The sequence below is a fragment of the Bufo gargarizans genome, chromosome 2 (genome assembly GCF_014858855.1).
Source record: "Bufo gargarizans isolate SCDJY-AF-19 chromosome 2, ASM1485885v1, whole genome shotgun sequence".
Taxonomy (NCBI): domain Eukaryota; kingdom Metazoa; phylum Chordata; class Amphibia; order Anura; family Bufonidae; genus Bufo; species Bufo gargarizans.
The window spans coordinates 658,218,823-658,290,911 of NC_058081.1; positions in this window are offsets into that span (position 1 = coordinate 658,218,823).

Consider the following 72,089-nt stretch of genomic DNA (forward strand, 5'->3'; position numbering starts at 1 on the left):
AGAAGCCCAGTTGACGTCCATTCCTCCGGACATCCGCTCGCAAGGCCCCCCAATGAACATACGAGTGCCCGAAAATCCAAGCCAAACAAGGCGCCGACCCTGCAATAAAACAAACACAATTAACCACAACCACCAACCAAACAACTCACATCATCCCCACACCCCTCACAACAGATGAGGCCGAATATAAGAACGAAAACAATCAGACTCCCAGCGCCCAATACGCCGAATAACCTCCTCCCCCAGGCCCCACCTGGCCGCCTCGGTCGCAGCCCCAATCCGAAACGAGTGAGAGGCATACTCCTCAGCAGGTAAACCCGAGGCCGCCAAACACTTCCGAAAAACAGCGACAAACTGAAAACGCGACAACCGCGAACCATCCCGATGAACCAACAACGTCCCCAAGCCACCGGGCCTAACCGCCAAGAAATCCCCCACACATCGCACAGGACAAAGCAAGGACCCCACCATCGGCCTCAGCCACAACACCACCCCTTTACCCTCCTGATCGGTCTTAGACCTGCGAACATAACACCGCAAAACACCATCCACCTCTACCACGTCTTCCCATAACAAACCCCCGTCGCCCTTGCGACTAGCCGTCACCAATTCCGATGCGAAAAGCCCCAAAAAAGGCCAACGTAAACGCCGCCCTAAACAGACACACCTCGAACGCCGACTCACAAATCGACCCCGCCGCTGTCCACAGCATCTGCAACACCGCCAAGGAAACCGGCCTACGGGTGTCCTTCCGCACCCGTCCCCGGCGATAACCCTTCAACGCCTGCCGCACCATAAAACACCGAGACACATCAGCGATGCCCCGCAACCAAAACGCCACCGCTGCCACCCTCTTCGACGCCACCGAAAAGGACAGACCATCAGCGTAACACGTGCCCACCCAGAACACCAACAACGTCCTAAAATCCTCCAACGAGCTACAACCACCCACCTGCTCTATCAAAGCCTCCCACAAAGACCACACAGAAGAGTAAGCCGACCACGTACCGCTACTAATCGACCTCCTAATCAAGTCCGCTGAAACCCCAAGGCCACGCTCCAGAGCCACTGGGGACAGGGCAACCCTCGGACCTCGGCACCCGGCGCCAGACCTCGAAAACGCTCCCACTGAAATCGAGAAAGGGAATCGGCAGTGAGTTATCAACACCCGGAACATGAACTGCAACAAAACAGGCATTCAACTGCAACCCCCGTAACACCAGATGCCGTAGTAGATTCAACACCGGCGGCGAGTTGGCGGACTGACTGTTGATCGCCTGAACAACACCCATATTGTCGCAGTAAAAGCGCACCCGCCGATTCCTAAGCCAGTCCCCCCACAATTCAGTAGCCAGAACAATCGGAAAAAGCTCCAACAACACCAAATTGGAAAGAAAACCAGCCCGTTCCCACTCCACCGGCCACGCCTCCGCACTCCACTGCCCCCTGCAAAAACACCGTAACCACACGAACCAGACGCATCCGAAAACAACTCCAAATCCACATTACTAACCCCCGCATCCATCCACACAGACCTGCCATTGTAATTCATCAAAAAAGACTCCCATACCGCCAAATCATCCTTCACAATCCCCGGCAACCGCAAATAATGAAGAGGCACAGTAACACCCGCAGTCGCCAAAGCCAAACGACGGCAAAAAACCCGCCCCATCGGCAAAATGCGACAGGCAAAATTCAACTTACCCAAAACCGACTGAACCCGCTTGAGCTGAACCTTCCTAGCCCGCCTCAAAAACGCCACCTCCTGCAACAGATCCAGCACCTTGTCGCCAGGCAGACGACATTCCATAGCCAAACTATCGATCTCAATCCCCAAAAACTTAATGACAGTGGACGGACCTTCCGTCTTATCCACGGCCAACGGCACGCCAAAACGCGCCGCCACCCGCTCCATAGTATGCAGCAAGACAGCACACACCCTGGACCCGGCCGGGCCCAAAAACAAGAAATCATCCAGGTAGTGCAAAACAGAGCTCCACCCCGCCTCCTGCTTCACCACCCACTCAAGAAAACAACTAAACGACTCAAACAAAGAGCACGAGATCGAACACCCCATGGGCAAACAACAATCCACATAAAAACAACCCTCCCACCGAAAACCAAGCAGATGGAAACTATCCGGGTGAATGGGCAGCAACCGAAAAGCCGCCTCGATATCAGTTTTAGCAAGCAGAGCGCCGTGCCCAAAACGCCGCACCCAACGCACCGCCTCGTCAAAAGACGTGTATGACACCGAGCACAACTCCTCCGCTATCCCATCGTTCACCGACCCACCCACCGGGAAAGACAAGTGGTGAATGAGCCTGAACTTATTGGGCTCCTTCTTAGGGACCAAACCCAAAGGGGAAACCCACAAATTAGGCAAAGGAGACTCCGCAAAGGGGCCGACAACCCTACCGGCCGCAACCTCCTTCACAATCTTCTCCCTTACCACCTCAGGAAAACGCAAAGCCGAAGTCAAATTCCGGAACGCAACCTGAGCCCCGACCAAACCACAAGGAATAACAAACCCCACAGTAAACCCCTCCAACAACAACTGAGCCGCCTCCCTATTTGGGTACATCCTTAAATACGGCTCCATCTCTCCCACCCTCACCGGCGTCACCCCTTTTTTGCATAATCTCGGATCCCTTACCCTTCCCCCGCCGGAAGCATCGAGACAGGCTATGGGCTCCGCCGCAACCGGAGCACTCATGCTTGTACCTGCAGTCGGACAAAAACCGTCAATGTCCGTCGTTGTACTGCCAACAACAACCCCGTCTAGCCCCCCCTTGAGGCTCCGCAGCCGAGGCACCCCCAGGCCGCTCCACGAAAGGGCTGAGACCCCCCCCCGGGGCGCCGCCATCAACCGCATCCAGAGACCAATATCCTTATGGTCCCAACGAATGCTAGGCCTGACCGCCTTCCGCTGCCGGAACTGCTCGTCGTACCGTAGCCACGCCACACCCCCATACGTCCGATGAGCCTCCCCCACAGCATCCATATAGCAAAAAAGAGCCGAGCAGTGCTCAGGCGCCTTTTCCCCCACCACGCTAGCCAAAATCGCAAAGGCTTGCAGCCAATTCTTAAAAGTCCGCGGAATCAACCTATACCGCCTCCTTTCCTCCTCCTCCTTCTTACTCTCATCCGGCTTACCCCTATCCAAGTTAAATTTCTCCAACGGAAGCAAAGAAAAAATCTCCACATATTCATCCCTCCATATCTTCTCCCTGACCTCTTGCTTCAAATGAGCCCCCAGCGGCCCCTCAAAACACACGTAAATCTCACCTTTCGCAGCATCCGCCAACCGAACACCGTCGCCCACATCACCCCTAGGCCCAGCCGCCACTCCGGAACCCGAGGCCACCACACCAGCCCCTGCGCCCACGTCACCCACTCCTAACACACCCCGTGCCGCCCCTGGAACCAGCGCCACCTCCGGAGCAGAAGACCACACCGCCGCCGGTGACCCAGCAGAACCCGGACCCAACCGAGACAGCAACGCGAGCATACCAGACAACACATCCCGCACCAACACCTCAGAACCCCCCCCAGCATGCACTACATCACCCCCAACCCCCCCAACAGGAACCGGACACGAAGATCTCTCACCTGGCCGTCCCCGGAAAGAACTACCGGCAGCCGCAAGCGTTCCTCCAGGTACCACCGACGGGACGTCACTCCTGGATGGCTCAGCGTCTCCCCCGAAGGAGCCGGACAGACCGCCAGCCGCAGATCCTTCTCCTGGGTCCACTTCACCGTCCTCCAGCTGCGACGACTCCCCTTCGGACTCAACGTGCAGGAACCGGACATCCTCAACGCCCGTCGCAGCAGAGGCCACCACACCTGGCCGCAAGTCCCTCTCCAATGCCAAATCCGGACTTCCAAGCTCCACAGCAGGGAAACTGTGAGCCGCAGTACCCCGGTCACCACCAGAGGGCGCTGTCCCCTCAACAATCCTGGGCAAGGTGCCATGACGCCGACCCACCACTAGAGGTCGCGCCGCACTCCTCACCACAGCAGCAGAAGGACTCGGACCCAAGCTCCCTCGGCGATGAAGCCGCCGGTCAGAGGACCCCGACCGCGGCGCCTGCGACACATCCCCGCCGACACCCTCAAGGCCCAGGCCAGCCGCAGACCCAGCCGTCCTGTCACCGCCTTCAGCAGGTAAGCCGCGACCCCACGCCGCCCGCGGCTCCTCCAGCGGCGAGGCAGCCGCACTCCTCCTCTCTCTCACCCTTGGAGACCGGGAGACGGGACCCGGACCGGACCGTCCCTCCGCCGTCAGCCGACCGCATCGCGCCGCAGTCCTCCCGCTGCGCCTGGGGACCACATCAGCCCTCGCAGACCGCAGCGGAGGGTGCCTGGAAGGACTCCTGACCCGGCTAGGCCGTACAGCTTCATCAGACGCAGGAGGGGGGTTCAGGGCAGCGAGCACAGTCTCCTGCAGACGCGCAGCACCGTGCACTTGCACCGCAGCCCTAACCGCAGCCATCAACTCATCCAGCGACGACATCCTAAACGCGCTTGCTTTTCCTAAGACTGCCTTAAGCCCCTCCTATACCCACATCTATATACTGCCCGCGAATCTGTTGACCCTCCTCTTCCTCCCTTAAACCGACCCCTAGCCATGATTAACCTTAACCCTTCCCATCCTGCGGTCTTCCCCCTAAGTCAAGCCGCACTCCATTATGGCTGCGCCTCATTCCGTCGCTTTCATTCAACATGGTGTATCACTTATGCAAGACAGGTGAGAATTCTCAGTGTGGAGAGGTGTATCAAACAAAACACTTGTCAGGGTCAAAAGGTAACCCATGGCAACAGTAAAAAAAAAACACTTAAACCGGACCTGAGATTAAAAAAATAAAAAAAAGTTTACACAATGGCTGTACCTCTTTGTACAATCATAACTATGAAGGAACATTTCTTTTTAGAGCTTCCCTAATCTCTCTTTCAGCCATATAATTCTCTTTTTCATCTGCACAGCTAGATGCATTTCACTCAGAAGGCAGGGGCATATCCCTTTGGTGAAATCTGCCAGCACTGTACTGCTGTGATGTCCTTTCCCTCACTTCTCACTATGTTTGTTTTCAGCTCTGGAGCTCATAGAACATATATAGAGAGGTAAATCACAGAAGGTTCCTATAATTGTGTAGCAACAGTTATTTTATCAGGCTCAGGAGCTCAGAAAGCCCTGACACGCCCCCACTTCCTTTCAGCCATCTTCTGTGTCTCAGTTAGGCCCCTTTCACACTTGCGGCAGGACGGATCCGGCAGGCTGGTCTCCCTGTCGGATCCGTCCTTCCGCTGTTTCGCCGTATCGCCGGACCGCCGCTCCGTCCCCATTAACTATAGTCCTGCATGTCCGACTTTTTAGTCCGGCGGCTTTCACCGTGCACCGCCGTGCTGCGCCGGAGCTCCGCCCCGTCCCCATTATAGTCAATGGGGACAGAGCGGCGGTCCGGCGATATGGCGAAACAGCGGAAGGACGGATCCGACAGGGAGACCAGCCTGCCGCAAGTGTGAAAGGGGCCTTACTATGGACATATCTTGCTTAACAAAAGGCAGTGGACTGCAAATTAGGTGGAAGTGAGACCCCTAGTGGCCATGACTTTACAGCTTTTTTTTCCAGGTGGATGCAGGTATGTTTTTTATGAAGCGATTAAGAAATTTGCTATTTACACTGTTCTCTATTAAATGAAATTAAATTGTGTGAAAGTACAGTGACTCTTTAAAGGGTTTTTTCAACCCAGGGGATTGGGCTTGTGGATTTCAACATGCCAGAACCTTTGTTTTCGCAGCAGATACTGTATGTTGTCTTCCCAATGAAAACAATGCATGCTCAGCATAGCCAATTCCTCCTGAGGAAGCAAGACAGCGAAACTCGCGTCGAGGAGCCAGCGACCACCTTTTTAACCATCTCATAGGTATGATGTGCCTTATCAAATTTACCATCATTTTCTAATTTATTCAGCAGTCATTTGGATCTGTACACTTACAGATTCGTGCAGGGGCTGATCTTATAAGTGAGGATGTTTTTCTCTTGGTGTCACTTCAGCTTCATTGAATATTCATTTCATATATTATCCAGGATTGCATGCAATTATTTATTAATTGTGAATTAAGGTGGCGTTGGGTATTAGATATTTCTACGGATGTTGATATCGGTTATATATTTATTGCAAAAAATGCTATGTGATTTTATCGGCATTATTTAATAAACAGTACTTTTTATGGGAATTTAGTTTACTCATTTTTTGTGGTGTTTAGATATGTATTCAGGAGTCAAGTGGAAAAGCTTTTGTCTGACAACTATCTAAAATGTGTGGGTAGCTAAAGTTGAGGCCCTCATTATTTCATCAGTAGCAGGCCCTCTGCTGATCAGGAGAATGAAGGGGTCAAACGTGTTTGAAGTCCAATCCAGCTCTTTAACTTCTACCTAGTGGACCACTGACATTTGAGGACTTTTACGGTCTACGCATTTAGTGGACAACATAATAGTGAAGTTGCCATCATAAGCATGGATATACTGACTAATATACGACATGAAGATAGACAAACCGGCATATTAACCTGGCATTGCTGAACTAATGCGCTTATTCCAGTCTCCGTTAGGAAGTTAACCGCTTCAAATGTGACTAAGTCTGGCAGATATTATTTAATGCTTTATGACTCATCCAACTGTGACAAAGTCCAATAATTACCAGTCTGAAACTTTTTTTTTTCTTATGCTGGCAAATGGTTGCCATTGACAAGACAGTGTCAGGTGCAGAATTAGTAGAGCATGTTTGAAAGTCAGAGCAATCTAACACCTTCACTCCTAATTTTTATTATAGTCATCCTTTTAGCGGAAGAACAGGCTATTTTGATGCAAAAGTCAGATTTGTATTTTTTGTCTTTCTCACTAAATGAGCAATTTTTGCCTTTTAAAGCATTGCAATTACCTTTATGTAGTTAATGAATATCACAAAGATTAAGGTAAAAATCCCAAATTTTCAAGCATATACAGTTGCAAGAAAAAGTATGTGAACCCTTTGGAATGATATGGATTTCTGCACAAATTGGTCATAAAAAATTGGTCATAAAATGTGATCTGATCTTCATCTAAGTCACAAGCATAGACAATCAGAGTCTGCTTAAACTAATAACACACAAAGAATCAAATGTTACCATGTTTTTATTGAACACACCATGTAAACATTCACAGTGCAGGTGGAAAAAGTATGTGAACCCCTAGACTAATGACATCTCCAAGAGCTAATTGGAGTGAGGTGTCAGCCGACTGGAGTCCAATCAATGAGATGAGATTGGAGGTGTTGGTTACAGCTGCCCTGCCCTATGAAAAACACACCCCAGTTCTGGGTTTGCTTTTCACAAGAAGCATTGCCTGATGTGAACAAAAGATCTCTCAGAAGACCTACGATTAAGAATTGTTGACTTGCATAGAGCTGGAAAGGGTTATAAAAGTATCTCCAAAAGCCTTGCTGTTCATCAGTCCACGGTAAGACAAATTGTCTATAAATGGAGAAAGTTCAGCACTGCTGCTATTCTCCCTAGGAGTGGCCGCCCTGTAAAGATGACTGCAAGAGCACAGTGCAGACTGCTCAATGAGGTGAAGAAGAATACTAGAGTGTCAGCTAAAGACTTACAAAAGTCTATGGCATATACTAACATCCCTGTTAGCGAATCTACGATACGTAAAACACTAAACAAGAATGGATTTCATGGGAGGATACCACAGAGGAAGCCACTGCTGTCCAAAAAAAACATTGCTGCACGTTTACAGTTTGCACAAGACAACTTGGATGTTCCACAGCAGTACTGGCAAAATATTCTATGGACAGATGAAACCAAAGTTGAGTTGTTTGGAAGAAACACACAACATTATGTGTGGAGAAAAAGAGGCACAGCACACCAAAATAAAAACCTCATCCCAACTGTGAAGTATGGTGGTGGGGACATCATGGCTTGGGGCTGCTTTGCTGCATCAGGGCCTGGACAGATTGCTATCATCGAAGGAAAAATGAATTCCCAAGTTTATTAAGACATTTTGCAGGAGAACTTAAGGCCATCTGTCCACTAGCTGAAGCTCAACAGAAGATGGGTGTTGCAACAAGACAACAACCCAAAGCATAGAAGTAAATCAACAACAGAATGGCTCAAACAGAAGAAAATACGCCTTCTGAAGTGGCCCAGTCAGAGTCCTGACCTCAGTTAAGATGCTGTGGCCTCAAGAAAGCGATTCACACCAGACATCCCAAGAATATTGATGAACTGAAATAATTCTTTAAAGAGGAATGGTCAAGAACTACAGGAAACGTTTGGTTGAAGTTATTGCTGCCAAAGGAGGTTCAACCAGTTATTAAATCCAAGTGTTCACATACTTTTTCCACCTGCACTGTGAATGTTTACATGGTGTGTTCAATAAAAACATGGTAACATTTAATTATTTGTGTGTTATTAGTTTAAGCAGACTGTGATTGTCTATTGTTGTGACAGATCACATTTTATGACCAATTTGTGCGGAATTCCATATCATTCCAAAGGGTTCACATACTTTTTCTTGCAACTGTAGGTAAAGGTTTAGCATGTATCATCATTTTGCTTAACATATTGTTACGGCAGTGGGCGTGGAACCACTGTGTAAACCAACATATTTGACTTTGACCTTGTCTTAACCAGCTCAGCTCCCCTAGCTTAAACCCCCTTAATTACCAGACCACTTTTTACAATTCTGCACTACACTACTTTCACGGTTTATTGCTTGGTCATGCAACTTACCACCCAAATGAATTTTACCTCCTTTTCTACTCACTAATAGAGCTTTCATTTGGTGGTATTTCATTGCTGCTGACATTTTTACTTTTTTTGTTATTAATCGAAATTTACCAAAATTTTTGCCAAAAAATGAAATTTTTCACTTTCAGTTGTAATTTTTTTTTAAAAACTACATTTCTATATAAATTTTTCTCTAAATGTATTGTTCTACATGTCTTTGATTAAAAAAATGCAATAAGTGTATATTTATTGGTTTGCGCAAAAGTTATAGCGTTTACAAACTATGGTACAAAAATGTGAATTTCTGCATTTTGAAGCAGCTCTGACTTTCTGAGCACCTGTCATGTTTCCTGAGGTTCTACAATGGCCAGACAGTAGAAAATCCCCACAAATGACCACATTTCGGAAAGTAGACACCCTAAGGTATTCGCTGAGTGAGTTCATAGAAGTTTTTTTTTTTTTTTTCACAAGTTAGCGGAAAACGATGATTGTTTTTTTCTTACAAAGCCTCATATTCCACTAACTTGTGACAAAAAATAAAAACTCCCATGAACTCACTATGCCCATCACAAAATACCTTGGGGTGTCTTCTTTCAAAAATGGGGTCACTTGTGGGGTAGTCATACTGCCCTGGCATTTTAGGGGCCCTAATGCGTGAGAAGTAGTTTGAAATCCAAATGTGTAAAAAATGCCCTGTGAATTCCTAAAGGTGCTCTTTAGAATTTGGGCCCCTTTGCCCACCTAGGCTGCAAAAAAGTGTCACACATGTGGTATCGCCGTACTCAGGAGAATTAGGGCAATGTGTTTTGGGGTGTCTTTTTACATATACCCATGCTGGGTGAGAGAAATATCTCTCTAAAAGACAACTTTTCCCATTTTTTTTATACAAAGTTGTCATTTGACAGACATATTTATCTCACCCAGCATGGGTATATGTAAAAAGACACCCCAAAACACATTGCCCTAATTCTCCTGAGTACGGCGATACCACATGTGTGACACTTTTTTGCAGCCTAGGTGGGCAAAGGGGCCCAAATTCTAAAGAGCACCTTTAGGATTTCACAGGGCATTTTTAACACATTTTGATTTCAAACTACTTCTCACGCTTTAGGACCCCTAAAATGCCAGGGCAGTATGACTACCATCAGGGGTTAATAAGGGGTTAATAAGTGACAAGGGGGTGTAGTGTAGTGGTGTTTGGTACTACTTTACAGAGCTGCCTGTTTCCTCTGGTGGTCGATCCAAGCAAAAGGGACCACCAGAGGACCAGGTATATTAGACGCTGTTATCAAAACAGCGTCTAATATACCATTTAGGGGTTAAAAAAATCGCATCTACAGCCTGCCAGCGAACGATCGCCGCTGACAGGCTGTAGATCCACTCATTTACCTGCCGATCCTGTGAACGCGCGCGCCTGTGTGCGCGCGTTTACAGGAAATCTCGCGTCTCGCCAGAGGACGTGCCCAGGAGGAATTACAGGGCCGCCGCCAGGACGCAATCCTGCGTACGGCGGTCCTGTAGTGGTAGTGGACCTGTCACCTTTCCTGACTTACCTGTTTTAATAGCTTCATGCATTCACCATGTAATAAAAATACTAGAACATCTTTTCTTATGTCTCTATGTTGTGCCACTACTTTGTTATTTCTATTAGAAGTAATGAATGAATTGCTAGCAGTCTGCAGTAAGGGTACAGAGGGGAGGTAACCAGTTGGGGGGGGGGGTGTACCTGCACAGTCTAACAATGGCAGCACTGATTGGATAGAGTGAGTCAGTGCAGGTACACACCCCCAACTTGTTACCACCCTTCTGTACCCTTACTGCAGACTGCTGGCAATTCATTCATAACTTCTAGTAGAAATAATAAAGGAATGGCACAACATAGAGACATAAGAATAGATGCTCCAGAATTGTTATTACATGGGGAATGCATGTAGCTATTAAAACAGGCATGTCAGGAAAGGTGAAAGGTCCTCTTTAAGGGCTTTATCCAGGCAGTCCCTGGTTTTCCCCCTGTAAACTATCTATAGAGATCTGGTCTTATCTGCATGGAAACAACCAGGCTGATACCTCCTGAAGAAGTCTCTGTGTCTATGAGTCTCTGCTGACCCACGAGGGGAAAAAAACACCAATGAGCCAAACGATAAATGGTCTGAGGTCGCGGAAGGCAGTGAAGGGTCAATTCAGAGGTCAGGCACAGGTCAGGATATCCTCAGATAACTGGGATGTGGTTCGTTTCTTGTGGTCAGTAGTATAAAGCTGTGACAGTGCTAAGAAGAGACATGTTACTTCTTAGTGTGGTAGCTAGATGGGCAGTGCTGGAAACTGTGGCAGGTGTCTACTCAGTGGGGCTAAACCGTGAGTTCATGGTATTCAAATTGAAAAAGTGCAGCAGGCACTACAGTGGCTTTGTACACGGAATACACTAAAAGTATATGAACATTTTAGTGTAGTTTATGCTGATTTTCCGTATGGGTTTTAGTGTGGCTTTTGCTACGGTATGTTTTCATACCAAGTTTTCACCAAAATCCACATATGGACTTTGTTGCAGTTTTTGATGCAGTTTTTTTTTGCCAAAGCCAGAAGTGGATCCAGCAGGAAGGTGACGTATAAGTCTTTCCTAAATATTTCCCGTTCCCTTCCAATCCACGTCTGGGTTTGGCTCGAAGAAACTGCCATAAAATGATGTGCTTGACACTATCCTAAAGTAAAACATTTTTGTGAACTGTTTTTGTAGGAAATTCTGATTTAGTTTTGGAGTTTAGTTCTAATGCAGTTTTTAATTCAGATTTATATGCAAATTTTTTGGTCAAAGCTTGGAATTGATACAACAATGAGGAGATGTATCAGTCTTTGTTGTATAGGTATCCAAAAAAAAAAAAGAAAACGCATGAGAGAAAGTAGGTTTACATGGCCAAAATATACTTAGGAAAACCAGGCATGTATTTGCTGCAGAATCCATGGCAGAAATCCAAAGCTGGGCCCTGGATTTCAGCTGCAGGTTTGAAGTTTGTCATGCCACAGATCCAGCCACGATAAGGCCTCTTTCACACTACAGTATGTCCATTTCAGTGTTTTGCGGTCCGTTTTTCACGGATCCGTTGTTCCGTTTTTTTGCTTCCGTTGTGGTTCAGTTTCCGTTCCGTTGTTCCGTTCAGTTTTTCCATATGGCATATACAGTATACAGTAATTACATAGAAAAAATTGGGCTGGGCATAACATTTTCAATAGATGGTTCCGCAAAAAACGGAACGGATACGGAAGACATACGGATGCATTTCCGTATGTGTTCCGTTTTTTTTGCGGACCCATTGACTTGAATGGAGCCACGGACCGTGATTTGCGGCCAAATATAGGACATGTTCTATCTTTCAACGGAACGGAAAAACGGAAATACGGAAACGCAATGCATACGGAACACATTCCGTTTTTTTTGTGGAACCATTGAAATGAATGGTTCCGTATACGGACCGTATACGGAACGCAAAAAACGGACCGCAAAACAGAAAAAAAAAACGGTAGTGTGAAAGAGGCCTAAGGCTGATGGGAAAACTATCATAGTTTCATTATGGAACAATGAAATGCAGATTTTGGTGGAGTATAGGCAAAATATTTGGGCCACATGCACACAATTGTATTTTTGGTCTGCGTCCGATACGTATTTTTTGTGGATCGGAGGCAGACCAATTAATTTCAATGGTGGGGGAAAAAAGCAGACAGCACATTGTGTCATGGTGATTTCCAATTTTTGGGGATATCTCAGGAACAGTACGTCCTACAGAGCTGAGACCTTTATGAAAACCTTCCCAGATACCCCATGTACCTATATACAAAATATGCTGTCCAATGGCTCAAGTGTTTGGATGCCTATAGAGGACAGACAGACATTCATTTTTACAATACAGATATAAAGTATATATATATATATATATATATATACTTTATATTTCATAATTTATATCTTCTTTTTGTCGGCTTATCTTGTGGAGTCTAATGAAAAATGTTTGTATTTCAGACCTGTCCACAGCCACTTAGCACAGGAGAAATCTCGTTTTATTCGCAGGGAAATAGTTTTCTCTTCTTTATAAGTGACTGACGTGCCCTTCTCAAGCTAAATAAAATTAGGACTTAAATCGGCAGAGAAATACAGGAGGCGCAGGCTCTCACCGGCTCATTATGCAGATCAGGCTGTCTGCGTACACAGCCGTTTAGCTCCTAATATGAGTTTGCTTTTGGGTGGACAAGGAGTGAATTTGAACCAGACAGACCTCATTGCATTTCATGTTTTTCTTGGGGGAAAAAAATCGGCCGAAAATTCCCAGCAATTATGTCCGAAATGACAGCAATTTCCATCAAGGCATTTTGCTAGAAAGTTATCAGGGAAACAATTCAACTTGCAAACTTTTTTTCTGCAGATTGACCTTGAGTAACATTGGTCAAGGAAGCATATCGGTAGAGAAGTAAACATTGCCCGCTATTGGCATGCTAATCCAAAGATTACAATTAAGACTGTGTTCACACTACAGCTGAAACTTGAAAAATTAGAATATCGTGCAAAGTTCATTTATTTCAGTAATGCAACTTAAAAGGTGAAACTAATATATGAGACTCATTACATGCAAAGCGAGATATTTCAAGCCTTTATTTGTTATAATTTGGATGATTATGGCTTACAGCTTATAAAAGCATAAAATCAAAATTTTGAGGTCCCCTTTGCTCAGGGGGTATGGATTAATTAGCTGACTAGAGTGTGACACTTTGAGCCTAGAATATTGAACGTTTTCACAAAATTCTAATTTTAAGCTGCATTACTGAAATAAATGGACTTTTGCATGATATTCAAATTTTTGGAGTTTCACCTGTATTGTCGGAGGCTTTGTTTTGTCTTGGCACAGATTATTTGCCAATATATATATCAGATGTAATGATAATTACCGTCTAATGCATGCGGGTACAGTTTCCACAACCCTGTTAGTATGCTATGTACTTATTTCCGTCGATTTTGTATAGAAAAATCATAGCCCAGGACTATTTTATGCCAGTGGGGCCAATGCTTTTGCAGATCTGCTGCGTACACCCTTCCGCACTGGCGTAGCTATTGGGGTCGCAGAATTCGCAGTTGTGACTAGGCCCCTAAGCCAGGGGGCCCAGAGCATCTTATAAACGGAATACTGGTGAGCACTTCCATTATGGAAGCACTTACTACTATGCAGGAGGAGGGGAGAGAAGCGCTGTGAGCGCTGTACTTACCCCACCTCCTGCTTGCTCTTTTCAGGTCTGGAAGTCTGGAAGCACTGAGGGAGGGGAGAGGGGCCCAAACTGAACTCTTGCACGAGGGCCCATGATCCTTTAGCTACGCCCCTGCCCATCCGTATCACAGCCGCAGTTGAAATCGAGTGTCTGTCTCAGATTTCTGCTGTAGAAATACACATTAGGTTTGAAGGGTTATTCCTATCTTGACATTGATGGTACATCCACAGAAAAAGGTTGAATTTGTTTTCCAGGACTTAAAGGGGTTGTCCAGGTTCAGAGCTGAACCTGGACATCCCTCCATTTTCACCCCGGCAGCCCCCCTGACATGAGCATCGGAGCAGTTCATACTCCGATGCTCTCCTTTGCCCTGCGCTAAATTGCACAGGCAAAGACATTTTTCAGAGTTCCGGTGACGTACCGGGGCTCTCCATGGGGCTGACAGGAACCCCGGTGACGTCACCGGCACTGATGGGCGGGATTTGGCTCTAACCTAGCCAGTAAAACGGCTAGGGCAGAGCTAAAGCCTGCCCCTCAGAGCCAGTGACGTCAACGAACACACTGCTGGGCGGAAGTTACCGCCCGGCAGTGTGTTATTGAAAACAAAAGAGCCTGTGCCCTGCGCGCTCTAGCGCAGGGCACTGGAGCGCATTGGAACATGAGATGCTCCGATGCTAGGCCCAGGGGGGCTGCCGGGGTGAAAATAAGGGTATGTCCGGGTTCAGCTCTGAACACGGACAACCCCTTTAAATATATAATCAGGGTAGAATTGAAAACAGGCACCCCCTTTGACCAGCTGCTTGAAATGGTTGCAGCACAGTAGTGTGGTCTCTTCACCATGCACAGCGCCATACATTGTATAGTGGTTGAACTTGGTATTGCAGTTGTCTCATTCACTTGAATAGGACTGAGCATGTGACTGATGGACATAACGTCAAAAGACTAAGGCCTCTTTCACACGGGCGTTGCGGGTGACGTGCGGGAAAAGATGCGGGTGCGTTGCGAGAAAATGCGCAATTTTTCTCCCAGCGAGTGCAAAGCATTTTATTTTGTTTTGCATGAGCGCGATAAAAATCGGCATGTTTGGTACCCAGACCCAAACCCGGACTTCTTCACAGAAGTTTGGGTTTGGGATCGGTGTTGTGTAAGTTTTATTATTTTCCCTTATAACATGGTTATAAGGGAAAATAATAGCATTCTTAATACAGAATGCAAAGTAAATTAGGGATGGAGGGGTTAAAAAATAATAATAATAATTAAACTTACCTCATCCACTTGTTCGCGCTGCCCAGCTCGTCGTCTTTCTTCTTCTTTTATGACCTGGGAGGAAATGGACCTTTGGTGATGTCACTGCGCTCATCACATGGTCCATCACCATGGTGATGGGCCATGTGATGGCTCCATGCTCATCACATGGTCCATCACCATGGTGATGGACCATGTGATGAGCGCAGTGATGTCACCAAAGGTCATTTTCCTCCTAGGTCATCAAAGATGAAGCGCGAACAAGTAGATGAGGTGAGTTCAATATTTATTTATTTTTTAACCCCTCCATCCCTAATTTACTTTGCATTCTGTATTAAGAATGCTATTATTTTCCCTTATAACCATGTTATAAGAGAAAATAATAAAGATCGGGTCCCCATCCCGATCGTCACCTAGCAACTATGCGTGAAAATCGCACCGCATCCGCACTTGCTTGCGGATGCTTGCGATTCTCACGCAGCCCCATTCACTTCTATGGGGCCTGCGTTGCGTGAAAAACGCACAATATAGAGCAATACACTAGCGGTATTTTAATGCATTGTACAGGGGATAAGACCCCAAAAAGTTGAAAAAAAAGTTCAAAAAAAGTTATAAAAGTTTTATATAAAAAAATATGTTCCAAGTAAAAAAAATTATTAAGTTGTCAAAAAATTTTAAAATAGAAAAAAAAGATAAGTAGACATATTAGGTATCGCCATGTCCATATCGACCAGCTCTATAAAAATATCACATGATATACCCTGGTAAACGCTGTAAAAAAATTAAATAAAAAAATTGTGCCAAAGCAGCCATTTTTTGTCACCTTGCTTCACAAAAAGTGTAATACCAAGTGATCAAAAAGTCATATCTACGCCAAAATGGTACCAATCAAACCGTCATCTCATCCTGCAAAAAATTAGACATTACCTAAGACAATCGTCCAAACAAAATAAAAAATATATGTCTCCCAGAACATGGCAACATGGCATTGTCAAAAATGCTTTTACTGTGTAAAACGTAGCACAAATAATAGACATATTGTGTATTGCCTAAAAATAAAACAACTCGCCTTACAAAATGCATAATGTTGAGTGATCAAAAAGTCATATATACCCCAAAATGGTACCAATGAAAACGTCACCTCATCCCACAAAAAATGAATCCCCACATAACACAATATCTCAAAAAATAAAAACCAATGGCGCCTGTAAACAAATCCGTCAAAATCTGCCCTGCAAAAGCCATATGGCGCTCCTTCAATTTTGAGTCCTGTCATGTGCCCCCACAGCAGTTTACCACCACATATGTTGTGTTGCTGTATTCAGGAAAAAATTTGTAACAAATTATGGAGTGCTTTTTTTCCTGTTACCCCTTGTGAAAATGAAAAATTTGAGGCTAAAGCAACATTTTATTGGAAGAAATTAAACTTTTCATTTTCACAGACAAGTGTTTTTTTCAAATTCCATAAAACACTTATGTGGTAAAGTGCTCAGTATACTCCTTAATATATTCTTTGAGGGGTGTAGTTGCCAAAATGGGATCACTTTTTGAGGGTTTCCATTGTAGGGGTACGTCAGGGTCGCTTCAAATACAAAATGGTGGCCAAAAACCATTCTAGCAAAATCTGCCTCCAAAAACCATATGGAGCTCCTTTCCTTCTGACCACTCGCACGTGCCCATAGAGCAGTTTACTGCCACATATGGGGTATTTCTGTAAACTGCAGAATCAGAGTAATATTTATTGAGTTTTATTTTGCTGTTAACCTTTGCTGTGTTGCAAGAAACAATTGATTAACACAAAAAATCTACAAAAAAAATGAAATTTGGAAATTTCACCTCCATTTTTCTTTAATTCTTGTAGAACACCACAAGGGTTAACAAAGTTTGTAATGTCAGTTTTGAATAATTTGATGGGTCTAGTTTCTAAAATGGGGTCATTTATGGACGGTTTACATTACGTAAGCAGCTCAAAATCACTTTATAACTGAATTGGTGCTTAAAAAAATGGTTTTGGAAATTTTGTTGAAAATTTTAAAAATTGCTTCTAAAATTCTAAGCCATCTAATGTCATCATTTTTTTTTATGACATTTAAAAAATGATGCCAACATAAAGTAGACATATGGGAAATATAAAGTAATAACAATAAAAGCAGAGAAATTCATATGTAGAACATTTTTCCAAATTTTCTCTAATTTGGGGATTTTTTAATAAATAAAGGTAAATTATATTGACTCAAATTTCTCACTAACATGAAGTACAATGTGTCATGAGAAAAGAATCTCAGAATGGCTTAGATAGGAAAAACTGTTCCAAAGTTATTAGCAAAAATCGGCCTGGGATTTAAGGTCAAAAGTGGTTCGGTACTGAAGGGGTTAAAGGGCTTGTCCGACATTGGAGTCAACAACCCTTTTGGTCCAAACCTGTGCCCTTGAAGACTCACCTTTACATGGTCCTGACAATGCTCCATTCCCATCCTCCTCCGGTCCCCGCAGGACTAGGTAGCAGGTGTGTCCCATGACCTCTGTGGTCAATCACAGACCACAGTGACAAGAGTCTTGAACGGTACATCTACTTTGATGTAACGTTTAAGTTGCTGTGAATGCTAAGACCTGTGATTGGCCGCAGCGGACATGGGACCCAGATGCTTCCAGGTCCTTTGGGAACCAGAATAGGCCAGGAACCGAGCAGCTGGTGAACTTCGAACAGATGAGCCTTCCTTTTTTCATGTTCCAGGCTAGACCGAAGGTTTGTCGGCTCTAAGACCAGACAACCTTTAGATGCACACAATTATTAAACATTTTGTAACATTAGATTATTTTGGTGCAAATTACAGCACCTCAAATTCTTGCAAATGTGACTTTCAAAATTTATATAAGATATCATATAGCAAGTCACACTAGGCGTTTAGACTCAAAATCTATCATCTTGTGTTCCTACGGACCCTTAGTACAATCAACCTATGAGAATGTGAGCTTGTTACACTGTGAGCTCATTATATTGTGAGCTTGTTTAGTCTGTATTTAATAATTGCTGCATCCGCAGGGTACATGGACTAATTAGCATTCACTGTGCGCACCAAATCAATTTGCAGCACATTTATCGGGGCTGCGTTACTCGCGCACAAACCAGCGTTACTAATTAAAACAAGAGCAAATGACGGGGTTTTTTAAGCAGTAATTAAACGCTGTGATCATTATCCTGTCGCCGGACTCTTCTTAATCAGAGGCAGATGTTCCAAATATTATAAGCTGATGAGCTGGAGCCCGAGACACAAGGGGTTAATGAGAAATCCTAATAAAAAATGATGCCATCAGATTAGTAACAATTTGCCTACCAAACGAGTCCAGTTAAGCACGCTCTTGAATATTTATATATGTACTCTATACATGAAAAGGTTACATTGATGACGAGATCATTCTGCTATGTATCATCACTTTGCTGTGATAGGTAAGAATGCAGATTATGCGCAGTAGACGTATTAAAAAGCAGCACATTTTAGCCCATGTCTTTTTTGTGCAAAGCTTTCAAACTTTTTGACACGCCACTTTCGGCACTTTTGAAAATCAGTTGGAAAAATGCTCAAGGTTAGGTGTGTCCATTAGATTTGCCAGCTACGACTTTTTAAAAAGTTGCAAAAAAGGTTGGAACCTTACTCCTTTTATCCTCCTGACCTGGCATACTACATGCGAAACGCGTGTCGAGGTTTTGCTGAAACGAGTTTAGTCTTTTGGGGTAAGCTACATTTTATGCACAGTATTAATAGCACTATATTGATTTATGCATTCATAGGGGCCATCTCTACTTTAGCATTGAGAGGTTAGACCTATTGGTCATTGTTTTTTTTGTTGCCCGTGTACAAGTCTGGGTGCGAGAAGCTTCAGCGCAGATAAAGAATAGTTGGATCCAGTAGGTGGAAGGCATACAATATCTGGAGTGAAATCTCTAGACAAAAGTGTCATGTTTAAAGAGACACCAAACTTATCATACAACAAACAACTTTTAATAAATTAGCTCAAATTATGACAACTCATACACAGCAGGCAAACTGACTACAAAAACTCCCTCATGATAAATCCCCCCCGCGGTATTAAGATTCCATAGTGGACATTTCAAACTATTTTTCATCAGGCTCTCTGCTTTTTGCACTTTATATCTGTTTAATACATTTAAAATAGGAGCCCACACTCACATAATAGGGACCATTCCCAATTCTACAACTATAGGCAAATGCAAAGTAAAAATGAAAATATGTTGGCACATATGCAGCATGTTGGCACACAGGGGAGGCTTGGTGGCAATGAGGGTGGTTGTAGTCCTCACAGTACCTCTAGCGCTCCCTGGGTTGAGCATTTAGTGGTTGGGAGGGCGCACTCTTTCTTCCCTCGGGGCACACCCTGGACTTTTGGGGGCTCCTGTCTGGTGGTGGCTAAGGTGCCTTTGATGTTAAGTAGATGGGTGTAAGATAGGAGGGCACATAGAAGGGAGAATTTAATGTGACCTCTAAACTTTTGATTGCACATGTCCAAATGTTTCAGTACCTTTTGCACAACTTGCTGTTCTCTAAAAAGGAGCTTAACAGCAAAATTCACAACAGGTGTTTGATCCATTAATCATCCAATACATTTCCTGGTTCAATTAGAATTGGTGTTTAAACAGTCCTCCTCATCATGTTGTTCACTTTTTGACATCATGAGAGCAAGACCACACCTAACAATTGATCAACAGTACCTCGCCATTGGGAGGCTTCAAACAGGATGTTCTCAGGCAGAAGTGGCCACTGAGCTTAGAGTGTCACATAGTGTCATCAGCAGGTTCCAACAGAGATACACAGTGACTGGAAGAGTCAGACAATGACATATAAGTGGACATCCTTTGGCAACATCTCACACTGATGACTGCTGCATTGTAAACAAAGTCCTGCAGAACCAGATGAATGCCACAAAACTCCAGATCATTCAAAACCGTTTACATCAGCATGGTCTATGTGCTAGAGGACCTGCACACCACAGGCACAGTCTTGCATGGGCCAGGGAGAATCCATGCTGGACGAGGGACCAGTGGGCCTCAGTGCATTTCACTGATGAAAGTCAATTAATGCTGAGTAGAAATGATCGCCGCCAACAATGTTGGAGACTTCAATGAGAGTGATAACTGTTGTCACCAGACAAGCTTTTGATGGTGGTGGTAATAAAGTGAGGGCAGGTGTGTCTAGTCAATACAGAACTGCTCTACACTTTGTAAATGGTACAATGACAAGCGCATACTACTTGAATAACATCATTAATCCAGTCATTATGCCTCTGTAGGCTTATAGCCTTCTCCTGCTTTGTGGGCCTCAACCATTTTCATTTTCCGAGGGTTAGCCAGTTGCTTGGAATAACCCATGGCTGCTCTTTTTTAGGACAAGTGTAATACCAGAGAGCAGGGGCATTACTATCATTGCACTGATTTATTGTATTTCACATAATTTGGATGTAACCTTAATGCTATGCTATGCACATGGTTTACCAGCAGTATGGGTGGCAGTGCTCTGCACCAGGAATAGAACTTTGCATTCCATTTCTCCCTTCTTTGGTAGAAGTGGGCTAGATCGACTTCCTGCCATGGGTGGGGGGCTGAGAGTGGAGAAGAGAGTGAGGCAGAGATGGGATGTCTGTGGCCCATCTCCAGCCAGAAGGATTATGAAAGCAGCTCAAAAAGCACCAACTCCTTGCATATAAAGAGAGGGAAAATGGACCAAGGACACCCTCATCATCACCAAGCCACTATTAGGCCAGTGTTAGCTAAGTGCAGAAATCATCACCAAGTCAGCCTGCCACCATACTTCCTCTGCTGGTGCCAGAGGGAATTTGCACTAAAGCCTGCTGAAACCATTTATAGTCTCAAGTTCAAGTTGCACTTATAAGAGGACTTTGCTATGTTTCAAGTCTGGCCTCATTCGTATTCATCTCTTTCACCCCTCTTGAACCCCAGGGAGTGACGGCCTGAGGAAGGACACCGTGACACCACTACAACTAGCGATTCAGGGCCACAACAACACCCATCCTCTACACCGCCTCCCACAGGGGCTCGCTGCACAAGGTTAGAGGAGTCTGGGTATTTATAAAGCTTTAAAATTTGCATCAGCCTAACGATGATTGTGAACAAGGCTTAACCCTAACAGGCTATTTAAGGTCTGAGACCTCGGTCAAACTTATGTGAGCGCTCAAATCTCCTTGCGTTCCCATACTTTTGTAAGGTACTCCTTTTCCTTTTTTACTCTAAAATTGTACAAAACCAAAATAATACATTGATGTTGCTTAAAATGTTGAAAAGTGTATTTCATCTTTAAACTTTATGCCTTTTGGAGATCATTTCTTCTTCAGCTTGCTTAACTGTTCACAGTAAGGCCTCTTTCACATGGGCATCATGGATTTGGGCAAGATAAGATGCGGGTGCTTCGCGGAAAAATGCGCAATTTTTCTGCGTGAGCGCAAAACATTTTAATGCGTTTTGCACGCGCGTGAGAAAAATCGGCATGTTTGGTACCCAGAGTCGAACTTTCACAGAAGTTCGGGTTTAGGTTAGGTGTTGAGTAGATTTTATTATTTTCCCTTATAACATGGTTATAAGGGAAAATAATAGCATTCTTAATACAGAATGCTTACTAAAATAGGGCTAATGGGGTAAAAAAAAATAAAAAAAAATTTAAAAATAAAATTAATTAACTCACCTTAATCCACTTGTCCGCGCACCCCGGCTTCTCTTCTGTCTTCTTCTTTGAGGAAAAGGACCTGTGGTGACGTCACTGTGCTCATCATATGGTCTGTCACATGATCCATCACCATGATGATGGATCATGTGATGGACCATGTGATGAGCACAGTGACGTCACCACAGGTCCTTTTCCTTCTGGACAGAAAAAGAGGAGACAGAGGAGAAGCCGGGCTGCGCGAACAAGTGGATTAAGGTGAGTTAAATTATAATTTTTTTAACCCCTCCAGCGCTATTGTACTATGCATTCTGTATTAAGAATGCTATTATTTTCCCTTATAACCATGTTATAAGGGAAAATAATAATGATCAGGTCCGCATCTCGATCATCTCCTAGCAACCGTGCGTGAAAATCGCACCGCATCCGCACTTGCTTGCAGATGCTTGCATTCACTTCTATGGGGCCTGCGTTGCGTGAAAAGCGCACAAAATAGAGCATGCTGCGATTTTCACGCAACGCACAAGTGATGCGTGAAAATCACCGTTCATGTGCACAGCCCCATAGAAATGAATGGGTCCGGATTTAGTGCGGGTGCAATGCGTTCACCTCACGCATTGCACCAGTGCGGAAAACTTGCCTGTGTGAGTCGGGCCTAACAGTTATTGTGACCAGGGGTGCCCAAAATATTCCATGCCACTCTAATACATAGTACTGTACAATCCACGCAATGTCCTCGGCACCCTTACAACTACTGCAGCATAGTACAGCTATGATGTGCCAGAAACATTATAGCAGCCAGGAGTTCTACAAATACGGACAGGTAGTTTACTCTGATTTTATTATATGTGACATAACATCCCCATACTTCTTCCTACTGCTCCACTTAATGTATCCATACAGGTGTTCCATTCACCCATCTAATTCTAACATTAGCCTTTTCATGTTCGTCAATCCTTTTACCTGAAGTCCCAGCATTTCTGCATCTGCCTATGTGTCACAAAGATGCAGAACAGTCGAGCAGACAATACTAAATTCCACAGGCAAGGGAGGAATTTGTCCTGACTTTATGTCTAAATACAACATTTTCCTAGTACTCCCTGTAGCATTTTCTGCCCTTTGCAAGGTAAACATTATCAGAGAAGATTAAGAGAATCCTCCTTCTTACGACTGCTTATGTAAACACGTCGCCCGCAGAGAATAGAAGGCATGAAACATCAGGGCTACATCCAGCAGTCAGAATGAACCCATCAGTAGCAAAAGCTTTGGCAATAAATATATAATAAGGCCCCCTGGCATCTCTCATCCTCCCAGACAGATCATCTGCCCTATCCTCTACACTGGCACAACTTCTTCTCGTTACAGTGTTAGCGATTCCTTTATAATATGCAGCGATCATGCATTGTGCAAATAACCAGTAGTGTTCCCGTCTCACCTACAGTACTAATGTACAGAGATGAGATCACAGCGGAAATATTAACAACCAAGTACTGGCGGAGTATGCCAAAGAGGGTGCTCAGAAATTTAAGCTAGAGAATTTCTGCTTTCAGATACTCAAAGATATCATCTTATAATGTAAAGATAATAATGTAATCTGGTGTGAAGGAACCTTTATGCCATAGAATTATAGGATTTTATCCACAAGTTACTGAATTCAATAGCCTGGCAATGAGGCAATCTTCAAAGACCTGTAGGTCAAGGGGTAAGTAGGGCCTGTCATGGGTGGACAAAGTTTATATAAAATTATATACACAGTAGATTATCTCCTCTACATATATCTAAAACATATCAATCATCTCTCCCCTGAAATGGTCAACTCCATTGACAGTTTTTGACAATACATTGATCTGTCATAGAATTTTAACCATCTTCCTAATACTTCCTAAGATTCTGTAGCTTCCCCTCTTGCAGCAAAAATAGCTCTGACCCATACAGTAGTGGCATGGACCTCAAAAAACTTGTAAAGATGTCCTGTAGTTTCTGGCATCAAGAAGTTAGCAGCAGATTCTTTAAGGTGCAAGGTGCTATGTATCGACTTGTTTTTGCAGCACATCCCACAGATGCTCAATTGTATTGAGATCTAAGGAATCTGGAGACCAAGTCAACAACTTGAAGTTCTAGGTGTATTCCTCATGTTCAATTACTTTTAAACAATTTTTGCATTGGGGCTAGGGCATTGTAATGCTAAAAGTGGGCACTTTCATGAGGGAATACTGTGGCCATGAAGGATTGTAGTGGTCTGTATTATGATCTGTAGTGGTACCTCTCAGTAGCATCCATATGAAGGCCAAGGTCCAAGGTTTTCAGTAGAACATTTCCACACAACATCAAACTGCCCCTGTCAGATTGCCTTATTCTCATAGCACTTCATGGGCTTACCCTGTTAAGTGACAAACACACAGCCAGGCTTTCACAAATAATGTGATTAATCAGACCAGTTCACTTCCTCTATTGCTCCATGGTTGAGAAGTGTTGGAGATGTTCTGACATAGTCTTCTAGTCATCACAATATGGCCCTTGTCAAAGTCACTAAGATCCAAACGCTTGCCCATTTTTCCTGCTTCCAACTGTGGCAATTGGTTAGTGATTATACACAATATTTTATTGTTAATAAACTGTTTTGGTTGATAATTTTCAGTTGATTAAATGTTGGAGGCCCCACAGACCTTTAGATGTTAAAGATCCCTGCGTAACTACTCCATTAGTCTTTCTGATCATGATTCTGATCAGGAGTATTTCCCATTGTTTATGTCAAACGATGCCTGGAACATGGTATTAACTTGCCCAGATGGTAGATGGTTGACAAAAAACACTGAATTACAATACTTTTATGTAAGTACAACACCTTTTCATGCCAGATCAGCAAAAGGAATCATTAATTTTGCAGAATAAGCTGCTGCCATATTATTAAATAGAGTGCTAAAGAGATTTTGCATTAAAGGCCACCTGCCAGGAGATTCGTGTTGTCCTAACCACAAGCAGTGTGAAATCTGGACAGGCTGACTGCTTACAAACTTTGAAACACTGGAGCATTTCAGAGAAAGCATAGAATAGAAATGAGCCAAGAATGGGGAGAAGGGTGATGTTAGAGGTTCCCCACCAGCTTCTCCTGACCTGGCTTGGCTGTTTGACAGGTCTTCTCCTAAGCACAAATAGGGAAAGACTTGCAAATCTAGACGATCCAATCCATGCATAGAGCCATCTCCATCATTCTTCTCCCCATTCTCAGCTCATTTTCAAACAATATTTTCTATGAAATAGTGCCATGTATCAACATAAAAAGATTGCTGTGTAACAAAGTAACCTGTTGAGATTTCCTGAATTCCTGGTCTGGTTTATTATAAATAGGTCAAAAATAGTAGATAATTATGATCTACTTTGTCTCCCACCGATCTTTATGTATACAATGATGTGTTGATGTGTCATTCAGTGGAATAACATGCCAGAACATCACTAAGAATGCCAGTCGTCATGTACACAGTGACATGGGCACAAAAATAAACAAAATAATGAGCATAGAGAGCATAAAATAATGAAAAACCATATATACTGTATATTATTGCACCCGCAGCTGCTTCCAGTGCCAATGCTCCCTGTCATTACAGCTGTGACGTCATCTTCTTGACTGCAGCAATAACGTACCCATATACCCTGAACACCACTGCAACCAATCACTAGCCTCAGCAGTAAATTGTATGCTGTCATGTGGAGTACCTGGTCATGTCATCACTGTAGTAAAAAACAAACAAAGCTCCAATGGAAGCCAGGCCAAGGGGATGGGGTGAAATAAATGAGTATTTTATTGTATTATTGAATGACCATTCGTGCCTGGTGGAACTTTTTTTTTTTTATAATTCAAACATGTCTCTCTTGCAATGATCACAAGTCCCTTTACAATGTTCTGGACCAATTGCACTGAATGCTTTCCAGTCTATCTCCACTGTTCTGAGACTGTTCCAGGAGACCACCATTGCTGTCGCTCAAGTGTAGAGGGGAGTGTTCTGTGCAAAGAACCCAAGACACTGTCTAGTTAGAGATCACTTAGGGCAGTGTTCCTCAACTCTGGTCCTCAGGGCCCAACTGCCGCTCATGTTTTCAGGATTTCCTTTGAATTGAGCAAGTGACATAATTAGTAGTGTTGAGTGCATTCCGCATTTTGCGGACCACACATCGCCGGAATTTTCATAGAAAATGCCTTTTCTTGTCCGCAATTGCAATATTTTTTTGTGGATCAGGAAGTGCGGATCCGCAAATGCAGATACGGACAGCACATTCCAGCCCCATTGAAAATGAATGGGTCCACACCTGTTCCGCAAAATTGCGAAACGGATGCGGACCCATTTTGCAGACGTGTGAATGGACCCTAAGTCTATGTATAACAGAACAGATTAAGTATGAATTCTGCAGCAGGTGAACAAGATGCACATGGCAATTACACTCAGCCGGCACTGTCCCTGCAGTCTCCCTATGCTTTCCCTACAGTGTCTCTTTCTATTCTCAGCTCACAGAACAATGGCAGAGACCACATGGGATGAGGGTTTTATAGGGCTGTGACATCACAGGGTATAGCTATGTGGGGATTGGCTGGCTGCACGGCATTATGGTGGATCTTGCGTTCCCGAGCTTCTTACTTTCACTTTGTAACATGTGTAGCCATCATTTTAGGGGGAAAAAAAAAATCATTCGTTACCAAAAATCGGTTGCAAATCGCATTTTTCCTAAACATCAGATCAAATTCCAATTTGGATGCTTCGATTCGCTCAACACTAGTACCAGCGATTAGACCCTCAAAAGTTGAAGTCTTGTAGTAAATAAATAAATAAAAGTGTTTTATAATGATTAAAAAATGAAAGTTAAGTAAAAAAAAACAAAAAGAAAAAAAGCATCACCCCCCCTCACCAGAGCCATATTTAGTAGTACTGCACCCGTAAGCACCACACCCGTAAGCACTCTATAAGCATTTCACAATCTTCCACGTCAGGTAAACGTCATTAAAAAATTAATAAAAACCATGCAAGAAAAACATGTGCCCCAAAATGTTACCAATGAAACTATCACTTCATCCAGCAAAAAAAGAGTCCTCACACAAGACCATCACCAGAAAAATAAAAAGAATTGACATATTTGGTATTGCCGCATCCGTGGTGACTTTCTAAATGAAAATCTGGCATGATCTTTCCCATTTGGTAAATGCCGTAAACGTCGTACTAGCAACTGTCTGTGGATGGTATCTTTGTGCTCTTTTTTTTTTACTGACCCATATACTTGATGTCTAGGGTGAAAATGAGACTTAAGTATAATAGCGCCTGCTGCGATTTCCTCTGAACGCACCCTGAAAAATGGCGGTCTAGACTGTCCATGAAAAAAAAGTGGACTGTGAATTGGTTCATCAACTTTAATGTGTCCGTGTTCAGTCCGTGCGCTGTGCGTTCTGTACTCAGACAGCACATGACCCGAAAATCTCTGAAAGGTGCTTGGTCTTTTACGGTTTGGGAAGCGGGTGGAAATTGACCACTTTTGGCGTTCCAAAATAAAGGATAATATGACACATTCAGTTCTACTTCAAAATATCCATGAGTCTTTGATGTCAGCAATGAAAGAAAAGAATCCAGTTTGACAAATATTTTATGAAAATGTATTTGTTTCAAGCAAATTTATAATTACGGATTCAGGTATGTATTTAGAAATATTAGAGACATATTCCCCACGTTTCTAATGGTCCCCCATATGCAGAATAGCCTGTCAGATGTCAGTTTGCTGTGAATTCAATGGTGGAATATAAATTATGTGAGAGTCTGATTTGAAATCACGTCGACACCGAGGATAAATAACATCCAAATTAGTCCAGACGGCAGAATAGAGGATGTGCATTATTAATGCGCAAATATTATCTCAGTGACAGACGTCTCTCTACCCGTCCACTCAATGCTGTGATATCTGTGCTCTGCCTCTGCTCTGGGACATGCAGATGATTATGCTTTATAGACTACTTTCACACTGGCGTTTTGGCTTTCCGTTTGTGAGATCCGTTCAGAGTTCTCACACGCGGTCCAAAACGGATCAGTTTTGCCCTAATGCATTCTGAATGGAAAAAGGAACCGCTCAGAATGCATCAGTTTGCCTCCGATCAGTCTCCATTCTGCTCTGCAGGCTGCTTGCAGCGTTTTGGTGTCCGTCTGACGAAACTGAGCAAAACGGTTCACTGACACAATCTGGCACAATAGAAAACGGATCCGTCCTCCATTGACTTTCAATGGTGTTCAAGAGGGATCCGTCTTGGCTATGTTAAAGATAATACAAATGGAGACGATTGTATTATCTGAACGGATCCGCACCAAATGCAGGTGTGAAAGTAGCCATACTTGCAAATGGAGTCGGTAAGTGACTAAAGGAAGTTGAAATGTTCTAGAAGAACAGTTGTGAATCGTTCATTGACAGATTTCAGGACTGCATTAGATCTGGAAAGTAAAGCACAAACAAATCTATATATATATAAAGAAGGACGTATATTTGTGTGTGTGTGTACCATATTTTTCGCCCTATAAGATGCACTTTTTCCCCCGTAAAGTGGGGGGGAAATATCACTGCGTCTTATGGGGCGAATGCTGCAATTTTACACTGATACATCGCTGCCGGCCGGCGTGTGTATCAGCGGGAGGGAGGAGGGACTGGGGGCCGTCACGCGCCTGCTCCGCCCACTGCCTGCTATGGAAGTTAGTAGTAAGTACCATAGTACAGCCTGGATGAATGAATTTACAGTTTAACATTGCCTATATGATTACTACAGTGAGCGGGGCCCTGTGTAGTAGAATGCAGTGACTGGACCGGGCCCCACTGCCAGTACAAAACAAGATGCAGACCCCCACCCATTGTATTGGGGGTCATTCACTACACAGGGACACTGTTATGGGGGGGGGGGGGATCTGTGGATGACACATAGCATAAGATGATATGTGTCATCCACAGATCCCCCCATAGCAATGTCATGCCATCCCCAGATGCCCCCATAATAGTGCCATCCCCAGATGCCACCATAATAGTGCCATCCCCAGATGCCACCATAACAGTGCCATCCCCAGATGCCCCCATAACAGGGTGTCATCCACAGACCCCCATTAGTTCAAAACCCACCTAAAGGACACTTTTTGGTTCAATTTTCTTTTCTTATTTTCCTCCTTAGAAACCTGGGTGCGTCTTATGGGCCGGTGCAACTTATAGGGCGAAAAATACGGTATGTATGTGTGTTCCGCGATCACTCAAAAACACAACCATCTATTTCAACGAAAATTGGCATACACATCCCTTGCTACCTGAAAAGAAATCTTGTGGGGTTCACAGCTCTCTAGGACGTACCGTTCCTGAGATATTCCCAAAAAATGAACTGCATTAGCCAATACAAGCCTGCAAGTCTTTCTCTTCATATCCCAACTGTTATACACACGGTCACATGACCCTTATCAGCCAATAGAAGCTTGCAGGCCTTTAGTCTCCACATACACACAGTTTTACTCCATATTTCTATAACAACCCAGCCATTTTTCTTCACTGCTGTAGGTCAGCTTTAGGCTAGGGCTACACGACAACATGTGTCGCGCGACAATAAGTCGCATGACACATAAGGCACAACTACACTGCTACATGTGTTGCGCGACATTGATGTTGCACCAATGTCGCGCAACAATTTCTATAATAATAGTCTTCTTGGTTGGATTTTTTGCAACTGTTGTGTTGCAGTCGCAGCATTTCACATGTCGCAGTGCGACACCATAGCCTGGAGGGGTTGTGGGAATGTTGTTTGAGGGGTGGAGGGCTGGTTCAAATATTTGCTTCGGGGCCCAACCATTTCTAGTTACACCCTTGGCCAGAACATTTGGATCTCTCCATTAACATAGCCTTATGAGGGCTTGTTTTATGAGTTGTATTTCTTAACCACTTCATTACCGGAGTGTTTATCCCCCTTCCTTACCAGGCCAGTTTTTCAGTTGTAGCAATGCGTCTATCTAACTGCAAATAACTGATTAATTTCTGAGCCAGCCTACATGTTTTTGATATTTTTTTCTCAGGACACCTTAGACCTTTCTTTTGTGCCATTAGAGGATATAATATAAAAAAAAAAAAAAAGGAAAAACTGAAAAAAATATATTTTTCCTTTCTTGGCAATTTTTTTTTCTAACTATTACAAAAGGTTTCAAGACAAAACATTTCTAAAACCATTACCGTACTATTGTACTCTGAAAATAAGCGCTATTTATTAAATTTATCTACTGGCTGGGCCCGCCACAAGACTTCAAAAGACTGGAGCGCATTTTGGATTTTGGCCGCCTATTTTTCTATTGCTGGTTCTATAGCACCATACTGCCAGAAAAATTGACAGCTCCAAAACGCTTTTCTTTTTTTTTACATTTTTACGTGTGTTTGTATATTTTACGCAGAAAAAAAAAACTGCTATACAAAATATAGCTAAAACAAATACCTAGATTTGTATATTTTACACATACAAATTCCACTATACTATTGCTAAAACTAATAAATATAATAAATATAATAAATAAATATATATTTTTATATATATAATTATATATTTTATATATTAATGAAAAAGGGGCTGGATATTTATATGGGTGTGTACGTAGTCTAATTACTATTGCTAATACTAGTAACTATTGCTATATCTTTAAAAAGTATATTTTTGTATTTATTTATTTTTTATTAAAAAAAAGTAAGTGAATTAACCCCTTTCTGCCACAGTCAATGCATAAAGAGGTTAATTCCCAGCCTGCAGGCTGACATTTCATTTTAAAGCCAGCAGGTGGCTCTCTTACATAAGAAAAAGCGCTCACTGCCGACTTTTAACTTCTTTAATGTAATACACGCTTGTAGCAGAGTGCTACAAGCGTGTAGTACAGTCAGACTGCTCCAGCTGGCTTCTAGACTTCTCCCTGTGACCACAGCTGTCTAATGACAGTGCGGTCACAGCGATCTGCGGCGGCACGGGCTGCCAGCATATTACGATGTAACCCAACACTTTTATACGTCAGGTTACAGATAAGAGCCTACCGCCCCGACGTAGAAAGTCGTGCGGCGGAAGGAACGTGGTTAAAGACACTATTTTGCGGTACACACTGTATAAATAGAGATGAAATTACATTTCTTCAAATTAGTCTCGGGGCCAATTTTGTTCAATGGATTACATCCATTTAGTTGCTGTTTGCATAAAGAGTTGAATCATATATTGGCGCTATTTTGAAGTTTAGATGACTTTGATAATTTTTATCTAATTTTTGAGAGGCGAGATGAACTAAAGAACAGCAACTCCATTATATTTTAAATCGTATAGGATAGAAAATAACTTGAGAAATTACAGATACGGTGTTAAATATATTTCCAGAAACTTTTTTTTCCCCCATAACGTTTTTATCAAACTTTTTTTTGTGATTATTTTTTATTTCCACTATGGAATTGCTTGATCACTTGCTTAAATGAAAGAAACAAATTCCTAAAAAAAAATAAAAAAAAATAAACTGCCCTCACAAAACTACAGTACATCAGCAAAAAATTAAAATGCTTTGTCTCTTGGAATACAGCAACATAAAAACCAATTATTTTTTTCTAAAATAGTTTTTAAGTTGCAAAAGTATAAAAAAAATTACAAATAAAGTATAAACCTAAATGTGCAAAATAAGATTGACATATAATTTAAAGCACATGGGTAAACACCATAAAAACACATGAAATATGAATGAATTGATTCTGTGCAAATCAACTTTCTGATGAATTGAAGAAACCTAACCATGTGGCATACCCTTAGACTTCCATGCAACATCTGGCATTTTTTGCTTCGAAAAGAATCTACAAAAACTGTGTACTGAGCTTGCTTCTGTAGTCCCAACCACTTCTGGCCACCACATCTAAGAATACTTCTTTAAAGCAAAGTCAATCGCAAGTCAAAACATCTAGACCCTGATTTACTAAGATTGCCATACAAAATGCCAATCTTAGTAAACGTTCTCTTGGCCGGGATGTGCCAAATTCATTAGGTGCATCTCTGATCCTAAAATATGCCTGACCTTTCTGGTGTAAATTATATTAAATATGCCAAGCTTGCCTCTAAATTCCCTGTTCCAAAGAGCCCCCAAATCACAACTTCCAGGAGTTAAATAGATTTTCCAGGTTCCACATACTGTGATGACCTATCCTAAGGATAGAAAATTAAATAGTGGAAAAAGCCAGCATCTTCTTCTTTCAGCCTTTATTGTATACCCATCATGTGGTTCTGGCTAATAGTAAACCATTCTGAAGCCATAAAATTAATAGAACTTACAGACTTTGAATACTCCATATATACGGGAAGATAATTTAACATCTCATCCACTCACAGTGTATACATCATATGAATATCACTATCACCTATGATCAAACCAATAACATTTTCCAACATTTGATGTGACATATCCATATATTGATCATTATCCTGACCTCATATTACCTCAGATTAAGAATGTGAAGGCTGCTGGAGTCTCCATTCCTATAATACGCAGCCACCAGACTCCACACATGTCCACCGTCTCAATATATCACATCTGGAATAGCAGAGCAGATAAAGGGACTACTAATCACAGGAGCCGGTATAGTGACACCTTTGTCCTATCGTTATAGAAGCTGCCCGCCCCACCCCACAATACAGCTCTGTACTGGTGGGCCACTAAAACAGCAGGGCGCGAAGAAAAAAACATGTAACCATGACTACTCACTACTTCATACTCACCACCTCATGCTCGGCACAGCATTATCCCTGCCAGAGGCCACCAACCGTCATGCACTGTTGCTACGTTCTCTGCAGTTTAGGATAGATTAAGGATATACGGAAGCTGTCTTACATTTAGAACTGGCTCTGGATGCACCGAAGTTATGGAGAGGCCTAAGCCTTTTCATAACTTCAGCGGATCTACAACCAGCACAAGCCCTTTATTAAGATCAGCGTCTAAAACGCTGGTATTAATAAATGTGCCCCCTAGTCTGTAACAGGCAGAGTTTGTGTAATTCAATAAAACTATCCAAGGTCAGGACAAGGCAGCAAATGGTAAATATGGTAGACAGGCTAAGGTCAGAGCGGGCAGCGGAGTATTAGAGTAGTTAAACAGGCAGAAGTTCAGGACACAGACAGGCAATCAGAATAGTACACCTTCACTAGTAAACTAGAAACCTAAGCTCAGGCAAGGTGTGAGAGGCAGCCCGGCATTTATAGCAAAAGCTGATTAACAATTATAAGCAGCCATGCAAAAGCACGCAGAGCAAGGTGAGGAGGGGAGTGGTGGTGATGACAAGATGGGAGTAGTAATTCAAAAATTAATGTTACTAAAAGAAGTAGTGGGGCAGTGACAGACACGGGCCACCAATGTAGCAATAGATATGTCACATCAAGTGTTGGAAAATGTTATTTTGATCACAGGTTGATATTCCTATGATGTATACACTGTGATTGGATGAGATGTTATCTTCCTGTTGTCATGGGCCGGTGGCCCAAGACAGACCTCCAGGATGTCAGAGAAACAGGACACGGAAATACAGACCAACAACAACAAATAGCAAGAGCTGCATAAAGACATGCAGACGTATGCACAGGCGCTTATCTACATGGAACAGCGGGTGAGGACCCACTGTGCCACTGACTGGAAATACTCTGGAGGGGCGTGACTAAGAAACTCCCTGGTATTCACTAGAGCCTCAGATGGTGAGGATAGACTTAAGCCGAGAGGGTAGTTGCCAGGGGCTACTCCAGAGCAATCCTGAGTTAGTAGCAACTGGTCCAGACCGACCAGAAGGTACCTGATTAGGTACCGGCAGGAAGCGTAGATAGACAGGCACAGACGAAACAGAAACAACGGCTCAAACAACAGAAACACAGGCAAGGGATACCACAGACAGGAGATTCACAGAATAGCGATTCCTCCTTCGGGAAAACCAGGGACCCTCTCTCGAAGGCAGGACAACAGACAGACAACAAACAGAAGCAGTTAAGCACTATCAGGCTATCGGATGCAGTTACGCTCTGCTAGGCGAACAAGGAACAGAACAGGATACATACATAACCAGATACAGGGCAGGAACAGAACAGGACATGACATCAAACAATCAAACACCATAACAGAACAGGTACAGATGAACAAAGACCAACAATGCAAAATCAGGTGATACCACGCAGAAGGAAGATTGTTGGAAACCCCCAGAGACAGCAGAGAGGTGCTATACCTAGCCAGGCACAGACAAAACTGAACCCAAGCCCCACAGCTCACAGAAGTAAATAGCAGGATAACGAGGCACCTGGAAAGTACCGCCCAGGACCAGGCAAGGGGAAGTTAACCCCATCAGAACCGGAGTACAGGACACAAGACACACAGGCTGCAGCACAGGCCATTGCCCCTAGCAACCAGCATCCACGGAGACACCTGCAGCCAGTACGCCAGGGCACAACCAACCCATAAAACCACAAACAGAGAAGCATCACGGGAAAAGCAAACATCCCGAGACACAACAGACACCGGGAGAGCAACATACACAGGCGAGTTAATGACACCACAGCCAGCACGCAGCCCCAAGCAACCATCCTGCACAGGTAACGGCCTGCAGCCAGTACGCAAGGACACATGCAACCAGCCTACACGGAAAACTGTCACAATGAACCGCACTGTGACACCTGTATATGGTGTATTTAAAGTCTGTGAGTGTTGTATTGATTTTATGATTTGAGAAAAACTTTCCATTAGCCGAAACATTGCTATTTTGTACATGGATGGATATCCAGTAGTGTTGGGCGAGCATGCTCGGCCAAACACAAATTTTACTCAAGTCTCCTCCCCGCACGTTTGTTGGCTGCTACGTAGCCAATAAACATGCAGGTACACAGTGCCATTCACTGTAATGCCGTGGACATGTTGGCTGCTGGCCTCACAGTGATTGGCTGGCTGGTACGCGTCATCTGCATGTTCTGCTCAGTATTAGTCAGGGATAGCTGGAGAGCAGAAGGGAGAGAGAGTGTAGGGATTGAAGTAGCAATATTTTAGTTTTTATACTTGTTATAGACATGAAAGTCATTTTAAGGACTATTGTTGTGTGTGGCAGCAATATATATTTTTAGCGCAACCTGCGCTAAATAGTTTGCAATTGTTTGGCCACTGCAGACAGCGACCTTATCTGTGCTATATCTCCTGTGTAACGTGTGCGCAACCTAAAAATATCTGTGACATCCAGTGTACTTTTTCCGTAGACGGTGTCCGCTGCGGACAGTTACATTACCTGCGCTACATCTCCTGCATAACATTTGTGTATCCAAAATATCAATGACATTTAGTCTAATTGTTTTTGCTGCTGGTGGCAGCGACATTACCTGCGCTACATCTTCAGTATAACGTTAGCGCATCCGAATTATCATTGGCATTATTCAGTCTAATTTTTTATTAGGCGGTGGTGACAGCCATATTACTTGCGCTATAACTCCTGTTTAATGTGTGTGTATCCTAAAAATATCTGTGACATTCTGTGTACTTTATTTGGGCATACACTTACAAAACCTGCGCTACTGTATATGTGACATACTTGCAAGCATATATACCATGTAATATGCGCAAGACGAGCAGTAAGGAACGGGGAAGTGGCCGTGCTGCTGATGGTGCACGCAGAGGCCGTGGCCCTGGGCACGGTAAAACTGTGCCTGCTGCCAGAGCACAAGAAACACACTCAGCCACGATACCTAGCTTCATGTCCCAGTTTACAGGGCGGCGCAGGACATCACTCTCGAAGTCAGACCAGTGCGACCAGGTGGTTGGTTGGATTGTAGCAGATAATGCTTCCAGTCGGTTAAGCACCACCCTGTCTTCAACAAAGTCCAGTCTCAGTAGCCAAGAGTCTGGTCAACAGAATCCTCACCCTGATACTCCTTTCACCCATCATGAAGAGTCTTGGCAACACTAGCACTACACTAAGCTTGAACACTAGCAACCTCACCACTATCAGCATGATCTGCCACATGGCATCAAAGCACCCTAATAGGTGGGCCAAATGCCTGGGTCCACAACCAGTGCTTGCGAGTCACACCACTGCCTCCTCTTCCACTGTGTTACGTGCTGGACAATCCCCTGTCCAAGAAGCAGGCCCACCATGCACCTGGACCTACGCAAGCACCATCAGCTATCACATCCACTTCTGTGTCCCAGCGCAGAGTACAAATGTCTATACCCCAGGCCTTTGAATAAAAGCGCAAATACCCAGCCACCTACCCACAGACCATAGCACTAAATGTGCACCTTTCCAAATTGCTGGCCCTGGAAATGTCGCCATTTAGACTTGTGGACACTGAGGCTTTCCGCATTCCTAATGGCGGCGGCCGGCTGTCCCACGGTACTCTGTCCACAGCCGCCAATATTTTTCACGGTGTGCGGTCCCAGGCTTACACCAGCATGTGTCCCGTAACAGTGCAGTTTCTAGGTAAAATTTCTCTCAGGGCGAGTGTCAAACAAACTCCCCCCCCCCCGCCCCCCCCCCCTCCCCTCACAACTGCTCGATGAAATAAGTGTCTCCCCATTGTAAAAAATGTGGAACCACATTGCACGGACGGTCACAGTGACCCACTGTCCCATAGACTCAGGCTCTCACTCACAGCAGGCTTCTTTCTCAGCACTGCTCCGGGCGGGCGGTAACAGACAGGCAGGCAGTGCGGGCGGCGGTGCTGACCTCACTCACTGTACGTCACGCAGTGCCTGCCTGTGGGGGGACATTATTTTTAATAAGGATCACTATGGACATTATTTAGAATGGAGGCTGCTGTGGATGTCATTATAACTGTATAATGTCTGATAGGCCTAGTCCTGAGTTATATTACCCTGCCCTGTATAATAATGTACCCTGATACCCCTTAGTTATATTACTCCAGCGGGGTAATATAACTAAGGGGTATCAGGGATGGGTACATTATTATACAGGGCATGGGCAGGGTAATATAACTCAGCTCAGGACTAGGCCTATCAGACATCATACAGTTATAATGAGTAATGACACCAACAGCAGCCTCCATTCTAAATAATGTCCATAGTGATCCTTATTAAACTTAATGTCCCCCACAGTGACAGTGGCCCCCATTTTCATATCTCCCACAGTGGCCCCCCCCATTGTAATTAATTCCCCCCATTGCAATTAATGCCCCCCCCATTGTAATAACCCCTATCCCCCCATTGTAATTAATGCCCCCCCCAGACCATCACTCGCCTCACAGCAGGCATCAGCACTGCTCAGGGGCTCAGGGCGGGCGGTAACAGGCAGGCAGTGCGGCGCTCACTCAGTCACTGTATGTCACGCGCCTGCGCCGCCTAGTGGGAGGATCAGGCGCGTGACGTCAATAAGTCTGACCAGGGCTGGTGCAAGGATTTTTGCCGCCCTAGGCAAGATAAAAATTGGCACCCCCGCCCCCCCCTTATCAGATCCGGAATTGCGGACCCGGATCCGCAATTCCGATCCTTAAAAAAAATAGTACACGTCCTATTCTTGTCCCCAATAACGGACAAGAATAGGCATATTCTCTTAGTGCCGGCAATGTGCGGTCCGCAAAATGTAGTATTAATAACTAAACAATTACATAATACACATATTGCATTGTCTACTTACCACCAGGACAATTAGATGATCTGGTCTCTGGCTGCAGTCTGGCTCTTGGTCTGGCTCTGCGGACTCCCTTGTCACTCTCTTCTCCCCCCCTCCCTTGTCACTCTCTTCTCCCCCCCTCCCTTGTCACTCTCTTCTCCCCCCCTCCCTTGTCACTCTCTTCTCCCCCCTCCCTTGTCACTCTCTCCCCCCCCCTCCATTGTCACTCTCTTCTCCCCCCCCTCCATTGTCACTCTCTTCTCCCCCCCCTCCCTTGTCACTCTCTTCTCCCCCCCTCCCTTGTCACTCTCTTCTCCCCCCCTCCATTGTCACTCTCTTCTCCCCCCTCCCTTGTCACTCTCTTCTCCCCCCCTCCCTTGTCACTCTCTTCTCCCCCCCCCTTGTCACTCTCTTCTCCCCCCCTCCCTTGTCACTCTCTTCTCCCCCCCTCCCTTGTCACTCTCTTCTCCCCCCCCCTCCCTTGTCACTCTCTTCTCCCCCCCCTCCCTTGTCACTCTCTTCTCCCCCCCATCCCTTGTCACTCTCTTCTCCCCCCCCTCCCTTGTCACTCTCTTCTCCCCCCCTCCCTTGTCACTCTCTTCTCCCCCCCTCCCTTGTCACTCTCTTCTCCCCCCCCTCCCTTGTCACTCTCTTCTCCCCCCCTCCCTTGTCACTCTCTTCTCCCCCCCCCTCCCTTGTCACTCTCTTCTCCCCCCCTCCCTTGTCACTCTCTTCCCCCCCCTCCCTTGTCACTCTCTTCTCCCCCCCCCCGCCCGTCCCGCCCGCCCCTAGAAACGGCCCTGTCCCGTAACATCACCCGTGCCCTGACCAATGCAGTTATTGGGAAAGTCCACTTAACGACTGATACATGGGCAAGTGCTTTTGGCCAAGCTGGACACGTGGCACGAACTAGCACTCTACGCCTTGGAGGTGCTGGCCTGCCCCGCCGCCAGCGTTTTGTCAGATCGTGTATTTAGTGCTGCTGGGGGCAGAATAACTGATAGTGCATCCTCCTGTCAACTGAAAATGCTGACCGGTTGACTCTTATAAAAATGAACAAGGCCTGGATTGCCCCTGACTTCTCTACTCCACCAGAGGAAAGCGGCTGAACATAAAGGTACTTTAAATGTGGCTTTTATGGTGTATTGAATACACTGTATTCCCATGCACCCCTTCCACCACTAAAAAGGGTAAAAAGTTCAATCTCCCTCCTCCATCATATCAAAATGCTTATTAGGCTGCCCTCACCCATAATGTTTTAGAGGGTCACCAGCAGGCCCTCACCCATAATGTTTTTGAGGGTCACCAGCAGTCCCTAAACCATAATGTTTTAGAGGGTCAGCTCAGCAGCAGACCCTCACCCCTAAATTTTTTGATGGTCAGCTCGGCAGCAGGCCCTCACCCACAAAATTTGTTAGATGGTCAGCTTAGCAGCAGGCCCTCGCCAACAATTTTTTTTAGATGGTCAGCTCGGAAGCAGGCCCTCACCCACAAAATGTTTTAGATGGTCAGCTCAGCAGCAGACCCTCACCCCTAATGTTTTAGATGGTCAGATCAGCAGCAGGCCCTCGCCAACAATTTTTTTTAGATGGTCAGCTCGGAAGCAGGCCCTCACCCACAAAATGTTTTAGATGGTCAGATCAGCAGCAGGCCCTCGCCCCTAATATTTTAAAGGGTCACCAGCAGGCCCTTGCTCCTAATGTTTTTAAGGGGCACCAGCAGGCCAGCAATCAACCTTTATGTGTAATAAGGGGGGTATTGGAGTGCCGGTTCGTTGTAATTTTTGGCAGCCCTTTCCCTTAGTGCATTAGGCTTTATGAGTGTAGGAGTCCCACTACCTGAACAATTGTACCACAATGTGAATGAGGCCCTCCTTTATGTGATATACAGGTGGCATCGGAGTGCCTCTTCCTTGTAATTTTTGGCAGCACTTGCACTTTATATACAATGTTTCCTAACAATTTTTCCTCTAAAATTGATTTTATCTTCGGTTTTGTGCGTCTTATTGTCAGTCTGTAAAAGTGGCGTACTACTCGGACAACATGGTTCCCAGCAGCGACTAGGGAGTCCAAGATGCATCCAGACATCCTTCCCATGCTGTTTCCGATTTTAGTGGTGTTTCCATAAATTTCTGACCTTTTCTGAACCAGACACCCTCCCCTCTTCAGAGCAGGGGGTGCCTGGTTTAATGCTCAGGTTCTCCCGTTGACTTCCCAATGCTCAGATTCTCCCAGCCTGAGGTGTTCTACTCAAGCACCCGAGCACTTTGGTGCTCGACCAACACTAATATTCAGTAAAGGCTGAAACAAGAAGCTGTGGCTTTTTCTACTGTTTAATTTTGCATCTATTTGGTGGGATGAACATTACCGCCAGAAGCCACTTCATTAAGTCACATTGCAAGGATATTGGTATTGTCTTTAGGTTTTTCTTTCTATCTCTAGGATGTCTTCAATATGAACGTGTGGGGTTGCAGCAGCTCAGCTCCAGTTCACCTATGCTGAGGATTGGTCAATATCTGCATGCAGTTTTCTACTAGGTCACTATTAGTAGTTAAAACAGATTTTAAAAATTATTTCAGGGATTTAGGTCACAAGCTTAGGGCAAGGACCTCAAAAGGTAGTGTTTTCCGAAATACTGCCTGTACCACGAGCTACACAAGAAAGGCAGCGGGAGATTAGGGAGGTTAACAAGTGGCTCAAGATCTGGTATAGGAAGGAGGGGTTTGGGTTCCTGAAGAACTGGACCGACTTCTCTGTCGGCTACAGGCTCTATCGTAGGGATGGGCTGCACCTCAATGGGGAAGGGGAAGCTGTTTTGGTGGAGAAGATGGCTAGAAGGTTGGAGGAGTGTTTAAACTAGGAACTTGGGGGAGGGCAATTACGTTATAGGATGGGAAAATAGTGCAGATAGAGACCTGGAGCAAGATAATGAAACTGGGGGAGGAATGGAAGGAGGGACTAAAACAGTTCAGTTCATGATATTATGTATACTAATGCCAGAAGCCTGACTAATAGTTTGAGCGAGCATGCTCGGCCGAACACTAATTCGGCTCGATCATCGCTATGCTCGGCACATCGCATGTGCTCGAGCGCAGTGGCGGATCCAGGGGGGGGCAATTGCGGGGCACAGGGAGATGTCCTTTAGGACAGCGATACAGATGCCTGCCTGTGCTGCGGCAGGGAAGGGAGAGGCGTGTCCCTTTCTCTTCCTCTGATAGGCTGCCGGCCTAGTGCCTGCAGCCTATCAGAGGCCGGCGCAGGCGGCGCGATGACGTCATCGCGCCGCCTGAGCCATACGGCGTGGGACACAGGCCAGAAGAGGCCTGCATCGCATCGCTGACGTGGAGGTAAGTATGTGTGTTTTTTTTTTTCATTATATACAATACTTTTACTGGCACCTGGGGGCTGTTATTACTGGCAAAGGGGGGGCTGTTATTACTGGCAAAGGGGGGGCTGTTATTACTGGCAAAGGGGGGCTGTTATTACTGGCAAAGGGGGGCTGTTATTACTGGCAAAGGGGGGCTCTTAATACTGGCAAAGGGGGGCTAATATTACTGGCAAAGGGGGGCTCCTATTACTGGGGGCTGTTATTACTGGCAAAGGGGGGCTGTTATTACTGGCACAGAGGGGCTCTTATTACTGGGGGCTCTTATTACTGGCTCAGAGGGGCTGTTATTACTGGCACAGAGGGGTTCTTATTACTGGGGGCTGTTATTACTGGCACAGAGGGGCTGTTATTACTGGGGGCTGTTATTACTGGCACAGAGGGGCTCTTATTACTGGGGGCTCTTATTACTGGGGGCTGTTATTACTGGCAGAGAGGGGCTCTTATTACTGGGGGCTGTTATTACTGGCACAGAGGGGCTCTTATTACTGGGGGCTGTTATTACTGGCACAGAGGGGCTGTTATTACTGGGGGCTGCTATTACTGGCACAGGGGGCTGGTATTACTGGCACAGGGGGGCTATTATTGCTGGCACATGATTGGGGCACTATAGGGGCATCTACTGAGGCCACAAAGAAGGGGTATTTTATATGGGCTCTCTGTACAGTACAATTTTATACTGGGACACGTTATGGTGGGTACTATGGGGAAGGGGGGAGAGGAGTACTATGGGGTCATCTACGGGGGGCACTAAGAAGGGGTATTTTATACTTGCAAATTATGAGGGACACTGAGGGCATATACTGGAGCATTTTATACTGGTACATTATGGGGGCACTAGGAGGAAGGAGGGTGTGGAGCACTATGGGGTCATTTACTAGGTGCACTATATAGGGGTATTTTATACTGGCACATTATGGGGGCACTATGGGGACATTAGCTCAACTGGGGGCATTACAAGGGGGTATTTTTTGCACTGTCACATTATAAGGATAATTATTTCTACTGGGGGGGGCATTATGGTGGGCTTTATTACTCCCCTATGGTATGAGCCCCCTAGTAGCAGCACTATCCTCTCCCTGCTCTGCTATCCCTCTGCCCTTTCTCCAAATCCTTATTATGAAATCTTTCTCATTAGGATAAAACACATCAGCTCCGCCGAGCCCCCGGCCAAAGTGTGGAAGTGGTGTCCGAGATCCCCAAGGGCCAAGCCAAGTAACTGTGAGTGTTCATGTGAAATATGATTGTTATACACATATAGCATACACTGTGTAGTCTGTTCTATAAGCACCATTGTTTTGTGGCGGCGGACAGAAAATAATCTGAAAGTGCCCCTCCCGAGACCAGGCTCTGGATCCGCCACTGCTCGAGCGCGATGCCCAAATCTGTGTATTTAAATCTAATTTAAAAAGTGTGGAAAACCGGCACTCTTCACCTGGTAGAACACTTAAAGAGCAATATAGACAAATTGGTAGGTAGAAATGTAGTAAGAAGGGGGTATCGTATAACTACAATGTATGAAAAGTATAAAAATGGTACATGGAGTTAGTACATGGTGCAGTGCTGTTAGGATTGTGAACTGTGTAAAAATGAGGAAGAAAATAAAAATAAAAATGAAGAATTCATTCAGCAGTTGTCTCCACCTTCATAAGGAGAAGAATAAAAATAAAATAATAATGTTTAGCAGTTATCGATTTTCAGATAGTTTTCAATGCAAACAGTTTGCAAAATGGGTGGATATTAGAGTTGAGCGAACACCTGGATGTTCGGGTTCGAGAAGTTCGGCCGAACTTCCCGGAAATGTTCGGGTTCGGGATCCGAACCCGACCCGAACTTCGTCCCGAACCCGAACCCCATTGAAGTCAATGGGGACCCGAACTTTTCGGCACTAAAAAGGCTGTAAAACAGCCCAGGAAAGGGCTAGAGGGCTGCAAAAGGCAGCAACATGTAGGTAAATCCCCTGCAAACAAATGTGGATAGGGAAATCAATAGAAATAAAAATAAAATAAATAAAAATTAACCAATATGAATTGGAGAGAGGTCCCATAGCAGAGAATCTGGCTTCACGTCACCCACCACTGTAACAGTCCATTGTCATATATTTAGGCCCCGGCACCCAGGCAGAGGAGAGAGGTCCCATAACAGAGAATCTGGCTTCATGTCAGCAGAGAATCAGTCTTGTCATAGAAGAGAATCATGCTTCACGTCACCCAACACTGGAACAGTCCATTGTCAGATATTTAGGCCCAGGCACCCAGGCAGAGGAGAGAGGTCCCGTAACAGAGAATCTGGCTTCATGTCAGCAGAGAATCAGTCTTCATGTCATAGCAGAGAATCAGGCTTCACGTCACCCAACACTGGAACAGTCCATTGTCATATATTTAGGCCCAGGCACCCAGGCATAGGAGAGAGGTCCCGTAACAGAGAATCTGGCTTCATGTCAGCAGAGAATCAGTCTTCATGTCATAGCAGAGAATCAGGCTTCACGTCACCCACCACTGTAACAGTCCATTGTCATATATTTAGGCCCCGACACCCAGGCAGAGGAGAGAGGTCCCATAACACAGAATCTGGCTTCATGTCAGCAGAGAATCAGTCTTCATGTCATAGCAGAGAATCATGCTTCACGTCACCCAACACTGGAACAGTCCATTGTCAGATATTTAGGCCCAGGCACCCAGGCAGAGGAGAGAGGTCCCGTAACAGAGAATCTGGCTTCATGTCAGCAGAGAATCAGTCTTCATGTCATAGCAGAGAATCATGCTTCACGTCACCCAACACTGGAACAGTCCATTGTCAGATATTTAGGCCCAGGCACCCAGGCAGAGGAGAGAGGTCCCGTAACAGAGAAACTGGCTTCATGTCAGCAGAGAATCAGTCTTCATGTCATAGCAGAGAATCATGCTTCACGTCACCCAACACTGAAACAGTCCATTGTCAGATATTTAGGCCAGGCAGAGGAGAGAGGTCCCGTAACAGAGAATCTGGCTTCATGTCAGCAGAGAATCAGTCTTCATATCATAGCAGAGAATCATGCTTCACGTCACCCAACACCGGAACAGTCCATTGTCAGATATTTAGGCCCAGGCACCCAGGCAGAGGAGAGAGGTCCCGTAACAGAGAATCTGGATTCATGTCAGCAGAGAATCAGTCTTCATGTCATAGCAGAGAATCAGGGTTCACGTCACCCACCACTGTAACAGTCCATTGTCATAAATTTAGGGCCCGGCACCCAGGCAGAGGAGAGAGGTCCCGTAACAGAGAATCTGGCTTCATGTCAGCAGAGAATCAGTCTTCATGTCATAGCAGAGAATCATGCTTTACGTCACCCAACATTGGAACAGTCCATTGTCATATATTTAGGCCCCGGTACCCAGACAGAGGAGAGGTTCATTCAACTTTGGGTAGCCCCGCAATATAATGGTAAAATGGAAATAAAAATAGGATTGAATGAGGAAGTGCCCTGGAGTACAATAATATATGGTTAAGGGGAGGTAGTTAATGTCTAATCTGGACAAGGGATGGACAGGTCCTGTGGGATCCATGCCTGGTTCATTTTTATGAACGTCAGCTTGTCCACATTGGCTGTAGACAGGCGGCTGCGTTTGTCTGTAATGACGCCCCCTGCCGTGCTGAATACACGTTCAGACAAAACGCTGGCCGCCGGGCAGGCCAGCACCTCCAAGGCATAAAAGGCTAGCTCTGGCCACGTGGACAATTTAGAGACCCAGAAGTTGAATGGGGCCGAACCATCAGTCAGTACGTGGAGGGGTGTGCACACGTACTGTTCCACCATGTTAGTGAAATGTTGCCTCCTGCTAACACGTTCCATATCAGGTGGTGGTGCAGTTAGCTGTGGCGTGTTGACAAAACTTTTCCACATCTCTGCCATGCTAACCCTGCCCTCAGAGGAGCTGGCCGTGACACAGCTGCCTTGGCGACCTCTTGCTCCTCCTCTGCCTTGGCCTTGGGCTTCCACTTGTTCCCCTGTGACATTTGGGAATGCTCTCAGTAGCGCGTCTACCAACGTGCGCTTGTACTCGCGCATCTTCCTATCACGCTACAGTGCAGGAAGTAAGGTGGGCACATTGTCTTTGTACCGTGGATCCAGCAGGGTGGCAACCCAGTAGTCCGCACACGTTAAAATGTGGGCAACTCTTCTGTCGTTGCGCAGGCACTGCAGCATGTAGTCGCTCATGTGTGCCAGGCTGCCCAGAGGTAAGGACAAGCTGTCCTCTGTGGGAGGCGTATCGTCATCGTCCTGCCTTTCCCCCCAGCCACGCACCAGTGATGGGCCCGAGCTGCGTTGGGTGCCACCCCGCTGTGACCATGCTTCATCCTCATCCTCCTCCACCTCCTCCTCATCCTCGTCCTCCAGTAGTGGGCTGGCCACATTTGTACCTGGCCTCTGCTGTTGCAAAAAACCTCCCTCTGAGTCACTTCTAAGAGACTGGCCTGAAAGTGCTAAAAATGACCCCTCTTCCTCCTCCTCCTCCTCCTCCTCCTCCTGGGCCACCTCCTCTTCCGTCATTGCCCTAAGTGTTTTCTCAAGGAGACATAGAAGTGGTATTGTAACGCTGATAACGGCGTCATCGCCACTGGCCATGTTGGTGGAGTACTCGAAACAGCGCAACAGGGCACACAGGTCTCGCATGGAGGCCCAGTCATTGGTGGTGAAGTGGTGCTGTTCCGCAGTGCGACTGACCCGTGCGTGCTGCAGCTGAAACTCCACTATGGCCTGCTGCTGCTCGCACAGTCTGTCCAGCATGTGCAAGGTGGAGTTCCACCTGGTGGGCACGTCGCATATGAGGCGGTGAGCGGGAAGGCCGAAGTTACGCTGTAGCGCAGACAGGTGAGCAGCGGCAGGATGTGAACGCCGGAAGCGCGAACAGACGGCCCGCACTTTATGCAGCAGCTCTGACATGTCGGGGTAGTTGTGAATGAACTTCTGCACCACCAAATTCAGCACATGCGCCAGGCAAGGGATGTGCGTCAAACCGGCTATTCCCAGAGCTGCAACGAGATTTCGCCCATTATCGCACACCACCAGGCCGGGCTTGAGGCTCACCGGCAGCAACCACTCGTCGGTCTGTTGTTCTATACCCCGCCACAACTCCTGTGCGGTGTGGGGCCTGTCCCCCAAACATATGAGTTTCAGAATGGCCTGCTGACGTTTACCCCGGGCTGTGCTGAAGTTGGTGGTGAAGGTGTGTGGCTGACTGGATGAGCAGGTGGAAGTAGAGGAGGAGGAAGCTGAGTAGGAGGAGGTGGCAACAGGAGGCAAAGAATGTTGCCCTGCGATCCTTGGCGGCGGAAGGACGTGCGCCAAACAGCTCTCCGCCTGGGGCCCAGCTGCCACTACATTTACCCAGTGTGCAGTTAGGGAGATATAGCGTCCCTGGCCGTGCTTACTGGTCCACGTATCTGTGGTTAGGTGGACCTTGCCACAGATGGCGTTGCGCAGTGCACACTTGATTTTATCGGATACTTAGTTGTGCAGGGAAGGCACGGCTCTCTTGGAGAAGTAGTGCCGGCTGGGAACAACATACTGTGGGACAGCAAGCGACATGAGCTGTTTGAAGCTGTCTGTGTCCACCAGCCTAAATGACAGCATTTCATAGGCCAGTAGTTTAGAAATGCTGGCATTCAGGGCCAGGGATCGAGGGTGGCTAGGTGGGAATTTACGCTTTCTCTCAAAGGTTTGTGAGATGGAGAGCTGAACGCTGGCGTGTGACATGGTTGAGATGCTTGGTGACTCAGGTGGTGGTGTTGGTGGTACATCCCATGTTTGCTGGGCGGCAGGTGCCAACGTTCCTCCAGAGGCGGAGGAAGAGGCCGAGGCGCCGGCAGCAGCAGAAGAGGCCGAGGTGGCAGAAGAGGTAGCAGGGGGAGCCTGAGTGACTTCCTTGTTTTTAAGGTGTTTACTCCACTGCAGTTCATGCTTTGCATGCAGGTGCCTGGTCATGCAGGTTGTGCTAAGGTTCAGAACGTTAATGCCTCGCTTCAGGCTCTGATGGCACAGCGTGCAAACCACTCGAGTCTTGTCGTCAGCACATTGTTTGAAGAAGTGCCATGCCAGGGAACTTCTTGAAGCTGCCTTTGGGGTGCTCGGTCCCAGATGGCGGCAGTCAGTAGCAGGCGGAGTCTCTTGGCGGCGGGTGTTCTGCTTTTGCCCACTGCTCCCTCTTTTGATACGCTGTTGGCTCAGTCTCACCACTGCCTCTTCCTCGGAACTGTGAAAGTCAGTGGCACGACCTTCATTCCATGTGGGGTCTAGGACCTCATCGTCCCCTGCATCGTCTTCCACCCAGTCTTGATCCCTGACCTCCTGTTCAGTCTGCACACTGCAGAAAGACGCAGCAGTTGGCACCTGTGTTTTGTCATCATCAAAGACTTGCTGAGGTGGTATTCCCATGTCCTCATCATCAGGAAACATAAGTGGTTGTGCGTCAGTGCATTCTATGTCTTCCACCGCTGGGGAAGGGCTAGGTGGATGCCCTTGGGAAACCCTGCCAGCAGAGTCTTCAAACAGCATAAGAGACTGCTGCATAACTTGAGGCTATGACAGTTTCCCTGGTATGCATGGGGGTGATGTGACAGACTGATGGGCTTGGTTTTCAGGCGCCATCTGTGCGCTTTCTGCAGAAGACTGGGTGGGAGATAATGTGAACAAGCTGGATCCACTGTCGGCCACCCAATTGACTAATGCCTGTACCTGCTCAGGCCTTACCATCCTTAGAACGGCATTGGGCCCCACCAAAAATCGCTGTAAATTATGGCGGCTACTGGGACCTGAGGTAGTTGGTACACTAGGACGTGTGGCTGTGGCAGAACGGCCACGTCCTCTCTCAGCACCAGAGGGTCCACTAACACCACCACGACCATGTCCGCGTCCCTTACTAGATGTTTTCCTCATTGTTACCTTTCACCACAATAACAAGAATATTATTTGGCCCAATGTATTGAATTCAAATTCAGACCTTTTTTTACAGACACCTAACACTATCTGGCTATCTATTTAGGTACCGTATTACACTAATAAAGGCACAGCAGTAACGACAGATTTAGCTGAATATAAATTTGAGGCCTATTCTTTAGGCGCTGGGTGACAGGTATACGTTTACACACAGAATTAGACTTGGAATTGCACAGTAGCGTGTGTGTGAAGTTATTGCGAATGACCCTATCTGCACCTTGAATCTTATATACCCTTTTAGGGATAGATTTAAAGTAGGCCTGATACAGCAGAAACCACTAATTTAGAGAATTGCAAAATTGGGAATTGTATTTCAACCCAGAACAAAAACTCTGTTTTGACGGACACTAAATAACTTGACCAGCCACAGCAATAATGACAGATTTAGATGAATATAAATTTGAGGCCTATTATTTAGGCGCTGGGTGACAGGTATAAGTTTACACACAGAATTAGACTTGGAATTGCACAGAAGCGTGTGTGTGAAGTTATTGAGAATGACCCTATCTGCACCTTGAAACTAATATACCCTTTTATGGATAGATTTAAAGTAGGCCTGATACAGCAGAAACCACTAATTTAGTAAATTGGGAATTGTATTTCAACCCTGAACAAAAATATATCCTTTGCCAGACAGCAGACAGTATTACTATTGGCTGGCCACAGCTGAAACACCAGATTTAGGGTACTGCTATTTTGGCAATTGTAGTTCACCCCTCAATAAAATAGCAAGCACAGCCAAGCCCCTGATGTAGGATATAGCCAAAAAACAACCACACTATTGATGGTTAAATGCACTTGGTGACAGCTTGCCCCTGATGTGGGATATAGCCAAAAAATAACCACACTATTGATGGTTAAATGCACTTGGTGACAGCTTGCCCCTGATGTAGGATATACCCAAAAAATAACCACACTATTGATTGTTAAATGCACTTGGTGACAGCTTGAACCTGATGTAGGATATAGCCAAAAAATAACCACACTATTGATGGTTAAATGCACTTGGTGACAGCTTGACCCTGATGTAGGATATAGCCAAAAAATAACCACACTATTGATGGTTAAATGCACTTGGTGACAGCTTGCCCCATATGTAGGATATAGCCAAAAAATAACCACATTATTGATGGTTAAATGCACTTGGTGACAGCTTGCCCCATATGTAGGATATAGCCAAAAAATAACCACACTATTGAAGGTTAAATGCACTTGGTGACAGCTTGCCCCATATATAGGATATAGCCAAAAAATAACCACACTATTGATGGTTAAATGCACTTGGTGACAGCTTGACCCTGATGTAGGATATAGCCAAAAAATAACCACACTATTGATGGTTAAATGCACTTGGTGACAGCTTGCCCCATATGTAGGATATAGCCAAAAAATAACCACACTATTAATGGTTAAATGCACTTGGTGACAGCTTGCCCCATATGTAGGATATAGCCAAAAAACAACCACACTATTGAGGGTTAAATTCACTTGGTGACAGCTTGCCCCTTATGTAGGATATAGCCAAAAAAACACACTATTGATGGTTAAATGCACTTGGTGACAGCTTGACCCTGATGTAGGATATAGCCAAAAAATAACCACACTATTGATGGTTAAATGCACTTGCTGACAGCTTGACCCTGACGTAGGATATAGCCAAAAAATAACCACACTATTGATGGTTTAATGCACTTGGTGACAGCTTGAACCTGATGTAGGATATAGCCAAAAAATAACCACACTATTGATGGTTAAATGCATTTAGTGACAGCTTGACCCTGATGTAGGATATAGCCAAAAAATAACCACACTATTGATGGTTAAATGCACTTGGTGACAGCTTGCCCCATATGTAGGATATAGCCAAAAAATAACCACACTATTGATGGTTAAATGCACTTGGTGACAGCTTGCCCCATATGTAGGATATAGCCCAAAAATAACCCCACTATTGATGGTTAAATGCACTTGGTGACAGCTTGACCCTGATGTAGGATATAGCCAAAAAATAACCACATTATTGATGGTTAAATGCACTTGGTGACAGCTTGACCCTGATGTAGGATATAGCCAATAAATAACCACACTATTGATGGTTAAATGCACTTGGTGACAGCTTGCCCCATATGTAGGATATAGCCAAAAAATAACCACACTATTGAAGGTTAAATGCACTTGGTGACAGCTTGCCCCATATGTAGGATATAGCCAAAAAATAACCACACTATTGATGGTTAAATGCACTTAGTGACAGCTTGACCCTGATGTAGGATATAGCCAAAAAATAACCACACTATTGATGGTTAAATGCACTTGGTGACAGCTTGCCCCATATGTAGGATATAGTCAAAAAATAACCACACTATTGATGGTTAAATTCACTTGGTGACAGCTTGCCCCATATGTAGGATATAGCCAAAAAATAACCACACTATTGAGGGTTAAATGCACTTGGTGACAGCTTGCCCCATATGTAGGATATAGCCAAAAAATAACCACACTATTGATGGTTAAATGCACTTGGTGACAGCTTGCCCCATATGTAGGATATAGCCCAAAAACAACCACACTATTGAGGGTTAAATGCACTTGGTGATAGCTTGCCCCATATGTAGGATATAGCCAAAAAATAACCACACTATTGATGGTTAAATGCACTTGGTGACAGCTTGACCCTGATGTAGGATATAGCCAAAAAATAACCACACTATTGATGGTTAAATGTACTTGGTGGCAGCTTGTGCTGGCGTACAACAAGACACAAAATGGCAGCCGATCACCCCAGAAAAAAGTGAATGAAAAACGCTCTGGGCAGCCTAAAAACAGTGAGCAGTTGAATAGCAGCAGTTCAATGATCCACAGCTGTAGATCGATCACTGAATTAAGTATTTTGGAGGAGTTAATCACTGCCTAATCTTGCCCTAACATCGCAGCTGCAACCTCTCCCTATACTGATCAGAGCAGAGTGACGTGCGGCGCTACGTGACTCCAGCTTAAATAGAGGCTGGGTCACATGCTGCACTGGCCAATCACAGCCATGCCAATAGTAGGCATGGCTGTGACGGCCTCCTGGAGCAAGTAGTATGACGCTTGTTGATTGGCTGCTTTGCAGCCTTTCAAAAAGCGCCAAGAAAGCGACGAACACCGAACCCGAACCCGAACTTTTACTAAAATGTTCGGGTTCGGGTCCGTGTCACGGACACCCCAAAATTCGGTACGAACCTGAACTACAGGTCCTTCTCAAAAAATTAGCATATTGTGATAAAGTTCATTATTTTCTGTAATGTACTGATAAACATTAGACTTTCATATATTTTAGATTCATTACACACCAACTGAAGTAGTTCAAGCCTTTTATTGTTTTAATATTGATGATTTTGGCATACAGCTCATGAAAACCCAAAATTCCTATCTCAAAAAATTTGCATATCATGAAAAGGTTTTCTAAACGAGCTATTAACCTAATCATCTGAATCAACTAATTAACTCTAAACACCTGCAAAAGATTCCTGAGGCTTTTAAAAACTCCCAGCCTGGTTCATTACTCAAAACCGCAATCATGGGTAAGACTGCCGACCTGACTGCTGTCCAGAAGGCCATCATTGACACCCTCAAGCAAGAGGGTAAGACACAGAAAGAAATTTCTGAACGAATAGGCTGTTCCCAGAGTGCTGTATCAAGGCACCTCAGTGGGAAGTCTGTGGGAAGGAAAAAGTGTGGCAGAAAACGCTGCACAACGAGAAGAGGTGACCGGACCCTGAGGAAGATTGTGGAGAAGGACCGATTCCAGACCTTGGGGGACCTGCGGAAGCAGTGGACTGAGTCTGGAGTAGAAACATCCAGAGCCACCGTGTACAGGCGTGTGTAGGAAATGGGCTACAGGTGCCGCATTCCCCAGGTCAAGCCACTTTTGAACCAGAAACAGTGGCAGAAGCGCCTGACCTGGGCTACAGAGAAGCAGCACTGGACTGTTGCTCAGTGGTCCAAAGTACTTTTTTCGGATGAAAGCAAATTTTGCATGTCATTTGGAAATCAAGGTGCCAGAGTCTGGAGGAAGACTGGGGAGAGGGAAATGCCAAAATGCCTGAAGTCCAGTGTCAAGTACCCACAGTCAGTGATGGTCTGGGTGCCATGTCAGCTGCTGGTGTTGGTCCACTGTGTTTTATCTAGGACAGGGTCAATGCAGCTAGCTATCAGGAGATTTCGGAGCACTTCATGCTTCCATCTGCTGAAAAGCTTTATGGAGATGAAGATTTCATTTTTCAGCACGACCTGGCACCTGCTCACAGTGCCAAAACCACTGGTAAATGGTTTACTGACTATGGTATTACTGTGCTCAATTGGCCTGCCAACTCTCCTGACCTGAACCCCATAGAGAATCTGCGGGATATTGGGAAGAGAAAGTTGAGAGACGCAAGACCCAACACTCTGGATGAGCTTAAGGCCGCTATAGAAGCATCCTGGGCCTCCATAACACCTCAGCAGTGCCACAGGCTGATTGCCTCCATGCCACGCCACATTGAAGCAGTCATTTCTGCAAATGGATTCCCAACCAAGTATTGAGGGCATAACTGAACATAATTATTTGAAGGTTGACATTTTTTTTATTAAAAACACTTTTCTTTTATTGGTCGGATGAAATATGCTAATTTTTTGAGATAGGAAATTTGGGTTTTCATGAGCTGTATGCCAAAATCATCAATATTAAAACAATAAAAGGCTTGAACTACTTCCGTTGGTGTGTAATGAATCTAAAATATATGAAAGTCTAATGTTTATCAGTACATTACAGAAAATAATGAACTTTATCACAATATGCTAATTTTTTTAGAAGGACCTGTATACAGTTCGCGTTTGCTCATCCCTAGTGGATATATTTGTTATTTGCAGTCCTTCCCTCTTATAGCTTGGTAGCCAGTCACTGTTACTGTTGGTGTTAGCAGGGTTATAGATGCTAATATGTCAGTCGGGTGCAGTACCTTGTGTGGTGTCCCACAGTGTGAGGAGGACTGCACCCTGACTGTAATTTACCTTCTTTGTTAGATTCGTATGCCACGTCTGTTAGCACGCCTTACCGGACTCCGTGTTGGCCGTTCAGATGTTTATCTTCAGTGTCCCACGTGGATGTGACGTCACCTGTATGGCGTCCCACGTGTCTTTGGTCCGTTCGCAATTGCTGTGTGGCGGTCTTTTTGATCCAGTAGAAGGGGAAAGGTAGGTATTGGAAGCTCTTCCAAAGTATTCAATGGTGTCTATCCAGTGTTGTGATAGCGGGTTTGTAAAGTATTCACCATACGCGTTTCGAAGGTCTAAGCGGCCTCCTTCATCAACGAAGAGAATAAAACTAACCCTGAAATGTTCTTCAATTATGTTAATGGTAAAAAGTATTAATCTGAAAGTGTCGGCCCTTTACAGAGTAATGAGTGGGGAGTTGCAGGGAGCGATGAGGAGAAAGCAAAACTATTAAATATTTTTTTCTTCACTGTATTCACTGAAGAAAATAAACTGTCAGATGAAATGCAGAATGTAAAAATATATTTCCCCATTAAAAGTGGCCTGTCTGACGCAGGAAGAAGTACAGCGGTGTCTTAAAAAGATTAAAATAGACAAATTGCTGGAACCAGATGTTATACACCCCTGTATCCTAAGAGAATTACCATAGCCAGACCCTTATCATAGCCAGACCCTTATTTCTGATATTTAAGGACTCTATACTGACAGGGAGTGCTCCACAGGATTGGCGCATAGCAAATGTGGTGCCAATATTCAAAAAAGGTCCTAAAACAGAGCCTGGGAACTATAGGCCGGTAAGTTTACCATCTGTTGTGGTTAAACTGTTTGAAGGTTTTCTAAGAGATGCTATCTTAGAGTACTTCAATGAAAATAAGCAAATAACGCCATATCAGCATGGATCGGTCATGTCAAACTGATTTAATTAGTTTCTATGAGGAGGTAAGTTCTAGACTTGACTGTGAAAAATCAATGGATATTGTATATCTGGACTTATCCAAAGCATTTGACACTGTACCACATAAAAGGTCTGTATGTGGGTAAGTAACTGTCTCAGTGATAGAAAACAGAGGGTGGTTATTAACGGTAAATACTCAGATTGGGTCACTGTCACTAGTGGGGTACCACAGGCATCAGTATTGGGGCCTATTCTCTTCAATATATTTATTAATGATCTTGTAGAAGGCTTGCACAGTAAAATATCAATTTTTGCAGATGACACTAAACTGTGTAAAGTAATTAACGCGGAAGAGGACAGTATACGGCTGCCGATGGATCTGGATAGATTGGAGGCTTGGGCAGAAAAGTGGCAGATGAGGTTTGACATTGCCAAATGTAAGGTTATGCACATGGGAAGGAATAATGCAAGTCACCAGTACATACTAAATGGTAAAACACTAGGTAACACTGACATGGAAAAGGACCTATGAATTTTAGTGAACCGCAAACTAAGCCGTAGAAACTAGTGTCAGGCAGCTGCTGCCAAGGGCAATAAGATAATGGGTTGCATCAAAAGGGGCATAGCTGCCCATGATGAGAACATAGTCCTACCTCTTTACAAACCACTAGTCAGAACACACATGGAGTACTGTGTACAGTTCTGGGCTCCTATGAACAAAGCAGACATAGCAGAGCTGGATAGGGTTCAGAGGAGGGCAACTAAAGTAATAACTGGAATGGGTGGATTACAGTAAACTGAAAGGATATTAAAATTAGGGTTATTCACTATAGAAAGAAGACGACTAAGGAGAGATCTAATTACTATGTATAAATATATCAGGGGTCAGTACAGAGATCTCTCCCATCATCTGTTTATCCCCAGGACGGTGACTGTGACGAGGGGACATCCTCTGCGTCTGGAGGAAAGAAGGTTTGTACACAAACATAGAAGAGGATTCTTTACGGTAAGAGCAGTAAGACTATGAAACTCTCTGCCTGAGGAGGTGGTGATGGTGAGTACAATAAAAGAGTTCAAGAGGGGCCTGGATGTATTTCTGGAGTGTAGTAATATTACAGGCTATAGCTACTAGAGAGGGGTCGTTGATCCAGGGAGTTATTCTGATTGCCTGATTTGTTGTTGGGTAAGTTGTTTTCCCCTAAAGTGATGTAAATTGTCTTCTACCTCACAGGGAACAATGGCAGTCTTGTGCACTATGAGATATTCCAAACCAGCTCTCATCTGACTGAGAGCCAGTAAGCCTCAAAGTTGCTTCACATCTGTTGGATGGCTTGGGTGGACCTGCACACCTAGATCAATATCATTATGACAAAAAGTTTTCTGATTGTCCTAACATAATATTCAATAACCTTTCTATACAGTTTTGTCATGTAAAAACTAATTTGCATAAACATGGGCATATGGGAAAGAAATGCAAATGAGCAGAATCTGCCTTGTTTTTCAGCTGAAAATCCATTGGCATGGAAAATTTGCTATCTACACTACTAATGAACAGCTCCATCTATTGGATTCATAGTCTTGTCATAGGACTATGAAACCAATAGATGGCGCTGTTCATCTTGTTGGGGCGCTAGTAAGTGGGGCACCCTGCTCAACACCGTGTAGCACTCTGCCTTTAATAGTCTGCGCTAACACTGAGGTGTATAACGGATTGCTGCTATCATTCACCACTACCACTCCTACCCTCCTCTCTATGCTGTTGTCAGGTAGCTGTGTGGAGCCGGCGAAACCCCTTTAAACTACCTGCTCCTAGTGTCTTGGTGCCGAATACCATAGGACATGTTCACTGGTCTTATTACAGGGGTTGTGTCACTTCAGCAGATGGCATTTATCATGTAGAGAAAGTTAATACAAGGCACTTTCTAATGTATTGTAATTGTCCATATTGTCTCCTTTGCTGGCTGGATTCATTTTTCTGGCACATTATAGGGTAGGTTGACATCAAGTTTTTTGCCTCCGTTTGACGTCTACGTTAGAAAAAAAAATAGACAAATGCAGCACACCACGTTCTTGTATCCTGCAGTCCGATAAAAAAGTATCCTTTTTATTTTTTTGCAATTGAACTGTATGGTGAACGGATGGCACTGTATGGCATCAAGCTAAGGCATCGGTTTAACGTATACATCTTTTGTATATGTCAAATGGATGGGAAAAACCTGATGTGAACTCAGCCATGCACTACTCATTTCCAGGGGTTATGGCTAGAGTTGAGCGGACACCTGGATGTTCGGGTTCGAGAAGTTCGGTCGAACTTCCCGGAAATGTTCGGGTTCGGGATCCGAACCCGATCCGAACTTCGTCCCAAACCCGAACCCCATTGAAGTCAATGGGGACCCGAACTTTTCGGCACTAAAAAGGCTGTAAAACAGCCCAGGAAAGGGCTAGAGGGCTGCAAAAGGCAGCAACATGTAGGTAAATCCCCTGCAAACAAATGTGGATAGGGAAATGTATTAAAATAAAAATAAAATAAATAAAAATTAACCAATATCAATTGGAAAGAGGTCCCATAGCAGAGAATCTGGCTTTATGTCACCCACCACTGGAACAGTCCATTCTCAGATATTTAGGCCCCGGCACCCAGACAGAGGAGAGGTTCATTCAACTTTGGGTAGCCTCGCAATATAATGGTAAAATGAAAATAAAAATAGGATTGAATGAGGAAGTGCCCTGGAGTACAATAATATATGGTTAAGGGGAGGTAGTTAATGTCTAATCTGCACAAGGGACGGACAGGTCCTGTGGGATCCATGCCTGGTTCATTTTTATGAACGTCAGCTTGTCCACATTGGCTGTAGACAGGCGGCTGCGTTTGTCTGTAATGACGCCCCCTGCCGTGCTGAATACACGTTCAGACAAAACGCTGGCCGCCGGGCAGGCCAGCACCTCCAAGGCATAAAAGGCTAGCTCTGGCCACGTGGACAATTTAGAGACCCAGAAGTTGAATGGGGCCGAACCATCAGTCAGTACATGGAGGGGTGTGCACACGTACTGTTCCACCATGTCAGTGAAATGTTGCCTCCTGCTAACACGTTGCGTATCAGGTGGTGGTGCAGTTAGCTGTGGCGTGTTGACAAAACTTTTCCACATCTCTGCCATGCTAACCCTGCCCTCAGAGGAGCTGGCCGTGACACAGCTGCCTTGGCGACCTCTTGCTCCTCCTCTGCCTTGGCCTTGGGCTTCCACTTGTTCCCCTGTGACATTTGGGAATGCTCTCAGTAGCGCGTCTACCAACGTGCGCTTGTACTCGCGCATCTTCCTATCACGCTCCAGTGCAGGAAGTAAGGTGAGCACATTGTCTTTGTAGCGTGGATCCAGCAGGGTGGCAACCCAGTAGTCCGCACAGGTTAAAATGTGGGCAACTCTGCTGTCGTTGCGCAGGCACTGCAGCATGTAGTCGCTCATGTGTGCCAGGCTGCCCAGGGGTAAGGACAAGCTGTCCTCTGTGGGAGGCGTATCATCATCGTCCTGCCTTTCCCCCCAGCCACGCACCAGTGATGGGCCCGAGCTGCGTTGGGTGCCACCCCGCTGTGACCATGCTTCATCCTCATCCTCCTCCACCTCCTCCTCATCCTCGTCCTAGTCGTCCTCCAGTAGTGAGCCCTGGCTGGCCACATTTGTACCTGACCTCTGCTGTTGTAAAAAACCTCCCTCTGAGTCACTTCGAAGAGACTGGCCTAAAAGTGCTAAAAATGACCCCTCTTCCTCCTCCTCCTCCTGGGCCACCTCCTCTTCCATCATCGCCCTAAGTGTTTTCTCAAGGAGACATAGAAGTGGCATTGTAACGCTGGCCACTGGCCATGTTGGTGGAATACTCGAAACAGCGCAACAGGGCACACAGGTCTCGCATGGAGGCCCAGTCATTGGTGGTGAAGTGGTGCTGTTCCGCAGTGCGACTGACCCGTGCGTGCTGCAGCTGAAACTCCACTATGGCCTGCTGCTGCTCGCACAATCTGTCCAGCATGTGCAAGGTGGACTTCCACCTGGTGGGCACGTCGCATATGAGGCGGTGAGCGGGAAGGCCGAAGTTACGCTGTAGCGCAGACAGGCAAGCAGCGGTAGGATGTGAACGCCGGAAGCGCGAACAGACGGCCCGCACTTTATGCAGCAGCTCTGACATGTCGGGGTAGTTGTGAATGAACTTCTGCACCACCAAATTCAGCACATGCGCCAGGCAAGGGATGTGCATCAAACCGGCTAGTCCCAGAGCTGCAACGAGATTTCGCCCATTATCGCACACCACCAGGCCGGGCTTGAGGCTCACCGGCAGCAACCACTCGTCGGTCTGTTGTTCTATACCACGCCACAACTCCTGTGCGGTGTGGGGCCTGTCCCCCAAACATATGAGTTTCAGAATGGCCTGCTGACGTTTACCCCGGGCTGTGCTGAAGTTGGTGGTGAAGGTGTGTGGCTGACTGGATGAGCAGGTGGAAGAAGAGGAGGAGGAAGCTGAGTAGGAGGAGGTGGCAACAGGAGGCAAAGAATGTTGCCCTGCGATCCTTGGCGGCGGAAGGACGTGCGCCAAACAGCTCTCCGCCTGGGGCCCAGCTGCCACTACATTTACCCAGTGTGCAGTTAGAGAGATATAGCGTCCCTGGCCGTGCTTACTGGTCCACGTATCTGTGGTTAGGTGGACCTTGCCACAGATGGCGTTGCGCAGTGCACACTTGATTTTATCGGATACTTGGTTGTGCAGGGAAGGCACGGCTCTATTGGAGAAGTAGTGGCGGCTGGGAACAACATACTGTGGGACAGCAAGCGACATGAGCTGTTTGAAGCTGTCTGTGTCCACCAGCCTAAATGACAGCATTTCATAGGCCAGTAGTTTAGAAATGCTGGCATTCAGGGCCAGGGATCGAGGGTGGCTAGGTGGGAATTTACGCTTTCTCTCAAATGTTTGTGAGATGGAGAGCTGAACGCTGCCGTGTGACATGGTTGAGACGCTTGGTGACGGAGGTGGTGGTGGTGTTGGTGGTACATCCCCTGTTTGCTGGGCGGCAGGTGCCAACGTTCCTCCAGAGGGCAAAATTCGCCCCCAGCTTCGCTAACATTTTTATGGGGGCATGGGAGGAGGCCTCCATCCTTCCCACACTGGGAGCGGACACCCCAGGGGGTAAACTGACCTTCTGGAGGAGATATATCGATGACTGTCTCCTAGTGTGGGAAGGAGGGAGGGAGGGCCTCGAGTCCTTCATATGTCAGTTGAACACTAATGATTGGAATTTAAAATTTGTGGGAGAAATTAGTAATGTCTCTGTCACCTTCCTGGATCTATGCATACGGATAGAAGATGGCCGCTTCATGACAAGTTCACATTTTAAGGACACAGATGTCAACTCCTATATTGACATAAAAAGCTGTCATTACGGGCCCTGGCTCACGAATATACCGAAAGGACAATTCAAGAGGATGGCCCGTAATTGTACGAAAGTCGAAGACTATCGAATACAAAGCAAAGTGCTAAAAAACAGATTCATTGAAAGGGGTTATGAGGAGGCAAATCTAGACGTATGCATAGAAACTGTGGAAGTAGAAAAAAGGGAAGAGAATAAAGACACGAGAGAAAAAGCAAAAAAGGGTGAGAAAGATTACAAATTCTCTTTTGTGACAAAATACTGTTCTATGTCTGATAACATCAAGAAAATGGTGAGAAAGAACTGGGGGATACTTAAAAACGATCCAGTATTAAGAAAAACTATACCAGATAATCCCTCCTTTATTTTTAAAAAAGCGGCTAGCATCAGAACAAAACTTGTACATAGTGCTATCCCTCCAGTCAGCATTAAGCCAAAGAAAGAAGGAGGAAAATTCACCTGGTGTGGGTTTTGCGCAGGATGTAAAAATAGGAATACAAAAGAACGACAGATAAACATCAACTGTATAACATCCAAAAAAAATGGAATGGAGTTCCGTATAACAGGAAACTGTTCCTGTGAGAATGAGAATATCATATACGTACTGGAGTGCCCTTGTGGGCTCCAGTACGTGGGCAGGACAGTAAGGAAGCTCAAAATCAGAATACAGGAGCACGTACGGAACATTAGAAAAGGTCTGTTGACCCACAGTGTATCTGCCCATTTCAAATTTGCGCATGAAAAAAACCCGAAGGGTTTAAGATTTGTGGGTGTAGAAATTGTCAAGCCACACTGGCGAGGGGGGACTCACTGGCGCAAATCAATAGAAAGGAGGTAGAGTGGATTTACCAGTTAGGAACCCTACAGCCAGGTGGGTTAAATATTGAATTTGATTTAAAACCATGCTTACTGTAGAACACCCCGACAAGTCGCGTTGCTTTGGTTCTCCTGACCCTGCTCCTTGAGGACCTTCGAACGACGTCATGGTGACGGAGTGTGACGCGGATGTCGGAGGGAGGAGGCGGAGTTCGGAGCACCCAAGCGACGTCACAAAAGTGGGTGGAGGATTAATGAAGGCTTTGTGAATATTTGAATATTTAAGTATAGAGCATATCGCAAATCGGACGATTTATGTAATGTTGTAGGTGAATTAAGTGGGATGAAGATCTATATCCACTAAACAATATTGCGGTGTATAAAATAATGATGAATAAGAGATAAATGTGTTGGAGATCAAGTTGTTTATAACAGCAAGAGTTTTATAATTTTGTATCTATTTATATGTATATGTGTTAATTTTTATGCGGAATGGGAAGGTATATGAAGATACTTGTAAAATGCATGATGGGAAACTTTTCTGCAATGTTGGGATTTGATCCGGATCACCGCCGGCTCATTCATCGAAATAAGCTGGGCTATTTAAAGGGCCCCATTGCGCATATGCGCAGTTGTCGCCCCTGAAGAAGCGAGGCAGCGAAACCCGGGTCGGGCAGAAACCAGACGATTGTATCTATTGATATATGCCTTTTGTTGATCGACTCTTGTGAGTACAATAAAACCTTTTGTAATAACATCAAGCCAAAGGGTGCTTCACTATTGTATCAATTTCCTTGAACTGTATAGAGGAAACCATCTGTGGAAGATTGGACCTTTTTTGGGTGGAAAGGAAAGGTGTTGGAGCCCGGCACCATCCACTATTGACCGGAGATTATAGTCCAGAGCAGCGCGGTTCCAAAAACTCTCATCATATGAATATCACTATCACCTACAGTCATGTGAAAAAATTAGGACACCCTTTGAAAGCATGTGGTTTTTTGTAACATTTTTAATAAAAGGTTATTTCATCTCCGTTTCAACAATACAGAGAGATTAAAGTAATCCGACTAAACAAAGAAAACTGAAGAAAAGTCTTTTCAAGATCTTCTGTAAATGTCATTCTACAAAAATGCCTATTCTAACTGAGGAAAAAGATAGGACACCCTTGCCCCTAATAGCGAGTGTTACCTCCTTTGGCTGAAATAACTGCAGTGAGACGGTTCTTGTAGCCATCTACCAGTTTTCGACATCGGTCTGAGGAAATTTTACCCCACTCCTCAATGCAGAACTTTTTCAGCTGTGAGATGTTTGAGGGGTTTCTTGCACGTACAGCCCTTTTCAAGTCACCCCACAGCATCTCAATGGGATTCAAATCTGGACTTTGACTTGGCCATTCCAGGACTCTCCATTTCTTCTTTTTCAGCCAATCTTTGGTTGATTTACTAGTATGTTTTGGGTCATTGTCATGTTGCATGGTCCAGTTCCGCTTCAGCTTTAATTTTCTAACTGATGGTCTCACATGTTCTTCAAGCACCTTCTGATACACAGTAGAATTCATCGTGGATTCTATGATGGTGAGCTGACCAGGTCCTGCTGCAGCAAAGCAGCCCCAAACCATGACACTTCCACCTCCATGCTTCACAGTTGGTATGAGGTTCTTTTCTTGGAATGCTGTGTTTGGTTTACGCCAAACATGTCCTCTGCTGTTGTGTCCAAATAATTCAATTTTGGACTCATCTTTCCAAAGAACATTATTCCAGAAGTCCTGGTCTTTGTCAACTTTATCTCTGGCAAATTTCAGTCTGGCCTCGATGTTTCTCTTGGAAAGCAAAGGTTTCCTCCTTGCACACCTCCCATGCAAGTTAAACTTGTACAGTCTCTTTCTGATTGTAGAGGCATGTACTTCTACATCAACAGTAGCCAGAGCCTGCTGTAGTTCTCGAGATGACACTTTAGGGTTTTTGGAGACCTCTTTTAGCATCTTGCGGTCTGCTCTTGGGGTGAACTTGCTGGGGCGACCAGTCCTGGGCATGTTGGCAGTTGTTTTGAAAGCCCTCCACTTGTAGACTATCTTCCGGACAGTGGAATGGCTGATTTCAAAATCTTTTGAGATCTTTTTAAATCCCTTCCCAGACTCATAGGCTGCTACAATCTTTTTTCTGAAGTCCTCTGACAGCTCTTTTGCTCTCACCATGGTGCTCACTCTCACTTCAACAGTCAGGAGCACACCAAACTAAATGTCTGAGGTTTAAATAGGGCAAGCCTCATTCAACATGCAGAGTAACGATCTACTAATTATGTGCACCTGGTGTGATATACCTGTGTGAGATCTGAGCCAATTTAAGAGGGAATACATGTGAGGGTGTCCTATCTTTTTCCTCAGTTAGAATAGGCATTTTTGTAGAATGACATTTACAGAAGATCTTGAAAAGACTTTTCTTCAGTTTTCTTTGTTTAGTTGGATTACTTTAATCTCTCTGTATTGTTGAAACGGAGATGAAATAACCTTTTATTAAAAATGTTACAAAAAAACACATGCTTTCAAAGGGTGTCCTAATTTTTTCACATGACTGTATGATCAAACCAATAACATTTTCCAACATTTGATGTGACATATCCATATATTGATCATTATCCTGACCTCATATTACCTCAGATTAAGAATGTGAAGGCTGCTGGAGTCTCCATTCCTATAATACGCAGCCACCAGACTCCACACATGTCCACCGTCTCAATATATCACATCTGGAATAGCAGAGCAGATAAAGGGACTACTAATCACAGGAGCCGGTATAGTGACACCTTTGTCCTATCGTTATAGAAGCTGCCCGCCCCACCCCACAATACAGCTCTGTACTGGTGGGCCACTAAAACAGCAGGGCGCGGAGAAAAAAACATGTAACCATGACTACTCACTACTTCATACTCACCACCTCATGCTCGGCACAGCATTATCCCTGCCAGAGGCCACCAACCGTCATGCACTGTTGCTACGTTCTCTGCAGTTTAGGATAGATTAAGGATATACGGAAGCTGTCTTACATTTAGAACTGGCTCTGGATGCACCGAAGTTATGGAGAGGCCTAAGCCTTTTCATAACTTCAGCGGATCTACAACCAGCACAAGCCCTTTATTAAGATCAGCGTCTAAAACGCTGGTATTAATAAATGTGCCCCCTAGTCTGTAACAGGCAGAGTTTGTGTAATTCAATAAAACTATCCAAGGTCAGGACAAGGCAGCAAATGGTAAATATGGTAGACAGGCTAAGGTCAGAGTGGGCAGCGGAGTATTAGAGTAGTTAAACAGGCAGAAGTTCAGGACACGGACAGGCAATCAGAATAGCACACCTTCACTAGTAAACTAGAAACCTAAGCTCAGGCAAGGAGTGAGAGGCAGCCCGGCATTTATAGCAAAAGCTGATTAACAATTATAAGCAGTCATGCAAAAGCACGCAGAGCAAGGTGAGGAGGGGAGTGATGGTGATGACAAGATGGGAGTAGTAATTCAAAAATAAATTTTACTAAAAGAAGTAGTGGGGCAGTGACAGACACGGGCCACCAATGTAGCAATAGATATGTCACATCAAGTGTTGGAAAATGTTATTTTGATCACAGGTTGATATTCCTATGATGTATACACTGTGATTGGATGAGATGTTATCTTCCTGTTGTCATGTGCCGGTGGCCCAAGACAGACCTCCAGGATGTCAGAGAAACAGGACACGGAAATACAGACCAACAACAACAAATAGCAAGAGCTGCATAAAGACATGCAGACGTACGCACAGGCGCTTATCTACATGGAACAGCGGGTGAGGACCCACCGTGCCCTTGACTGGAAATACTCTGGAGGGGCGTGACTAAGAAACTCCCTGGTATTCACTAAAGCCTCAGATGGTGAGGATAGACTTAAGCCGAGAGGGTAGTTGCCAGGGGCTACTCCAGAGCAATCCTGAGTTAGTAGCAACTGGTCCAGACAGACCAGGAGGTACCTGATTAGGTACCGTCAGGAAGCGTAGATAGACAGGCACAGACGAAACAACGGCTCAAACAACAGAAGCACAGACAAGGGATACCACAGACAGGAGATTCACAGAATAGCGATTCCTCCTTCGTGGAAACCAGGGACCCTCTCTCGAAGGCAGGACAACAGACAGACAACAAACAGAAGCAGTAAAGCACTGTCAGGCTATCAGATGCAGTTACGCACTGCTAGGTGAACAAGGAACAGAACAGGATACATACATAACCAGATACAGGGCAGGAACAGAACAGGACATGACATCAAACAATCAAACACCATAACAGAACAGGTACAGATGAACAAAGACCAACAATGCAAAATCAGGTGATACCACGCAGAAGGAAGATTGTTGGAACCCTCCAGAGACAGCAGCGAGGTGCTATACCTAGCCAGGCACAGACAAAACTGAACCCAAGCCCCACAGCTCACAGAAGTAAATAGCAGGATAACGAGGCACCTGGAAAGTACCGCCCAGGACCAGGCAAGGGGAAGTTAACCCCATCAGAACCGGAGTACAGGACACAAGACACACAGGCTGCAGCACAGGCCATTGCCCCTAGCAACCAGCATCCACGGAGACACCCGCAGCCAGTACGCCAGGGCACAACCAACCCATAAAACCACACACAGAGAAGCATCACAGGGAAAGCAAACATCCCGAGACACAACAGACACCGGGAGAGCAACATACACAGGAGAGTTAATGACACCACAGTCAGCACGCAGCCCCAAGCAACCATCCTGCACAGGTAACGGCCTGCAGCCAGTACGCAAGGACGCATGCAGCCAGCCTACACGGAAAACTGTCACAATGAACCGCACTGTGACACCTGTATATGGGGTATTTAATGTCACCACCAGACATCTGAGAAGCTCTGACAGATGTCTTTCAGAACCTCCTCCTTGAGCTTCCTTTTGTTTTGCTTTCATTTTCTCATCTCGTTAGCCTCTCTCAGCTGTCATGTAGTTGCACTGATTGCATCCCTTTAAATCCCTTCCCAGACTGCTTCACTTTGCGGTTTATATTCCTTCCTGGAGTGTGTGCATGCTGATCCTACTTCTGAGTCTTCTACAGATAAGTTTTGTTCATTCATTTGTGTTTTTCTGTTTGCTGGATCCCAGGTGACCCTGACTCCCTCCGTATCAAGTGTAGGGAGCCGGTGGCCGTGTCCCCTCACTATTATAGGGTGTTCAGGTGTTATACAGTCGAGGTACGAGGATATGCGATCATCTACCATTGGGATTTTCGCATAGGCTGAGCAGTCAGGGAGAGAGCCAGGTCTGATGCAGGGCTCTCCCTTTTGTTCCTTAGTTTTGGATCCAGTGAGTCGGATATTCATTTTGTGTCTTCTAGTTTCCTGTACACCTTCCGTGACATTATAAACAGCCAAAACCGTCTCAAGCATGGATCCGGTTTCACTTTTGACTGAACGCATGCAGGGTCTTTCATTGGAGGTAGCAGATCTCCATAAGACTCTTTCTCAGTTTCAGGTGACCGGTCAGCTTGGGTTCATGGAGTTTGTTCTGAGCCTAAGATCTCGCTCCCGGATACTTTCTCCGGGGGTAGTGAGAATTTTGTTCGTTTTAGAGAGGCTTGCAAACTCCATTTTCGCCTACTTCCCCATTCCTCTGGTGATGAGGAACGGAGGGTGGGGATCATCATCTCGATGCTCAGGGATAACGCTCAGTCCTGGGCCTTATCGCTGCCTGGGGGGGCACGGCCCCTCAGTTCAGTGGATGAATTCTTTTTAGCCCTGGGTCAGATATATGATGATCCGGATCGTATTGCTCTGGCTGAGTCTAGACTACGTCTTTTATGTCAGGGTAAACAATCCGCAGAGATATATTGCTCAGAATTTCGGAGATGGGCAGCTGATACTGGTTGGAATGATGCTGCTCTCCGAAGTCAATTTTGCCATGGTCTTTCAGAGGGATTGAAAGATGCATTTGCCTTTCATGGGAGACCTACCTCCTTGGACTCTGCCATGTCTCGGGCCGTTCGTATTGACAGGCGTCTTAGAGAGAGAGGAGAGATCACTCCTTCCTGTCATACTCAGTCCCGGGACAGTGCGGCGGTCTCATTCAGTGCACAGGGGTCTCAGTCGCTCTCAATCCCTTCTGAGCAGGAGCCCATGCAGCTTGGTTTGATTGCCTCTGACAGTGGAAGATTCAGTCCTCATAGGAAGGTTTGTTTCTGTTGTGGGGGTATAAATCATTTGGCAAAAGTTTTTCCCTCTAGGAGATTCTGACAGTCTTTTGAGAGTAATAAAGAGACTAAAAGAAAAAAATCCTTTAAAAATGTTCCATCTGTTACCATTGGCAAGGTTGATGCGGAAATTGAAGGTTTTCCGTTTGCTTGTAATTCCCGTTTTGTCCTACCTGCCAGGGTGGCGCTAGAGAGCAAGAACATTTTTTTGTGAGATTTTTGTAGATAGTGGAGCAGCTGTCAATCTTATTGATAATCAATTTTCTATAACTCATGGTTTCCAGGTATACACTTTGGGAAAGGATATACCTGTTTTTGCTATTGATTCCGCTCCACTTTCTCAGAAATCGTTAAAGAGCATAGTTCACAATATCCGTTTGATTGTGAGTGATGCTCATGTTGAGGATGTGTCATGTTTCGTCCTTAGCGGGTTGCCTACTCCTCTTGTGTTGGGGCTACCCTGGCTCACTAAACATAACCCCACCATTGATTGGCAAGCGAGGCAAATAAATGGTTGGAGTGACTTTTGCAGAGAGAATTGTCTCACGACATCTGTTTCTGAGGTTTCTACTAAGACTGTACCATCTTTTCTCTCAGAATTTTCGAATGTCTTCTCTGAGAGTGGTGTTCAGGACTTGCCCCCGCACAGGGAGTACGATTGCCCTATTAATCTCACCCCGATCGCCAAGCTGCCTAAATCTCGTTTATACAATCTCTCCCAACCTGAAAGGGTCGCTATGCGTGCTTATATCTCTGAGAGTCTGAGAAAGGGACACATACGACCCTCGAAGTCACCTGTTGCCGCTGGTTTTTTCTTTGTTAAGAAAAAAGATGGTTCTTTAAGACCATGTCTGGATTTCAGGAAGCTGAACAGTATCACAATTCGTGACCCTTATCCGCTTCCTCTGATCCCGGACCTGTTTAACCAGATTGTTGGGGCTAAAGTTTTTTCCAAGTTGGATCTAAGAGGGGCATACAACCTGGTCAGGGTCAGAGAAGGAGACGAATGGAAGACGGCCTTCAATACCCCTGAGGGCCATTTTGAGAATTTGGTTATGCCTTTTGGTTTGATGAATGCTCCAGCCGTCTTTCAGCATTTTGTGAACAGCATTTTTTATCATTTAATGGGGAAATTTGTATTAGTGTATCTAGATGACATTTAGATTTTTTCTCCTGATTTCTAAAACTCATAAGGAACACTTACGTCAGGTCTTGCTCATCCTGCGGGAGAATAAATTGTACGCTAAACTGGAAAAATGTGTGTTTGCGGTTCCAGAAATTCAATTTCTGGGGTTTCTTCTCTCCGCTTCTGGTTTTCGCATGGACCCCGAGAAGGTCCGCGCTGTGCTTGAGTGGGAGCTTCCTGAGAATCAGAAGGCGCTGATGCGTTTTTTGGGCTTTGCCAATTATTACAGGAAGTTTATTTTGAATTATTCCTCTGTTGTTAAACCACTCACTGATATGACTAGAAAGGGGGTAGATTTTTCCTCCTGGTCGGTAGAGGCGCGTAAGGCCTTTTGTAATATCAAGGAGAGTTTTGCTTCCGCTCCCATCTTGGTACAACCTGATATTTCTCTACCCTTCATAGTTGAGGTTGATGCTTCTGAGGTGGGTGTGGGTGCGGTCTTGTCTCAGGGTCCCTCTCCTGCCAAATGGCGACCGTGTGCCTTTTTCTCAAAGAAACTCTCCTCCGCAGAGAGAAATTACGATGTGGGAGATAGGGAGTTGTTGGCCATCAAGTTGGCTTTTGAGGAATGGCGCCATTGGCTAGAGGGAGCCAGACACCCTATTACCGTGTTTACTGACCATAAGAATCTGGCCTACTTGGAGTCAGCCAAGCGTCTGAACCCGAGACAGGCCCGATGGTATTTGTTCTTTTCCAGGTTTAATTTTGTTGTCACGTTCCGCCCTGGGGTTAAGAATGTGAAGGCGGATGCCCTGTCATGTTGTTTTCCAGGAGGTGGTCCCATTTCCGGGTCCCATTTTGGCTGAAGATGTGGTGGTCTCTGCTCTTTATCCTGAATTGGAGGCAGAGGTTCAGGTAGCCCAGTCAGAGGCTCCTGATCTTTGTCCTCTTGAGAGGTTGTTTGTGCCTCTCGCTTTAAGACACAAGATTTTTAAGGAACACGACTATACTGTCCTTGCTGGGCATCCGGGGGAAGAGCCACAGTGGATCTCATCGCTCAGAGATTCTGGTGGCTGGCGCTTCGTAAGTCGGTTGAGGGTTTTGTGGCAGCCTGCGAGACCTGCCCTCGTGCCAAAGTACCTCATTCACGGCCATCAGGTCCTCTCCTTCCCTTACCCATTCCTTCCCGTCCTTGGACACATCTGTCCATGGACTTCATTACGGACCTGCCTCGTTCTTCGGGGAAGACTGTGATTCTGGTGGTGGTGGACCGTTTTAGCAAAATGGTGCATTTCATCCCTTTTCCTGGCTTGCCCAATGCTAAGACGCTGGCGCAGGCATTTATTGATCACATTGTCAAATTGCATGGTATTCCTTCAGACATAGTCTCTGATAGGGGCACGCAGTTTGTTTCCAGATTCTGGAAGGCTTTCTGTTCTCGCTTGGGGGTTCGGTTGTCATTCTCTTCTGCTTTCCACCCGCAGTCGAATGGCCAGACAGAGCGCGTCAATCAGAATCTGGAGACATATCTGCGCTGTTTTGTGGCAGAGAATCAGGAAGGATTGGTGTTCTTTTTTGTCCCTTGCTGAGTTTGCTTTAAATAACCGTCGTCAGGAGTCCTCTGATAAGTCACCATTTTTTGGTGCATATGGGTTTCATCCGCAGTTTGGGACATTCTCTGGAGAGGGGTCTTCTGGTTTACCTGATGAGGACAGATTCTCCTCGTCGTTGTCATCTATTTGGCAAAAGATTCAGGATAATCTAAAGAGCATGAGTGAGAGATATAAGCGTGTGGCGGATAAGAGACGTGTGCCTGGTCCGGACCTGAATGTTGGTGATCTGGTGTGGTTGTCTACTAAGAATATCAAATTGAAGGTTCCCTCCTGGAAGTTGGGTCCTAAGTTTATTGGGCCTTACAAAATCTTGTCCGTCATCAATCCTGTTGCCTACCGTCTTGATCTTCCTCAGACTTGGAAGATCCATAATGTTTTTCATAAGTCCTTATTAAAACCTTATGTCCAACCCATTGTACCCTCGTCTTTGCCTCCTCCTCCGATTGTGGTTGATGGTAATCTTGAATTTCAGGTCTCTAGGATTGTGGATTCTCGTGTTGTCCGCGGTTCTCTCCAGTACCTCGTTCATTGGGAGGGTTATGTTTCTGAGGAGAGGATGTGGGTCCCAGTGACGGACATTAAGGCCACTCGTCTCATCAGGGCTTTCCATAGGTCCCATCCTGAGAAGGTGGGCTCTGAGTGTCCGGAGTCCACTCGTAGAAGGAGGGGTACTGTCACCACCAGACATCTGAGAAGCTCTGACAGATGTCTTTCAGAACCTCCTCCTTGAGCTTCCTTTTGTTTTGCTTTCATTTTCTCATCTCGTTAGCCTCTCTCAGCTGTCATGTAGTTGCACTGATTGCATCCCTTTAAATCCTTTCCCAGACTGCTTCACTTTGCGGTTTATATTCCTTCCTGGAGTGTGTGCATGCTGATCCTACTTCTGAGTCTTCTACAGATAAGTTTTGTTCATTCATTTGTGTTTTTCTGTTTGCTGGATCCCAGGTGACCCTGACTCCCTCCGTATCAAGTGTAGGGAGCCGGTGGCCGTGTCCCCTCACTATTATAGGGTGTTCAGGTGTTATACAGTCGAGGTACGAGGATATGCGATCATCTACCATTGGGATTTTCGCATAGGCTGAGCAGTCAGGGAGAGAGCCAGGTCTGATGCAGGGCTCTCCCTTTTGTTCCTTAGTTTTGGATCCAGTGAGTCGGATATTCATTTTGTGTCTTCTAGTTTCCTGTACACCTTCAGTGACATTTAAAGTCTGTGAGTGTTGTATTGATTTTATGATTTGAGAAAAACTTTCCATTAGCCGAAACATTGCTATTTTGTACATGGATGGATATCCAGTAGTGTTGGGCGAAGCATGCTCGGCCAAACACAAATTTTACTCGAGTCTCCTCCCCGCACGCCTTTGAAAAAAAGCGCAAATACCCAGCCACCTACCCACAAATCATAGCACTAAATGTGCACCTTTCCAAATTGCTGGCCCTGGAAATGTTGCCATTTAGGCTTGTGGACACTGAGGCTGTCCCGCGGTACTCTGTCCCCAGCCGCCAATATTTTTCACGGTGTGCGGTCCCAGCCTTACACCAGCATGTGTCCTGTAACATCACCCGTGCCCTGACCAATGCAGTTATTGGGAAGGTCCACTTAACGACTGACACATGGACAAGTGCTTTTGGCCAAGCTGGACATGTGGCACGAACTAGCACTCTTCGCCTTGGAGGTGCTGGCCTGCCTCGCCGCCAGCGTTTTGTCAGAGCGTGTATTTAGTGCTGCTGGGGGCAGAATAACTGATAGTGCATCCTCCTGTCAACTGAAAATGCTGACCAGTTCACTCTTATAAAAATGAACAAGGCCTGGATTGCCCCTGACTTCTCTACTCCACCAGAGGAAAGCGGCTGAACATAAAGGCACTTTAAATGTGGCTTTTATGGTGTATTGAATACACTGTATACCCATGCACCCCTTCCACCACTAAAAAGGGTAAAAAGTTCAATCTCCCTCCTCCTCCATCATATCAACATGCTTATTAGACTGCCCTCACCCATAATATTTTAGAGGGTCACCAGCAGGCCCTCACCCATAATGCTTTTGATGGTCACCAGCAGTCCCTCAACCATAATGTTTTAGAGGGTCAGCTGAGCAGCAGACCCTCACCCCTAAATTTTTAGATGGTCAGCTCGGCAGCAGTCCCTCACCCACAAAATTTGTTAGATGGTCAGCTTGGCAGCAGGCCCTTGCCCACAATTTTTTTTAGATGGTCAGCTTAGCAGCAGGCCCTCGCCCACAAAATTTTTTAGATGGTCAGCTCGGAAGCAGGCCCTCACCACAATTGTTTTTAGATGGTCAGCTCGGCAGCAGGCCCTCGCCCACAAAATGTTTTAGATGGTCAGCTCAGCAGCAGACCCTCACCCTTAATGTTTTAGATGGTCAGATCAGCAGCAGGCCCTCGCCCCTAATGTTTTAGAGGGTCACCAGCAGGCCCTTGCTCCTAATGTTTTTAAGGGGCACCAGCAGGCCAGAAATCAACCTTTATGTTTAATAAAGGGTGTATTGGAGTGCCGGTTCGTTGTAATTTTTGACAGCCCTTTCACTTAGTGCATAGGTGTTATGAGTGTAGGAGTCCCACTACCTGAACAATTGTACCACAATGTGAATTAGGCCCTTCTTTATGTGATGATACAGGTTGTATTGGAGTGCCTCTTCCTTGTAATTTTTGGCAGCACTCGCACTTTATATACAAGTAAATGTTTCCTAACAATTTTTCCTCTAAAATCGATTTTATCTTCGGTTTTGTGCGTCTTATTGTCAGTCTGTAAAATTGGCGTACTGCTCAGACAACATGGTTCCCAGCAGCGACCAGGGAGTCCAAGATGCATCCAGACATCCTTCCCATGCTGTTCCCGATTTCAGTGGAGTTTCCATCAATTTCTGACCTTTTCCTTTAAACCAGACACCCTCCCCTCTTCAGAGCAGGGGGTGCCTGGTTTAATGCTCAGGTTCTCCCATTGGCTTTCCAATGCTCAGATTCTCCCATCCTGAGGTGTTCTACTCAAGCACCCGAGCACTTTGGTGCTCGACCAA